We start from the raw sequence: 72,089 nt of genomic DNA, 5'->3' as shown, positions 1-72,089 counted from the left end.
TGTGGAGGAATCGGTTGACCTATGACCTTACGATCGAATGTTTTTGGTTCCCGTTGGAGAGGCACGTCCTTTCGTCTACTAATCGCACGGTTTTGCGGCGCGGTCGCAAAACACAGACACTAACCTTATTACAGTGAACCGAGACGTCAATGAACGAACGGACAGATCATAACTTTGCGAAAATAAAATTTTCACTCGAGGGAAGCCTTGAACAGCTGCTCACGCTAACCACGTCACTCCGGAGCTCACATAATCCTTGATGTTGCTTATCTTGCGTATGGACTACTCAGTTTGTATATTTTGCTTATTTTTTCATAATTCCACACAACTTCTTCCTGTTTTCTCGATTGATCTGTGTTCAGGTTTTCAAGGCCTATCCACTGTGCCAACTTATAACTAAATCTGAGGGGGGTGCGATGGGGAGGTTCCCTTGTAAGAGATTCTTTCAGTGGGTTATAAATATGGTGATCGGAAGGTGCCAGAAATGAGGAATACGGGGGAGGGGGGAGGGGGATGGAGGGGGGGAGGAGGAAGAAGGAGGGGTAAGTGCAGGCAGATGAACTCCAGGTCTTCCTGCACATATGGCCTTGCACACACTTTTGAACATCAGTATATCATGAACAATACAGTGAGCTGATGTGACATGAACATTCATCATTGCTACTGTATCACTCATCATAATGTACCTGTTTTTTTCCGTATCAGCTTATCAACTCTAGACATGTTCTCTGCAACTGCACAGACACCATGTCCTGGGCGTGGCCAATCCTCAGCACTTGTTACACTCCGTTTGAACTTACGTGTGCATTGATACACTTGTGTTTGACTCAAACAACTATTGCCATATTATCCTGCCAGACGACAGCAAATTTCGATTGGTTTCAACCCTTCAGCTGACAGAAAAGTAGGCTAATGACACTCCGCCTCCATGTTGTGCAAACAGCAGGGGTGCTGCCATCTTGTTTCACTGAGTCCCAGCATCCCATTCGCGAGGCAGGTATGCCAGCCCCATCTGATAATACTTTTAAGCCAGCACCAAAAATAAAACAGTAAAGACCAAATTGTGTTGAAGTTTTGTGTTTTTTGTACAACTTGACCAGTCATTTATCGAATAGACTTTATACATAGTCGCAGTAGTATTTGCTGCCACCACCTGCTATTTGCTTTTATTGAATATAGAGGACAGTTATGATACTTGTGTAACTATGCACAGTATAGGCCTAATGTGGAGAGGGCACTACAAAATTTTTGTATGTGGGGGTGGGGGAAGGGAATCTCCATTGTGCTGCTATCTTACAGAATGAGTGAGTTTTATGCTGTTTCCCATGCAGAAAATTCAGCCATGACATGATACTGACCATGTGATCGGTACAGGAAGGCAAAATAGCAAAAAATGTAGTGGCAGTTGCTACAAGGGAAGCATTAGTGTACTGGTCTTGTTATGGAGGAAAAGAAAATAGGTTAGGGTGATAGCAAGTGCATTCCTATTCCTTCCTTCTCTCCTTTCTCCTTTCCTTCCTTCCTTCTGTACTGATTGGTGCAGTGCCACGTTTCAGTGTATATACAGGGTGGTCCATTGATCAGGTCAAATATCTCACGAAATAAGCGTCAAACGAAAAAACTGCAAAGAATGTAACTTGTCTAGCTTGAAGGGGGAAACCATATGGCGCTATGTGATAGATGGCGCTGTAATAGTCACAGCCATATGGCTCACAATTTTAGACGAACAGCTGGTAACCGGTAAATACAGTGTGGCGATACCTGTAAGACACCGCTAGCCCACGCCTCTCGCGGTGTGCGTTTAACCTCATTTAAATGACGCGCCAAGCGCGCGCCCAGCGGCTGTACGATTAATTAAATAATCGGCGTGCTAATCACAGTTGAAATCTCTGGTCCAGAGGGACGTGAAGAGGCTGTGGTCCAGAGAGAGAGTAGAGTCAGTCGAGTCTTGTTCAGTCTTAAGAGTCAGTCGAGTCTTGTTCAGTCTTAAGAGTCAGTCGAGCTAGAAAGTGTCTTGTGAAACGATCATTCTGTGGATAATATTAGTGTGATGATTTCTTTTATATGTGTTGTGTTGTCTTCTTCGATGAGTAAAAAAAAATATAGGCAAAATAAATTTTTGTGATGTCCATCAATAAGTTCATTCCAGTAAAAATAGAACCACTTCCCTTCACCACCTTTATTCACCCTTTTTTTTTTTTTAATTCCGGACATCACAACAGAACGTAGGTACATTTAAAATTGTTAGGTGATACCACGTACTTATACGTTTGTGACTGTTACAGTGCCATCTGTCACAAAGCGAAGAAAGTGTTCCAACTAAACCATTCATATATCTTTACGTACTACACGAATATGTAATAAAAATGGAGGTTCCTATTTTAAAAAACGCAGTTGATATCCGTTTGACCTATGGCAGCGCCATCAAGCTGGCCAACCATAGCGCCATCTTGTTTCCCCCTTCAAGCTAGACGAGTTTCGTTCTTCGTAGTTTTTTCGTTTGACGCTTATTTCGTGAGATATTTGGCCAAGCCATTAACAATTGACCACCCTGTATAAAAGGTATGGATGATGACAGATGTAGAGAATAACTTTTTTTGAACTGGTAGTAGTGGTTTTTAATGTGATACACTCTAAGACAAAAAAAAAAATGATGTACGACGAAGAAACTATCCGAATAGGACGGAAGTCAGTAGATATAATAGACATGCACAGACAAACAAATTCTTACAATTTCAAAAACATTGGGTGATTTATTCAAGAGAAAAAGCTTCACAGATTGAGAAAGTCAATAAGGCCTAAGTCAATCTCTTGCGCGTAGGCAAGCAGTTATTCGGCTTGGCATTTATTCACAGAGTTGTGGGATGTCCTCCTGAGAGATATTGTGCCAAATTCTGTCTAGTTAGCGTGTTAGATCGTCCCCATGAATCAAGGAAGGCAGGATTCGGTTACGATTGTGGATGGGGCAGTAATCAGTTACTATTGGTTCCCTTTTGCAATGACACACATTTATTTTAAAATGGTAATTCGGGACTCATCAATAAAAGATATCAGACATTATTAATGAAGGAATCAACAACAGTGTAATTAATAGTGCTTTCAGTGCGTTACAATTTACCAAATGAGCATAAAATACAGACGCAGCAAATAATGTTTTAAAACCAAGCCAGTGTGATCCCAATTTGAATTTTAAGGCAAGTAATCACAGTCATGGCTGAAGGCCTTTAACGCCTAGAACGGCAATTATAAAAAAATTAACAAACAGACTGTAAAACAGAAAAGAAATAGTAAAGGTTAATTTAGAATGACAGGAAAGTGATCACCAAACATGTGAGACAAGATGATGGTAAAGATGGTAGCACAACCATTTAAACCTGCTGAAACGCCAATAATGGCAACTATATAAAAAATTTAAAAAAACATACAGTAATAGAAAGGGTTAATTTGAAAGGAAACAGGTGAGAGAATATGATGGTAAACTTGGTAGCACAACCATTTAAACCTGCTGCAATGCCAAGAATGGCAATTATATAAAAAAGTTTAGAAACATACAATAAAACAGCAAACACAATAATAAAGACAAGGGCCAGTCACAGACAGTGCACCAGGAATCGACCTCTGAGTAGGTCTGGCAAAAACAGTTTCGCGAGCAACGAGATAGGCAGCCAAGAGTTGCATCCACTTCACAAGATGGTAACTCAGACTGGTGGCAGTCTAGCGAATGACTAATGATAATCTGAGGCTACCTGACGTCCAATAAACCAAATGAAACGATGTAAAAAGACTGAACCGGCAGTCTGGACTTCACCCGCAGAATACTGTGTGCCCAGAACGAGAAAGGAACCACTACCACCAGAGTGGAAGAATCGCCAACCAAACTGCAATCAAGAAAGCTGTCAAAACTACACACCTCACCGGACAGCAGCGGCAAGGAGAGGAAACGTACACTGCCGTTATATACACTAACCCCCAGGGCAGGTAACTGGGGCGTTAGCGGCCACCTGGCAGGAAAAATACCGCTGGTTGAACTTGACAAATGGTCACAAAATGAACGCAGTAAATAGTAATCAGAAGTCCAGGAAAGCTAATCAGATCCATCTTCCACAAGCACTCCACTCGCTGCTCTTCGCCTCGACGACACTATGTGTAGCAACACGAACCCTAGTCACTGGAGAATCGCGAGATCTCACAATGGTGTAGGTTTCTCTGTTTGAATCCAAATGCACTCAAAGCTTGCAGGATCCGGTTTACGACGAGGCCGTGCACCCTCGTGACCACAGGCGTTTGATCCGGCAGTCCATGTACGCCGCCAGCGGTCCCAGCGTGTTCTCGCACTGCGCGGACCTGGCTCCTCCTGAGTTCCCCTACCGAACTGCACACTGACATGACCCAGAAGAACAACAACATCGCCCCAAAGATAGGGCAACAGTTACTACATATCGATAACGGCCGCTGCTGCCACTAGCGGACAGGCAACGCTTGCGAAACCGAGTGGCGCCAGTCAACACGAGAAGAAGACAAACAACCGCAACCACGTCAACTAAAAGATACGTTCTGGCCTCCAACAGAGGATGGAAACCTACAGACAGTACCGACGCGAGCCACAGCACGGCTCACCAGTCTCGTTGGAGGGCCCTGCCCACAATGCCCCAAATGTTCTCAATTTGGGAGAGGTCCGGTGATATTGCTGGCCATGGCAGAGGTTGTCAAGCATGAAGACAAGCTGTAGAAGCTCTCGCTAGTGGGCTTTAACTTGCTGAGATGTAAAGCCAGGATGACTTGCAATGAAGGGCAAGAAAAGGGCTAGAATAACGTTGACATAAGAGTAAGGGTATCGCAGATGACAACAAAATCGAGCCTGCTATGGAATGAAATGGTATCCCAGACCATTACGCATGGCTGTCAGGCTGTATGATGGAGACAGTAAAATTGGTATTCCACCACCATCTGCAGCTTCTCCAGACGCGTCTCTGGCCTGGAATCTCATCGACTGGAATAGAATTGCCTTCAGTGGTGATACCCACTTCAGACAGCCTTGATGGCCAGCGAAGACATGTCTGGAGACTCCCCAGATAGCATGTGGGATACAAAACTGACTGTCGCACACACAGTTCGACAAATGTAGAGGGAGTCCTTTTGTTGCCATCCATGGTATCCTTAGAGCATGATGATATTCTAAGCCTTTTTTGTTGCCCTTCATGGCAAGCCATCAAGATAATACCAACCCATAGATGGCAAGAGTTTCTGCCATCTTTCACTGTTCTTCGTAAGCCCCACCTTGGCCAGCAAGATCGTCAGATGTCTCCTCACCTGAGAAAGTTAGAAAGTATTTTGAGCAGGGCCCTCCAAACAGCTCAGGATTTTGCCAATGTTGTTGTTGTGGTCTTCAGTCCTGAGACTGGTTTGATGCAGCTCTCCATGCTACTCTATCCTGTGCAAGCTTCTTCATCTCCCAGTACCTACTGCAACCTACATTCTTCTGAATCTGCTTAGTGTATTCATCTCTTGGTCTCCCTCTACGATTTTTACCCTCCACGCTGCTCTCCAACACTAAACTGATGATCCCTTGATGCCTCAGAATATGCCCCACCAACCGATCCCTTCTCCTAGTCAAGTTGTGCCACAAATTTCGCTTCTCTCCAATTCTGTTCAATACTTCCTCATTAGTTATGTGACCTACCCATCTAATCTTGAGCATTCTTCTGTAGCTTCTATTCTCTTCTTGTCTAAACTATTTATCGTCCACGTTTCACTTCCATACATGGTTACACCCCATACAAACACTTTCAGAAACGACTTCGTGACACTTAAATCTACACTCGATGTTAACAAATTTCTCTTCTTCAGAAACGCTTCCCTTGCCATTGCCAGTCTACATTTTACATCCTCTCTACTTCACTCTCATCATTTATTTTGCTCCACAAATAGGAAAACTCCTTTGCTACTTTAAGTGTCTCATTTCCTAATCTAATTCCCGCAGCATCACCCAATTTAATTCGACTATATTCCATTATCGTCGTTGTGTTTCTGTTGATGTTCATCTTATATCCTCCTTTCAAGAGATTGTCCATTCCGTTCAGCTGCTCTTCCAGGTCCTTTGCTGATTTTGCCGATATGACGTGCCAATTGGATAGAATTTGCGGCAATATCACTCAAATGGACATCCAATAACTCTGTCAATCAATGCCAAGCCGAATAAATGTATGCTTAAGGGCTAGAGGTGGACCAACGTGTTGTTGAGTTGCTCAATTTGTGAAGGTTTTTCTCTTGAATAAATTATCTAATTTTTCCGAAACTTTAATATTTTTTTTTCTTTCTTTTTTTTTTTTTTTTTTGCACATGTACATCACATCTGTCAATTTCCCTTCCGTTCAGACAGTTCCTTTGTGGTGCATTTTTTTTGTCTTAGAGTGTACATATGTGTCAATGATTGTTTTAAAAACACAAATGTAAAAGATAGGTATTTGTTCATACATCTCCAGTTCTGGAGCTGCACACATTGAATAATATTGAGCTATATGTCAGTTTATTCTGTCTGATGGTTGATTTTTCTGACTTAAACTGTTCGAAATTGCAACAGTGATTGTTTCAGACAATTTTTGAGTTATAAAAATTATTTAGCGATGTCCTATATTATGATACTGATATATACACAACCATCGTATGTTTAAAATAGTATTCTCAAGTGTATGAATTCAATGTACCTATAATGTCCCTGCCTCATGGCAGATGAATAAAATAAATTTAATAAATTTAATATAGTGATGTCATTGTGCACCATTTTTCTGCCAGCGTTTTTTTTGTTGTATTTTATAGCCACCATTTGTTGTGGTCCACCAGAATCAATGAGCTGTGTGCCAACTGTGCGGGCTTTACTAACTCCCTCGAGCACTAGGTTGGTGCATGACCTCTGATTTTAAATTTCCATACATTTGGAAGGGCAAACAGCTGTTTTGTGCGTTATAAATCATTAATAAACCACCGGATATTGAACCTAGAAAAGAAACGGGCCCAAGCTTAGAAGGAAATGTGCTCACCCTGTTACAACACCCAAAGCCATAGTGTGAAGTGGCGTTTCCAGAACCATGCACCTCAACTTCCAATCAGACAATTTTGCTGCCGCTACAGAGACTGGGACAACTATTCACTTAAAACAATGTATTTATGAAAGCCGAAAGTGGTGAAAAAGATTGTGATTGTGAAGAAGAAGATTATGATTACATCCATGATTGGAAGACACAGTCTGGCAATGGAAGAGCGATTCACTGATTCTGATCACTTTGTTGCTTTGCAGTGTATCTTAAAGGTACGGGAGGCCTCTTTATTGAATAATGTACCTCTGTTTATGCTCCAGCACCTACATCAGCTCGGGTTGGAAGCTATTTTGCAAAACTAGATGCCATGGACATATCAACTAATTGCAGTGCTCGTGATGGACAAAAGGAAAATCGTGATAATATCATTATATTTATGGATTTATAGGAACCATTTAGTAATGTAACATGTGCAATTTGTCAAACATCCTAAGAAAAACAATTAGGATAAAGTATCGAAACAAACATGTAGCTTAAAATATAACAAAACCAAGTTGGAATGATAAGTGGAAATTCTGGAAAGATGAGTTCTATTTAAGTAGGGTATAAATGGGTTAAGGGGAAACAGAGGCAATATAGACAATCAGTTGATATTAGGATGGAGGATACAGACTTAGTAAACATTAAAAGAGAGAAAGTTCTGTTAATGGGAATGGGAGAAGTGACTCAATTTCATTTTCCAAGAAGCAGGAAACATGAAGATTATTTTTAACACAGGTGAAGACAATATTAATTACTAATAAATCTCTATTGGTTTATAAAACTTAGGTGGAGATCAGATTATCTTGTAATCTGAATGTCTGGAATGCAGTAATGGATTGTAGTGAAACCTGAGCTGCAGAGTGGTCAGAAAGAAGTACAAGAAACCAAAAACGAAGGCAGAATAGAAAAAAAATTAGAAAAGAAATGAAAACACCAGAAGAAATGGCGCACTCGTGAATTATATGATATGACACTGAGAAATAGTTAACATCATACTTGAATAACTAGTAATAGGAAGAGAAAATCTAGAATGCACAAATGAGGATATTTAGGTGTGGTGTGCGTGTAGAGAAGAGGGCAAGATGAACCCAACATTGGAGCAATTGATGACATAAAACCGAAGTTAAAGGACATTTCAAGAGATAATGCATGTACAGGCTTAATTCCAATTACATCCCACTTTCTATTATAAGCATTTAGACAGACTGTAAGAGTGGTACAATTAACTCCTAATACTTTCATGATGTATCATAAGGTATCAAGACCAATTAAATATGTATGTAGCAAGTGAAACTCTTGGAATAGGTGGTATTAATTACCTGGAATATTCGTATATTCATTGATACATTGGGCAGATATCAGGGCAAAGGTGAAGGTGCATCATACAATTCAAGACATACATTTCTGAAGTGAACAGGTTAGTAAAATCAACTTTTAAGATTAAACCAACAATCAGACGCCATTTATGCCTCTGTGTAGGAGGTACACAGTATTCTGGAGCCGCGTGGTGTAGCTGAGTGGTGTGAGGTGCCTTGCCACGGTTCGTGAGGCTCCCCCCCCCCCTCCCCTCCCACCGTCGGAGGTTCGAGTCCTCCCCTGGGCATGGTTGTGTATGTTGTCCTTAGCGTAAGTTAGTTGAAGTTAGATTAAGTAGTGTGTAAGCCTAGGGACCGATGACCTCAGCAGTTTGGTCCCACAGGAACTTACCACAAATTTCCAAAATTTCCAGTATTCTGGACAGTGACCTGAAAAGTAGAAATCTTGCTTCCTCATTTGATGCAAAACGGTCTGCCACCAAGTCAACAGGCAGCACTTCCATCCTGAATGACAACTGAGTAGAGGAGCAGCCAGAGCATGAGTGACATAGATTGGAGAAGAAAATTTGTTCATTGCTTTTTTCTAGCAATCATCTAAGACTCCTTTTTTTTAAATGGAAAACGTAGGTAGGGATGCTGCACAACAGAATAATAATCAAGCATGGGAATAAAATTTTGTTAGAACCAGTTGAAACAATGCTAAGTGGAACACATATGTTTGGTACACAATGGTGGCGTAACTAGTGTCAACACTCAGAACAATTGAAGTACAAACAGACATGAAGTTTATGCCGCATAGTGTGTGTGTGTGTGTGTGTGTGTGTGTGTGTGTGTGTGTGTGTGTGTGTGTGTGTGTGAGTGATAGAGAGAGAGAGAGAGAGAGAGAGAGAGAGAGAGAGAGAGAGAGAAAGTGAGAGATGGAGGAAGTGAGGGAGGGAACATCAGGATATCTGACTCAGCACTATGACAACAGTGCAGAGCAGATACAATGCTACATGTAGTAACTACACCTACGGGTGATACAAGAACACCTTTCACCCTGCAAACGTTGCATGAAGAAACGCATTGAAGCTCTGAAGTAAACCATTAGGCCAGCCAAGGGAGCTGACAGGCTCAGAAAATGGGAGTACATCTGGTCACCTGCACATCATCGACTGTTATAAACCAGTGCCTTTCTTCCATTCACTCTCAGAGTTGGGCCACTCAATCGGCATCACTGGTACTGATGAAGGGTCAGTTCTATTAGCTGCAGAATAGAACGAACTGTCTACAGTCAATATCACCTTGGAGTTCACTGCTACAGCCCCACAGCCGTCAGGCTGTGGAGGAAACTTATACTCTGTGAGTTACACTCCTGCCAGTTGCAGTGTTGACTGTCTGAAGAAAAGGGCCAGAACAGTGTTCCGTGGATGATTTGCCCAACTGGGAATTGTTCAACTTGGGCACTGAACACTTGTGTCACCACTACTTGGACAGTACAATTACTACCTTACTGGCTGTATGCTGGGACCAGTTCTTAGATTGTCCTTCATGTCAATGTTGGGTCTACTATTTACACACCATCTTAACAACTGACAATGGAGGCATACGGATTTATGGGGTCGAGCCTAAGCGCAGCTTCATTTAATGAGAGCACTGAGGTTCAGGCAGACCTTCACAGCCACGCCAGGCTGTAGAAACATAGCGTCTGCTGGATCCTCCTATGATGGGATCGCAGCACTGACCTCCGACAACATCACAGTCTGCACCTGAAAATTCCTCACCAGGGGCTGACATGCTACCTGAAACCTGGCACCTTCATGCAATGGGGGCTCAGGACAGCCGCTGCTAAGCATTACTGGCAAGAGGACAGAGTGAATGTAAAGCTCTTGCTAATAAATGTCTGTCAATTGAATAAAGTCTCATTAGCGCTCTGGGGTTGCATAGGACTCCACCATACCTCCACTTGTGTATCCTACACTTATGTAGGAGGCTGCATCTGGTGGGCTCCTACAGGAAACTGAATTCTGCTCATAATGACATGCTAAGTGTATCAAAAGCAGCTCATTTGCTCATTTCGATGGAATTGAGATTCAAGAAAAAATTATGATTAACAGTTACTAGAAGAACGAATCCAGAAATGGGACACAGGCTTAGTAAGTGGTACGTGAAAGAACTGCACTGAAGAGTTTCATCTGGCAGACACGATTAACGTTGTGTTTGAAGCAGGTTGCAGAAGTTGAAAAAGTAGTAGATGGTAGTGATGTAAAGACCAACATAAGATACAAAGAGATGGCCATTGACATAAAAAAATGGAAACAATGAGTGATGATACAGTTTCTTAACATTTCACACTGAAGGCAATGGTCTGAAGAAAATTTACCATGAAAACTGATATTTTTTTGAGAGGTCCCATGGTCAGAACAATGTTGTGTGTAATTTTGAGTGTACTGTGTAGAAAATAGGTTGTATCGAAGTCAAAAAATACTCGTTGACTGCAACTATCCCTTTCTCATTTGATGAAAATTTCATGCCAGCAAGCTAAAGTTTCAAGTTATGGTACAGGAAGAAGTCATTTCGGTGTAAATCTGGTGAATAGGGTGGATAAGAAACCAATTTAAATGCCAGTTCATACGCTTTTGCTATTGTTATCGCTGATGTGTAGGATGGTGTATTATCCAGATGAAAGAGTACTTTTTTTGGATGCTTTGGTCTTCGTTCAGCCAATGCAAGTTTCAAACATGCCAACAATGCAGAGGGTCCCGTTGTGGTTCTGCCTTTCTCAAAGTAATCTACATGGATTATTCCCAATTCCCAAAAACAGTGGTCATCATTTTACCAGCTAACGAAATCGTCTTTGCCTTCTTCAGTGTACTTTCACCAGCCTTTTTTTCTTGTTTTGACTGCCGTTTTGACTCTGATGTGTAGTGATGGATCCAGACACAAATCGGCGCAAATAGTCTTGTGGATTGCGATTAAACATTGGCAGACACAGTGTCGAAATGTTGTGCCAGATGCGCTTTTGATCGCCTATGCACAATCGCAGAACCCATCTCGCACACAGCTGCTTCACTGGCAGTTCTCTGTGCAGGACATTAAGCTCTCGCTCAGTTGACATACTACAGTCTCAAAAAATGGTTCAAATGGCTCTGAGCACGATGGGACTTAACCTCTGAGGTCATCAGTCACCTAGAACTTAGAACTACTTAAAGCTAACTAACCTATGGACATCACACACATCCATGCCCGAGGCAGGATTCGAACCTGCGACCAGAGTGGTCGACCGGTTCCAGAATGTAGCGCCTAGAACCGTTCGAGAATTTATTCGGCGGTCTTGCGTTAGCATATCATGGAATTTGCCAATGGTTTCCTTTGCCGTGGTCTCAGTCGGATGGACAGAGTGTACTTCACCTTCAGTGTCCGTCTGACAACTTTAAATTCATTAATTCAAAAGAAGTGATTTTCAGTGATGGTACAGAGTCTGCGTGAACTTCCTCCAACTCTGTTTCGATTAAGCAGCACTCCAACACTTCAAATGAAAATGTTTAATAACAGCGCAAAACTCTGTTTTCTCCATTTTCAATTGCAATCGATGCAGTGACCATTTGAGACGGCTGTCAACAATGAGCGGTGTGTTGGAGATTGTTGAAATCCTTTGTACGATCCTTGGAATAATACAGTTTACCAACCATGAAGGCGCAACAAAAACGTTCCATTCTTTCATGGAAATATGACAGACTTATCGAATCACCCTCGTAAGGTTATGACAGCTCGAAAAGTCGCAGAAAAACTGAGTGTCATACTCGCAAACCCTTCCAACACCAAAATAACGCGAGAGGGGAAGGTTCCGTAAGTTGGGAAAAGCAGTACGAGCTAGAAATCCAAAACCATTCATCAGTGATGCGAATGACTGTAACAGGAAATCTGGGACTATGTAGCAATGGAAGAAAGTCATTTGGTATGATGAGTCATGCTTCACATTGTTTACAGCTTCTGGTAGAGCTTACATAGCATGGCTGGGGTTAAGTGATGAATGGAGCAACCATATTGTGGTATCCAAGAGGGCCATGGTGACTGTACAGGACAGCATTACTGTCAAGGACTGTGTGATCATGTTGGCTGATGAGGTCCATGCATTGCATGGTACAATGTTGCATTGTATATCCTCAATGATGGTGGTGTGTTCCAAGACGAGAGAGCTCCTGCTTCACCAGGACTGGTTTCGCAAACATGAGGATGAATTTCCAAGTCGACAAATCCTATGAACGTGTCTTGATTTTTCTTTAGTCTTGCTTCCAATATCAACCACAACATCAGAATTGCCTCTTTGGTGCCTTTACGTTTTCTAGACCGAATCTGATCGTCACCTAGTACATTCTCCGTTTTCTTTCTCATTCTTCTGTATATTATTCTTGTCAACAACTTCAATGCATGAGCTTTTAGGCTAATTGTGCGATAATTCTCACCCTTGTCAGCTCTTGCAGTCTTCGTAATTGTATGGAATATACACTCCTGGAAATGGAAAAAAGAACACATTGACACCGGTGTGTCAGACCCACCATACTTGCTCCGGACACTGCGAGAGAGCTGTACAAGCAATGATCACACGCACGGCACAGTGGACACACCAGGAACCGCGGTGTTGGCCGTCGAATGGCGCTAGATGCGCAGCATTTGTGCACCGCCGCCGTCAGTGTCAGCCAGTTTGCCGTGGCATACGGAGCTCCATCGCAGTCTTTAGCACTGGTAGCATGCCGCGACAGCGTGGACGTGAACCGTATGTGCAGTTGACGGACTTTGAGCGAGGGCGTATAGTGGGCATGCGGGAGGCCGGGTGGACGTACCGCCGAATTGCTCAACACGTGGGGCGTGAGGTCTCCATAGTACATCGATGTTGTCGCCAGTGGTCGGCGGAAGGTGCACGTGCCCGTCGACATGGGACCGGACCGCAGCGACGCACGGATGAACGCCAAGACCGTAGGATCCTACGCAGTGCTGTAGGGGACCGCACCGCCACTTCCCAGAAAATTAGGGACACTGTTGCTCCTGGGGTATCGGCGAGGACCATTCGCAACCGTCTCCATGAAGCTGTGCTACGGTCCCGCATACCGTTAGGCCGTCTTCCGCTCACGCCCCAACATCGTGCAGCCCGCCTCCAGTGGTGTCGCGACAGCCGTGAATGGAGGGACGAATGGAGACGTGTCGTCTTCAGCGATGAGAGTCGCTTCTGCCTTGGTGCCAATGATGGTCGTATGCGTGTTTGGCGCCGTGCAGGTTAGCGCCACAATCAGGACTGCATACGACCGAGGCACACAGGGCCAACACCCGGCATCATGGTGTGGGGAGCGATCTCCTACACTGGCCGTACACCTCTGGTGATCGTCGAGGGGACACTGAATAGTGCACGGTACATCCAAACCGTCATCGAACCCATCGTTCTACCATTCCTAGACCGTCAAGGGAACTTGCTGTTCCAACAGGACAATGCACGTCCGCATGTATCCCGTGCCACCCAACGTGCTCTAGAAGGTGTAAGTCAACTACCCTGGCCAGCAAGATCTCCGGATGTGTCCCCCATTGAGCATGTTTGGGACTGGATGAAGCGTCGTCTCACGCGGTCTGCACGTCCAGCACGAACGCTGGTCCAACTGAGGCGCCAGGTGGAAATGGCATGGCAAGCCGTTCCACAGGACTACATCCAGCATCTGTACGATCGTCTCCATGGGAGAATAGCAGCCTGCATTGCTGCGAAAGGTGGATATACACTGTACTAGTGCCGACATTGTGCATGCTCTGTTGCCTGTGTCTATGTGCCTGTGGTTCTGTCAGTGTGATCATGTGATGTACCTGACCCCAGGAATGTGTCAATAAAGTTTCCCCTTCCTGGGACAATGAATTCACGGTGTTCTTATTTCAATTTCCAGGAGTGTATTATTCCGAAAGTCAGACGGTATGTCGCCAGACTCATACATTCTCCACACCAACGTGAATACTCGTTTTGTTGCCACTTCTCCCAATGAATTTAGAAATTCAGACGCGATGCTATCTGCCCCTTCTGCCTTATTTGATCTTCTACATCTACATCTACATTTATACTGCGCAAGCCACCCAACGGTGTGTGGCGGAGGGCACTTTACGTGCCACTGTCATTACTTTCCTTTCCTGTTCCAGTCGCGTATGGTTCGCGGGAAGAACGACTGTCTGAAAGCCTCCGTGCTCGCTCGCATCGCTCTAATTTAACATTCGTGATCTCCTCGGGAGGTATAAGTAAGGGGAAGCAATATATTCGATACCTCATACAGAAACACACCCTCTCGAAACCTGGCGAGCAGAGCGCCTCTCTTGTACAGTCTGCCACTTGAGTTTGCTAAACATCTCCGTAACGCTATCACGGTTACCAAATAACTCTGTGGCGAAACGCGCCGCTCTTCTTTGGATCTTCTCTATTTCCTCCGTCAACCCGATCTGGTACGGATCCCACACTGATGAGCAATACTCAAGTATAGGTCGAACGAGTGTTCTGTAAGCCACCTCCTTTGTCGATGGACTACATTTTCTAAGGACTCTCCCAATTAATCTCAACCTGGCACCCGTCTTACCAACAATTAATTTTATATGACCATTCCATTTTAAATCGTTCCGCAAGCATACTCCCAGATATTTTACAGAAGTAACTGCTACCAGTGTTTGTTCCGCTATTATATAATCATACAATAAAGGATCCTTCTTTCTATGTATTCTTAAGTCCTCCAAAGCTCTTTTAAATTCTGATTCTAATACTGGATCCCCTATCTCTTCTAAATCGACCCCTGATTCTTCTTCTATCACATCAGACAAATCTTTTCCTCATAGAAGCCTTCAATGCACTCTCTATCTGCTCCCTCCTCTGTATTTAACAGTGGAATCCCCGTTGCACTGTTAACGTTACCACCCTTGATCGTAACTGAAGGGAAGGTTTACTATCTTTTGGTTCAAAAAATCGATTTTTTAGTTCCATTTTTGGATTCATAAACGTGTTTAGGATCCACTCCTGAAGCGATTTTTCCGAATACGGCACGAAAATGTTTGTTATTCGCGCTTGAACAAAAAGATGCACCTGCCTGAAATCGGCCTTTTTCACGTACCAGCTTTTTCTGTCGGAGGACGAGTTACTGTACCGGTGCTTGTGAGGAAACACACAAAATTCAAATGAAAGTTTGAATGCGTGTGTTTGGAAACTATCCCCCCAACACTTGCACTCTGGTGCGAAAACTGTGGTGATTGCGGCTTTCCTGGCAGTGAGCAGTTTCAACGAAGGGTATTCAGCCATTATGAAGAACATGATAACCATGCACGTCACCCTGGGACCCTATTCGATGCAGTTCGCCAAGCATTCGGACGACCAGCGGATTCAAGCGGCCGAAAACCGCTTGTCACCGGCCGTGCGAGCGGCTCTGGAGCAGCGCAGGATGGCCCAGATCGAGCAGAACGCTCTCTGTGATGAAGAGGAAGGACTGGTTTATGGACCCGGAATAGCAGATTGAACGTAACTTGCATAATATTCATTAATATGTGCTCAAAACTTCAAACGCGTTTTTTCTCGAAATGACTTTTTTTATCGCGCCATATGGTAACTTCAAATCTACAGAACCGATTGGCATGATTCCTTGTTTCCGACGAAGCTAACTAAATTGTCTAGGAGTTGTGACACTTTTATTCCAATCCGTCAACTATAAATATTTTTACTTGGCCGACGAAATCGAAAAATTGATGAAAAGAACACTATTTTTTCAAATGGCCGCCATTTTGTTTCCTATGGTCCAAATAACTTAAGCAAGGTACAACTCCTAAAGAATCTTATATACTTCGCTAACGTCAACTCAATTTTGATTTCAGACTAGCCGGCTGACCTGTGACATACCGCGCATGGAGGTCTACATCGAAATTTTGTTTCGTTCCGACGGCACTTCCGCCTCTTTTCTTCGACATTTCCGGTCGGAAAAATTCCAGTTTGTAGAGGAAATTTCAATAAACATTTTCACCCAATTTAAAATTGACATCTGTAACACACCCCGAGAAAAAAATTCTCAAAGAACATGCTTTTTTCGGGCCAAAGATAGTAAAACTCCCCTTAACCGAAGGCTGTTTTGACTTTCCTATATGCTGATTCAGTCCTTCCGACAATACTTTCTTTTCTGATTTCTTCATATTTTTCATGTAGCCATTTCGTCTTAGCTTCCCTGTACATCCTATTTATTTCATTCCTCCGTGACTTGTATTTTTGTATCCCTGAATTACCCTGAACATTTTTGTACTTGCTTCTTTGATTGATCAACTGAAGTATTTCTTCTGTTACCGATATTTTCTTCGCAGTTACCGTCTTTGTACCAATTTTTTGCTTTCCAACTTCTGTGATTGTCCTTTTTACAGATGTCGATTCCTCTTCAACTGTACTGCCTACAGAGCTATTCTTTATTACTGTATCTATAGCCATAGAGAACTTCAAGCATGTTATCCCATATTACTTCCAGAATTATGGAAATTTTATTTCTCTTCCTTTGTAGTGAAGAGTGGTCAGGACAGATGCTGTGGTCTCGCCACGAACTTGACAAAGTCACTGCGTTACACACTCAATTTCGTGTATTTGGAACGATCTGTTACGTGTTCCACCGAGTTCAGCTTCATTGCGAGTTTCTTTGCAGCAGAAGGGAACCCGCAAAGGTACAAAACAGGACGGGAACAATCTCCTGCTATTGCGATATCCTGAAGCTGCAACGCTCCGTGTCACTGCAGGAGCGATAACAGCTTCCTTATCCTGTCTCTATCACCACGTCCTGATGCGGACTGCAAACGAACCAGAACTCACACGGTTACTGAGTTTCTGCCTGCAACGTAAACATGAAGGAACTAAGGCGCTAAAGGATAACTTGTATTATTTGGAACGCAGAACAAGTGAAACGCATGTGTACAGACAGAACGTAATTCCGTTTTTATTTAAAAAAAAAAGTTCAAATGGCTCTAAGCACTATGGGACAACTGCTGTGGTCATCAGTCCGTTATACTTAGAACTACTTAAACGTAACTAACCTAAGGACATCGCACATCCATGCCCGAGGCAGGATTCGAACCTGCGACCGTAGCAATAGCGCGGTTCCCTACTGAAGCGCCTAGAACCGCTCGGCTACAGCGGCCGGCCCCGGGTTTATTAATACAGATCTTATCCACTGGTTTTCGTTAACGAAAGATAAACCGCAAAATTCCCTGCAACTCAAGAAATTAAACGTCATCAACGCTGTGCAATGTAGACAACATGTAGTACTGAAACTCAATTTGGGGGGGGGGGGTGGGGTGGGGGGGGGGGTGGGAGGGGTGGTATAAAAGCTCTGTCGATACTAACGTATTACATCTTAATTATGCGATACATGTGATCGCAAAAGCAGCTAGAAAAAATGTTTTTTTTTCCGGCTATAGTCAAGTGCAACACGTATCTTTAACACACAGTAATAAAAGTTCGTCATTACATTTTTTGTAATAATACTTTGTATTTCTTTTAAACTGTCTATTAAATACAGTGTGTGATGTGTAATCAATATATTCTAAAAACATGAAAAATGGCTCTGAGCACTATGGGACTTAACATCTGTGATCATCAGTTCCCTAGAACTTAGAACTACCTAAACCTAACTAACCTAAGGACATCACACACATCCATGCCCGAGGCAAGATTCGAACCTGCGACCGTAGCAGTCGCGCGGTTCCGGACTGAGCGCCTAGAACCGCTAGACCACCGCGGCCGGCTAAAAACATAAAATTATGACACATGCAAACCATGTATTGCTAAAATTATACATACAGTTAGGTGGAAGTTACTTGTAATAGCTTTGACATATGTCAACTGAGACCTTTTGCTCCACTTTTCCGAAAATAATTTGATGAAAAGTTATGCTTTCGCCGGCCGGGGTGGCCGACCGATTCTAGGCGCTACAGTATGGGACCGCGCGACCACTACGGTCGCAGGTTCGAATCCTGCCTCGGGCACGGATGTGTGTGATGTCCTTAGGTTAGTTGGGTTTACGTAGTTCTAAGTTCTAGGGGACTAATGACCTCAGAAGTTAAGTCCCATAGTGCTCAGAGCCATAGCCATAAAAACTTTCGCAGTTTAAAAATATTTATTTTGTAAAATTGAATAACATTTTAATAACCAATGCTATATTGTTGTAACCAAATCGAAGGGAATTTGCGTTTCATGGAGTATCAGCGCATCCTCTGTAAAACAAAAGGCCGCACGGGATTAGCCGAGCGGTCTACGGCGCTACAGTCATGGACTGTGCGGCTGGACCCGGCGGAGGTTCGAGTCCTCCCTCGGGCATGGGTGTGTGTGTTTGTCCTTAGGATAATTTAGGTTAAGTAGTGTGTAACCTTAGGTATTGATGACCTTAGCGGTTAAGTCCCATAAGATTTCACGCACATTTAATTTTGTAAAACAAAAGAGTATCAAAGTGCCTTAAAAAAAAAGAAAAGAAATGTAATATAGCTTGCAATCTGGTTGGAGTTCAGGCAGCGAGTACTCATAATACATTCTGTTTACATGTGGCTCCCAAAACCGGATTTGGTAAACCGATTTCCCAGTATCGCTTCTGGATGATCCTGTAAACACTTCAAAATCAGTTCTAGAAATCCGCTTCCGGTTGCCAGTTTTCCTGTTCAGAAATCGATTTACACTCGCATGTAAACAGAAATGGTTTTGAATCGTGCTTGGGCTGTTAGGTTTCGGCTTGTTTTTAAAAATGTTCGGCCAATATGGACGGAGTAGCTTTGTGTACAGTGAAGGATAAGCAGAAATATTAGACTGAAGCTGTCTGCACCTCGTCTTACTGAAGATAAATAGCGATTGTGCTGACTAAACCAGAAACTGTAACAGCTGTTTTCCAGGCGCCATATTTAATTGGGCTAGCGAATCCGCTTCACACCTTAATATGTAAGCACGACAGCGAAGAACGGTTTCCGAAATTCGGTCTTCGTCTTTCGGAAGATGTGTCGCATGTTAACATAGTGATAGAGAACCTCGGAGCACCTGAAAAGAGCCGGCGGCTGTGGCCGAGCGGTTCTAGGCGCTACAGTCTGGAACCGCGAGACCGCTACGGTCGCAGGTTCGAATCCTGCCTCGGGCATGGATGTGTGTGATGTCCTTAGGTTAGTTAGGTTTAAGTAGTTCTAACTTCTAGGGGACTGATGACCTAAGATGATAAGTCCCATAGTGCTTTGAGCCATTTGAACCTGAAAAGATGCCTGGCTCCGTGACCTAAATACTGTACAGAAAATGGAAACACCTAGACTGAACGCCATGAAGCTCACTACAATTTATATTTTTATGAACATTTTGCTCATTACAAAATTATTGTAATTAAAAAGTTTCAGTTTCGCCAAAATTCACTCGGGAAATATGAAATTATAATTATGTGTAGTTACGTCCGAATTGTGTGTTAGCAGATGTGAAAATAATCGAACTATCAGTTTAATAAGCCACTGCTGCAAAATACTAACACGAGTTCTTTACAGATGAATGGAAAAACTGTTAGAAGCAGACCTCGGGGAAGATCAGTTTGGATTCCGTAGAAATGTTGGAACACGTGAGGCAATACTGACCCTCCGACTTATATTAGAAAACAGATTACGGAAAGGCAAACCGACGTTTCTAGCATTTGTAGACTTAGAGAAAGCTTTTGACAATGTTGACTGGAATACTCTCTTTCAAATTCTGAAGGCGGCAGGGGTCAAATACAGGGAGCGAAAGGCTATGTACAAATTGTACAGAAACCAGATGGCGGTTATAAGAGTCGAGGGACATGAAAGGGAAGCAGTGGTTGGGAAAGGAGTGAGACAGGGTTGTAGCCTATCCCTGATGTTATTCGATTTGTGTATTGAGCACACAGTAAAGGAAACAAAATTCTGAGTAGGAATTAAAATCCATGGAGAAGAAATGAAAACTTTGTGGTTCGCCGATGACATTGTAATTCTGTCAGAGACAGCAAAGGACCTGGAAGAGCAGATGAATGGAATGGACAGTGCCTTGAAAGGAGGATATAAGGTGAAAACCAACAAAAGCAAAACGAGGATAATGGAATGTAGTCGAATTAAATCGGATGATGCTGTGGGAATTAGATTAGGAAACGAGACGCTTAAAGTAGCAAATGAGTTTTGCTATTTAGGGGAGCAAAATAACTGATGATAGTCGAAGTAGAGAGGATATAAAATGTAGACTGGCAATGGCAAGAAAAGCGTTTCTGAAGAGAAATTTGTTAACATCGAGTATAGATTTAAGTGTCAGGAAGTCGTTTCTGAAAGTATTGGTATGGAGTGTAGCCATGTATGGAAGTGAAACGTGGACGATAAATAGTTTAGACAAGAAGAGAATAGAAGCTTTCGAAATGTGGTGCTACAGAAGAATGCTAAAGATTAGATGGGTAGATCACACAACTAATGAGGAGGTACTGAATAGAATTGAGGAGAAGAGAAATTTGTGGCACAACTTGGCTAGGGGAAGGGATTGGTTAGTAGGCTATATTCTGAGGTATCAAGGGATCACGAATTTAGCATTGGAGGGCAGCGTGGAGGGTAAAAATCGTAGAGGGAGACCAAGAGATGAATACACTAAGCAGATTCAGAAGTATGTAGGCTGCAGTAGGTACTGGGAGATGAAGAAGCTTGCACAGGATAGAGTAGCATGGAGAGCTGCATCAAACCAGTCTCTGAAGACAACAACAACGTCCGAATTTTGGGTCTATGCTTAGCTTTTGGCCTAGAAGGTACATGTCAGGTAGTCTGTGATATAGTTTGAAAGATACTATGCCACTTGCCCGATGATCTTTCTCGTTTGTCTCGCTTTTCTGTTGTAGTAGTGTCGTGAACACCTGATCTGATGATTTTATTTATTTAATCATATGGCAAGGGCCCTCTTCGGACAGGCCGTTCGCCGGGTGCCGGTCTTTTAATTTGACGCCACTTCGGCGACCTGCAGTCGATGAGGATGATAGGATGATGATGATGATGACAGCACAAGACCCAGTCCATGGGCGGAGAAAATTCCCCGACCCAGCCGGGAATCGAACCCGGGCCCAGAGGATTGACTCTCCGTCATGCTGACCATACAGGTACCGGGAGCGGACGATTTGATGTTAATAAATGATGAAAAAGACGACGAAATGTGCTTCAATCGTCTCATAACAAACCAGATCTTAGACAATGACCAGGAAGCAATAGAGACTGATAGAAGCTATTTTGGTTGCGATTACTTCTTCCCAGTTGGTTGATTTGGGGGATGACCAGACTCGGGTTTGAACCGTCGTCCTCCCGAATGCGTGTCCTCTGTGCTAACCACTGCGCCACCTCACTCGGTACTTCTTTTCTTCTCAGAAGTGCAAGAACGGTGAAAATGTGCTTACGTTGTTTGATGTTTAAATGCCAAAATTATAATGTTCCATCAAAGTAAGTGCATTTTGCCATAAACTAGCGACTGCCCCGCCTTCGCACGGGCAACATTAAATATCGACGACCAGACTACTTTTCTGGCGTAGCATACTCTCACCACCTGCGACATAGTCGCGTATACAAACAGTTGTCCAATACTGCCTTATCATTTTAGGACGTGGTGTAAAAAAGATCTGAGGATGGTCATTACGGACTGAAACCGGTATTCGTCTAAACAATTGATATTGTGATCAAAGACTGGAATAAAAAACATTTGGTAGCATACTCTGTCTACGGCCCACTGCATACAGATATGAATATAATTCAATAAGTGAAATTCATCACTTTCATATACACTATGTACTCAAAGGTATCCGGGCACCCCCAGTAACATACGTCATCATATTAAGTGCATGGTGGTACCACCTAGTACCAGGTACTCCATATCAGCGACCTCAGTAGTCATTAGACATCGTGAGAGAGCAGAATGGGGCGCTCCGCGGGACTCACGGACTTTCTAACGTGGTCAGGTGATTGGGTGTCACTTGCGTCATACGTCTGTACGCGAGATTTCCAGACATCTAAACATGACCAGGTCCACTGTTTCCAATGTGACAGTGAAGTGGAAACGTGAAGGGACACGTACAGCACAAAAGGGTACAGGCCGACCTCGTCTGTTGACTGACGGCGACCGCCGACATTTGAAGAGGGTCGAAATGTGTAATGGACAGACATTTATTCAGACCATCATACAGGAATTCCAAACTGCATCACGATCCACTGTAAGTTCAAATGGTTCTGAGCACTATGGGACTCAACTTCTGAGGTCATTAGTCCCCTAGAACTTAGAACTAGTTAAACCTAAGGACATCACACACATCCATGCCCGAGGCAGGATTCGAACCTGCGACCGTAGCGGTCTCGCGGTTCCAGACTGCAGCGCCTAGAACCGCTCGGCCACTTCGGTCGGCTCCACTGCAATTACTATGACAGTTAGGCGGGAGGTGAGATTACTTGGATTACATGGTCGAGCGGCTGCTCATAAGCCACGCCGGTAAACGCCAAACGATGCGTCGCTTGGTGTACGGAGCGTAAACGTTGGACGACTGAACAGTGGGAACAGTTATGTGGAGAGACGAATCACGGTACACAATGAGGCGACCCGATGGCAGGGTGTGGGTATGGCGAATGCCCGGTGAACGTCATCTGCCAGCGTGTGTTGTGCCAACAGTAAAATTCGGAGGCGGTAGTGTTGCGGTGTTTTTCACGGAGAGGGCTTGCACCCCTTGTTGTTTTGCGTGGCACTATTACACCACACACCTACATTGATGTTTTAAGCATCTCCTTGTTTTCCACTGTGGAGGAGCAATTCGGAGATGGCGATTGCATCTTTCAACACGATCGAGCACCTGTTCATAATGGCCGGTCTGTGGCGGAGTGGTTACACGACAATAACATCCCTGTAATGGACTGGACTGCACAGAGTCCTGGCCCGAATCCTATAGAACACCTTTGGGATGTTTTGGAACGCCGACTTCGTGGCCGGACTCACCGACCGACACCGATACCTCTCCTCAGTGCAGCACTCCGTGAAGAATGGGCTGCCATTCCCCAAGAAACCTTCCAGCACCTGGCTGAAAGTATGCCTGCGAGAGTGGAAGCTGTCAATGCTAACGGTGGGCCAACACCATATTGAATTCCAGCATTACCAATGGAGGCCGCAACGAACTTGAAAGTCATTTTCAGCCAGGTGTCCGTATACTTTTGGTTACATAGTTTAACTTAGGCGTTGTCAGCAGCGCACGCCAGGAAAATAATCTGGAAGCATGGCTTTATACGTTCCGTACTGAACTGGCGTTTGCATTGACATCTCATATTAGTAATGGGTGCACTTCATGATGTAAATAGTATGTTTACAACCATCGTAAATAGTGCATGCGAAGCATGGTTGTACATGCATGTTAATGACTCAGTATGTATCGGATCCTGCCTGAGATGGCACAAATAAAAGAAGAAATAAGGAAAAACTCGCATGATCTACATGTTTACCTGGTGTTGAGAAGCTTAGTACTCACAATGGGAGGCCATGACGTTGGGATCACAGATATACTGCAAACTTTGTACACCTTTAATAGGCCATTAAAGCAACATTAAGTGCGTGTAGTGTGCACTACTCTGGCAATTCCGAAAAACAATCGCAAGCGAAATTTTATGCGTCTATCACGTGGCTTATATATCTGTGCCTAGGTACTAGATGTTGCAGTTCATTGTGACCGAGTGATTAGCGTTCGAGCTTCGGCAGATGAACCCGCGTGGGGCGACTGTTCGACTCAAACATAAATATTAATCTTTTTTTTTTCGTCACTGGTCATATTATTCAATGTATATAACACATCAGAGGTAATATAACGAAAGAAAAGCAGTAGTAATTGCGTGAAGTTTCAATTTTTCCACGGCTGTATGACAAATACCATCCTGCAACATGTGATGTCGAGAGCGCATCCGACCAGTAATTGTACGTCACTCTCATGGTCTGGCACACTGTGACTTACTTCACTGCTGGCCATTAAAATTGCTGCGCCACGAAGATGACGTGCCACAGACGCTAAATTTAAGCGACAGGAAGAAGATGCCGTGATATGCAAATGATTAGCTTCTCAGAACATTCACACAAGGCTGGCGCCTGTGGGGACACCTACAACGTGCTGACATGAGCAAACTTTCCAGCCGATTTCTCATACACAAACAGCAGTTGACCAGCGTTGCCCGGTGAAACGTTGTTGTGACGCCTCGTGTAAGGAGGAGAAATGCGTACCATCACATTTCCGACTTTGATAAAGGTCGCACTGCAGCCTATCGCGATTGCGGTTTATCGTATCGCGACATTGCTGCTCACGTTGCTCGAGATCCAATGACTGTTAGCGGACTATGGAATCGGTGGGTTCAGGAGGGTAATGCAGAACGCCGTGCTGGATCCAAACGGCCTCGTATCATTAGCAGTCGAGATGACAAGCATTTTATCCGTATGGCTGTAACGGATCGTGCAGCCACGTCTCGATCCCTGAGTCAACAGATGGGGACGTTTGCAAGACAACAACCATTTGCACGAACAGTTCGACGACTTTTGCAGCAGCACGGACTATCAGCTCGGAGACTGTGGCTGCGTTTACTCTTGACGCTGCATCACAGACAGGAGCGCATGCGATGGTGTACTCAACGACGAATCTGGGTGCACGAATGGCAAAACGTCATTTTTTCCCGGATGAATCCAGGTACTGTTTACAGCATAACGATGGTCGCATCCGTATTTGGCAACATCGCGGTGAACGCACATTGTATTCGTCATCGCCATACTGGAGTATCAACCGGCGTGACGGTGTGGTGTGCCATTGGTTACACGTCTCGGTCACCTCTTGTTCGCATTGACGACATTTTGAAGAGTGGACGTTACATTTTAGATGTGTTATGACCCGTGGCTCTACCGTTCATTCCATTCCTGCAAATCCCTACATTTCAGCAGGATAATGCACGACCGCATGTTGCAGGTGCTGTACGGGCCTTTCTGTATACAGAGAATGTTCGACCGCTGCCCTGGACAGCACATTCTTCAGATCTCTCACCAATTGATAACGTCTGGTCAATGCTGGCCGAGCAGCTTGTCACAATATGACAGTCACTTCGAGGTGCATTCTAGTTCTAAGGCCTCCGATTTTTGTTCTAATTAACTACTTACCCGAAATCGATGAAACTGGCGTTACTTCTCGTCGTAATCGCCCTTGCAGACGTACACATTTTTCACAACGCTGATACCATGATTCCATGGCAGCGGCGAAGGCTTCTTTAGGAGTCTGTTTTGACCACTGGAAAATCGCTGAGGTATAGCAGCACGGCTGGTGAATGTGCGGCCACGGAGAGTGTCTTTCATTGCTGGAAAAAGCCAAAAGTCACTAGGAGGCAGGTCAGCTGAGTAGGGAGCATGAGGAATCACTTCAAAGTTGTTATCACGAAGAAACTGTTGCGTAACGTTAGCTCGATGTGAGGGTGCGTTGTCTTGGTGAAACAGCACACGTGCAGCCCTTCCCGGACGTTTTTGTTGCAGTGCAGGAAGGAATTTGTTCTTCAAAATATTTTCGTAGGATGCACCTGTTACCGTAGTGCCCTCGCTGTCCCAGAACATGGACACCATCATTTTTTCAGCACTGGTGGTTACCCGAAATTTTTTGGTGGCGGTGAATCTCTGTGCTTCTATTGAGCTGACTGGCGCTTTGTTTCTGGATTGAAAAATGGCATCCATGTCTCATCCATTGTCACAACCGACGAAAAGAAGGTCCCATTCGTGCTGTTGTTGCGCGTCAACATTGCTTGGCAACATGCCACACGGGCAACCATGTGGTCGTCCGTCAGCATTCGTGGCACCCACCTGGATGACACTTTTCGCATTTTCAGGTCGTCATGCAGGATTGTGTGCACAGAACCCACAGAAATGCCAACTCTGGAGGCGATCTGTTCAACAGTTACTCGGCGATCCCCCAAACCAATTCTCTCCACTTTCTCGATCATGTCGTCAGACCCGCTTGTGCGAGCCCGAGGTTTTGTCACACAATGTTCTGCCTTCATTAAACTGTCGCACCCTCGAACGAACTTTCGACACATCCATAGCTCCATCACCACATGTCTCCTTCAACTCTCGGTGAATTTCAATTGGTTTCACACCACGCAAATTGAGAAAACGAATGATTGCACGCTGTTCAAGTAAGGAAAACGTCGCCATTTTAAGTATTTAAAACAGTTCTCATTCTCGCCGCTGGTGGTAAAATTCCATCTACCGTACAGTGCTGCCATCTCTGGGACGTATTGACAATGAACCCGGCCTCATTTTAAAACAATTCGCATGTTTCTATCTCTTTCCAGTCCAGAGAAAAAAAATTGGAGGCCTTAGAACTTGAATGCACCTCGTAATATTGATGAAGTGTGGTATCGTGTTAAAGCTTGCATTGGCAGTTGTACCTGTTAACGGCATCCGAACTCCATTTGACTCAATGCCGAGGCATATCAAGGCCGTTATTAGGGCCAGAGGTGGTTGTAGCGGGTACTGATTTCTCAGGACGTATGCTCCCAAATTGCGTGAAACTGTAATCACATGTCAGTTCTAGTGTAACATATTAGTTCAATGAATACCCGTTTATCATATGCATTTCTTCTTGATGTAGCAATTTTAATGGCCAGTAGTGTACTTCCTGTTGCGGTCGGCAGTGTTGAATCTGCAGTGCAGTGGTGTCGCAGATAGTTATTGCTACGAATTTCGGAGAATTCTGTAATGAATAAAAAGTCTGTAGATTCCAGGAGGGGGAGAGTGCTCCGCCTTCCCCCCCACTCCCGCCCTCCCCCTCTGCCCCCACCTTGCGGACGCATATGATGAGCTCTACGCTGTATTGGCTAACAGCCTGTTGGCGTCCTTGGAGTGTTCCTTATCCGTTCGCAGAACCGCGACGCCGCTCAGCTTGCTGGCCTTCCTTAATCGTGCGGTACTTCCCGGTATCCCAGTGACCAATAGAGGCCAACGGCATCACCTATATGTGCACGGTGCTGGTGAAGCCTTGCAGTGGGCGATGGACCTCCGCCGAGGGCAGCTGTGGGCGCTCTTGCTGCTGCTTACCGTTCGTAAGTACCGGGAGCTGTTCGGACAGTTCAGCTGCGAACTGCTATTTACGATGCGACCTATTCGCCACAGTTGCCACATTACATTAACGGTCTGTCCTTGTGGTGTGCGTACTGTAAGACCTTCTGTACACACACCATCAGATTATTTGACTTGTCGCTCTAACGAAGCAGGCGAGTGTCAGCAATATGTCTCTTGGTCTTATCGTGGCGTGTTTATCTTCTGCCATTAGGTCAGACGATAGAAATGCCACTTGCACGCTTAGAGTAGCAGATTGACGGTGACCAACTTTAAACAGAAATTGATTAGTTTTCACACACATTTATTAAAATAATAAAAAGCATAGACATTAGGTAACTTGATTCTGCATCCTGTTTACAATTAACAATCTGAAGTTCCTTTGGTCTTGGTACGTTAATCTTATTCTCACATATCTCTGATACCTGACAAAGTGTCTATTCATTTATCTTTATCGCTATGTACAGGAATATGATAATCTTATTAGGCGCAGACTGAAACTTGACTATAGACTGGTACACACTAATGCAGACTGGTACAGACAGGGGCAAATAAATGCAGACTGACTAATCGGAGGTCTGTACACTCGTTATAATACCTCGCATGTTCAGGTATCACTGCGCGAGTGTGATCCATGAGGAGAAAAGGTTCTACGTTAGCAGCAATCTCATTGGCTGCGTTACATATTAACACGCAGATCGGTGGAAGCAGAATTTGGTCCGTCTCTAAGGCAGCGCAATATCGTAGTGCGGAGACGGACAAGTGCTGCATCTGCGCTGTTGTGCTTAGCAGTGGTAAAGTTGTTTATGCGCTGACTACGAGGAACTATGTGCACAACAGTCCTATATGAGGTGTGCCCAAAAACTAAGGAGAGTTTATATTTTTATGAAAAAATATTCATTTATTCATTAATATTCACGTTGTCTATGAAGATAGTAACTGTTCTTGAAAGAACAGATGTCATTGATGACTGTGGAGCTTCTCTAGAATAAATGGTAATTAACTGAAACCGTCAGCTGCCGACAGGTGTTGTTGATATACTTCATTGTGGACAGCTGAAAATGTGTCCCCCGACCGGGACTCGAACCCGGGATCTCTTACTTACACGGCAGATGCTCCACCCTCCTGAGCCACAGAGGACACAGATGAATAGCTCTACTGCAGTGACTTATCCCTTGCACGCTCCCCATGAGACCTACATTCTCAACTATAATTAATCTACATATGTAATGTTCCTAAGAGATACTCTGCCCATCCACTCATTACTCGCGCCCACTTAAGTTGACACTTCCCGTAAGAGTTTGGGCAACCTGTGCACAGTCGCATGGGCTAAGTATCTATTAGGAACATTACGTATGTACCGGGTGATCAAAACGTCAGCATAAATTTGAAAACTGAATAAATCACGGAATAATGTGGATAGAGAGGTAAAAATTGACTCACATGATTGGAATGACATGGGGTTTTATTAGAACCACCCCATATTGCTAGACGCATGAAAGATCTCTTTCTCACGTCGTTTGGTGATGATTATGTGCTCAGCCGCCACTTTCGTCATGCTTGGCCTCCCAGGTCCCCAGACCTCAGTCCGTGCGATTATTGGGTTGGGGTTACCTAAAGTCGCAAGTGTATCGTGATTGACTGACATTTCTAAGGATGCTGGAAGACAACATCCGACGCCAATGTCTCACCATAACTCTGGACATGCTTTACAGTGCTGTTCACAACATTATTCCTCGACTACAGCTATTGTTAAGGAATGATGGTGACCATATTGAGCATTCCATGTAAAAGCTTCATCTTTGCTTTGCCTTACTTTGTTATGCTAATTATTGCTATTCTAATCAGATGAAGCGCCATCTGTCGGACATTTTTTTAACTTTTGTATTTTTTCGGTTCTAATAAAACCCCATGTCATTCCAAGCATGTGTGTCAATTCGTACCTCTCTATCTACATTATTCCGTGATTTATTCAGTTTTCAAATTTATACTGACTTTTTGATCACCTGGTAGATTGTGGACAGTTGGGAGTGTGGGTCTCACGGGGAGCATGCAAGGGATAAGTCCCTGCAGTCGCGCTATTCATTTGTGTCCTCGGTGGCTCAGATGGATAGAGCGTCGGTCATGTAAGCATGAGATCCTGGGTTCGTTTCCTGGTTGGGGCACACATTTTCAGCTGTCCCCATCAAGGTATGTCAATAACACCTGTCGACAGCTGAGGGTTTCCATTAATTATCATTTGTCTAAAGGTGATAGGGGTAAAATACAGGGAGAGAAAGGCAACTTACAATTTGTACAGAAAGCAGATGGCAGTTATAAGAGTCGAGGGACATGAAAGGGAAGCAGCGGTTGGGAAGGAAGTGAGACAGGGTTGTAGCCTCTCCCCAATGTTATTCAGTCTGTATATTGAGCGAGCAGTAAAGAAAACAAAAGAAAATTTCGGTGTAGGTATTAAAGTCCATGGAGAAGAAATAAAAACTTTAAAGTTCGCTGATGACATTGTAACTCTGTCAGAGACAGCAAAGGACTTGGAAGAGCAGTTGAATGGAATGGACAGTGTCTTGAAAGGAGGATATAAGATGAACATCAATAAAAGCAAAACGAGGATAATGGAATGTAGTCGAATTAAGTCGGGTGATGCTGGGGGAATTAGATTAGGAAGTGAGACACTTAAAGTAGTAAAGGAGTTTTTGGCGAGCAAACTAACTGATGATGGTCGAAGTAGAGATGATATAAAATGTAGACTGGCAATGGCAAGAAAAGCGTTTCTGAAGAAAAGGAATTTGTTAACATCGAGTGTAGATTTGTCAGGAAGTCGTTTCTGAAAGTATTTGTATGGAGTGCAGCCATGTATGGAGGTGAAACGTGGGCGATAAATAGTTTGGACAAGAAGGGAATAGAAGCTTTCGAAATGTGGTGCTACAGAAGAATGCTGAAGATTAGATGGGTAGATCACATAAATAATAAGGAGGTGTTGAATAGGATTGGGGAGAAGAGACGTTTGTGGCACAACTTGACTAGATGAAGGGATCTGTTGGTAGGACATGTTTTGAGGCATCAAGGGATGACCAATTTAGTATTGGAGGGCAGCGTGGAGTGTAAAAATCGTAGAGGGAGACCAAGAGATGAATACACCAAGCACATTCAGAAGGATGTAGGTTGCAGTAGGTACTGGGAGATGAAGAAGCTTGCACAGCTAGAGTAGCATGGAGAGCTGAATCAAACCAGTCTCAGGACTGAAGACAACAACAACAACTACATCGTCTGGAAGACGCTGTCCGCCGAGGTGTTTCTTCAAGTGCAGGAACAGATGGTAGTCACTGGGCGCAAGATCGAGGCTGTACGGAGGATGACCTAGAGTTTCCCGTCGAAAAGATGTGGTGAGCTCTTTGGTCTGATTCGCCAGATGCGGACGGGCATTGTCTTGCAGCAAAACGATGCCCTTGCTCAACTTCCATGGACTGTTGCTTTGATTCTGGTGTGACATAGGCCACACGTTTTTCATCACCCGCAACAATTTGACTTAAGAAATCATCACCGTAGTTGTGGTACTGCTCAAGGAAAGTCAATGCACTGTCTAAACGTCTGGTTTTGTGCACATCCGTCAACATTTTCGGTACCCAACGGGCACACAATTTTCGGTAATTCAAGTGCTCGGTCGCAGTGGCATACAAAACACTACGAGAAACATTGGGAAAGTCATCCCTCAAGGAGGAGATCGTAAAGCGTCTGTTTCCTCTCACCTTATTGTCTACTTCCTGCACCAAACTTTCATTAACGACCGAAGGACGCCCACCCCGTTGTTCATCATGCACATTTGTGCGGCCATCTTTAAATGCTCTCACCCACTTTCTCACCATTCCATCACTCATAATGTTTTCTCCGTAAACTGCACAGATCCCACGGTAAATATCGATCGCTTTTAGGCCTATACGACTAAGAAATCTTATAACAGCCCGTACTTCACACTCGGCGGGACTCACGATTATCGGAGGCATCTTAATTGAAAAAATTGTTCAAATGCCTCTGAGCACTATGGGACTTAACTTCTGAGGTCATCCGTCCCCTAGAACTTAGAACTACGTAAACCTAACTAACCTAAGGACATCACACACATCCATACCCAGGCAGGATTCGAACCTGCGACCGTAGTGGTCGCGCGGTTCCAGACTGTAGCGCCTAGAATCGCTCGGTCACCCAGGCCGGACATCGTAAACACTCAGTACACAACGTAAACAATGAACAATCAGATTGTAATGGCGTCAGTGTGTAGATTAAGGTACAAGCTTTCATGTAAAAATAGAATTATTGAGATATCTTAGCACGACTTTTTTTTAATTTCAAAACGGTACTTATTTAAAAAAACACGCCTCATATTTTTATGAAAAAATATTTTTTATCTATTAATATTTACATTGTCCCTTCAAAGCAATTCCCCTCAGATACAATACACTTGCGCTAACGCTTCTTCCAATCCTCGAAGCACTTCTCATAAGCACATTCTGATACGAGGTGCATTCAAGTTCTAAGGCCTCCGATTTTTTTTCTCCGGACTGGAAAGAGATAGAAACATGCGCATTGTTTTAAAATGAGGACGCGTTCATTGTCAATACGTCCCAGAGATGGCAGCACCGTACGGCAGATGGAATTTTACCGCCAGCGGCGAGAATGAGAACGGTTTTAAATACTTAAAATGGCGACGTTTTCCTCACTTGAACAGCGTGCAGTCATTCGTTTTCTGAATTTGCGTGGTGTGAAACCAATTGAAATTCATCGACAGTTGAAGGAGAGATGTGGTGATGGAGTTATGGACGTGTCGAAAGTGCGTTCATGGGTGCGACAGTTTAATGAAGGCAGAACATCGTGTGACAACAAACCGAAACAACCTCGGGCTCGCACAAGCCGGTCTGACGACACGATCGAGAAAGGAGAGAATTGTTTTGGGGGATCGACGAATGACTGTTGAACAGACCGCCTCCAGAGTTGGCATTTCTGTGGGTTCTGTGCACACAATCCTGCATGACGACCTGAAAATGCGAAAAGTGTCATCCAGGTGGGTGCCACGAATGCTGACGGACGACCACATGGCTGCCCGTGTGGCATGTTGCCGAGCAATGTTGACACGCAACAACAGCACGAATGGGACCTTCTTTTCGTCGGTTGTGACAATGGATGAGACGTGGATGCCATTTTTCAATCCAGAAACAAAGCGCCAGTCAGCTCAATGGAAGCACACAGATTCACCGCCACCAAAAAAAATTCGGGTAACCGCCAGTACTGAAAAAATGATGGTGTCCATGTTTTGGGACAGCGAAGGCACTACGGTAACAGGTGCATCCTACGAAAATGTTTTGAAGAACAAATTCCTTCCTGCACTGCAACAAAAACGTCCGGGAAGGGCTGCGGGTGTGCTGTTTCACCAAGACAACGCACCCGCACATCGAGCTAACGTTACGCAACAGTTTCTTCGTGATAACAACTTCGAAGTGATTCCTCATGCTCCCTACTCACCTGACCTGCCTCCCTGTGACTTTTGGCTTTTTCCAGCAATGAAAGACACTCTCCGTGGCCGCACATTCACCAGCCGTGCTGCTATTGCCTCAGCGATTTTCCAGTGGTCACAACAGACTCGTAAAGAAGCCTTCGCCGCTGCCATGGAATGGTGGAGTCAGCGTTGTGAAAAATGTGCACGTGTGCAGGGCGATTACGTCGAGAAGTAACGCCAGTTTCATCGATTTCGGGTGAGTAGTTAATTAGAAAAAAAATTATGGGAGGCCTTAGAACTTGAATGCACATCGTACAGTCTTCAGTACCCGCAGCGATGCACTTTTTATTTTATCAATCGTTGAAAATCTTAGTGCTCTGGTAGGTCTCTTCAGTTTTGCGAACAGGAAAAAGTCGCAGGGGCCAAATCCGGTGAATATCGTGGCTGGGGCATAACTGTCGTTTTGATTTGGCCAAAATATTTCTCAAAATCAACAACGAATGAGCGGGTGCATTGTCATGATGCAAAAGCCACGAATTGTTTTCCCACAATTCCGAACGTTTTTTTCCATAGTACTTCTCGCAAACGGCGCTTAGCGTCGAGGTAATACTCCTTATTCACATAAGACTTTGAGGCAAAAATTCATGGCGCACTACACCACGGTAATTGAAAAAAAAAGAAACAGAGAGAAAAGCTTTGACATTTGATCGAACTTGGTGTGCTTTTTTCGGTCTTGGCTGTCAGGGATGCTTCCATTGCAACGATTGGGCTTTGTTTTCGACGTCATAACCGTAAACCCATGTTTCGTCACCAGTTATGACCCTTTTGAGCAACTCAGGATCATCATTGACGTCATTCGAGAGCTGCTGAGCGTCGCTCATGCGACGGTTTTGTCTGATAAAAATTGAGATGTTTTGGAACAAACTTCGCTGACACACGTCTCGTGTCCAAAACATTTTGCATGACACGAGCCGACCGATATGCCAATATCCTCAGCACCTTCTCTTTCGTTAATTCGACGATTTTTTAGAACAGTTTTCTTCACAGCTTCGACGTTATCAGCTGTTGTTGATGAGCTGGCGCGTCCAGAGCGATGTTCGTCATTGGCATCTTCTAGGCCACCTTCGAAGAGCTTGTACGACGTGTAAACTTTTTTTTTACCTAGATCAGACTCACCGTATGCCACTGTCAACATTTCAAGTGTTTTAGAGCACTTGATTCCATTTTTCACACAAAATTTGATGCAAATTCTTTTCTCCATTTTTGATTGAAATTTTTACTTTTAAGCCGTAACTGGTACCTGAATTTTTGGTTGCTGCCTCCTTGAATGATCACCTTCTGCACCAGTTGTTGACGTATTGCAATTTGGAGGAAGTTATAGTTCTTTAAGGTTTAAAATACGACTCTGTTAATCACTTGGCCATATTGCGGATAGCTTTGAGCCCACGTTTTCGTAGATTTTCAAAAGGGACCACTGTTGTAAGAAAGATCAAACAGCAATTTGCTTTTCGTGAGAAAAGGAGATTGCTTGGCACACAAACTTCCTTCAAACTACATGTCCTGCTACATCAACATTGGTCAGTGGAGTTCAGCACCGTACTATTGTACAAGAAAATAATCCAATTACTGTAATTAAGAAATTATGAGAGGTTGGTACTTATTGAATGAAAACTATAGAGAATGCATTTCTTTTTCGGTATTTTAGTGTACTTCGTACACTTACAGTTCTGTAAATTGATAGACGGCGACAACAATAAAGTTCACCTCCTTTTCCAAAAACAAGATATTTCTATTCTTCACTTCCAAAATATTTGTACACCTAAATGTTTGCCAACTGTTAGACATATTTCACTCGGTTTTATCTCTAGAATATCAATTTTCGTTAAATGTAACAATACGTTCCGAGCGACGGCCTAGCAACACGTCCTCTTTTCACAAGATACAGACTAACAGTCTTTTTTTAAATAAAATCAATTGTCTTTTTTTTACAGTCCATACTCAAAGATTCTCTAATACTATCGTTGCGGGGACTGCGCGCTACAGAGTTTCTTGCTGTCCAGCTCCGCTTCACTTCACTTCAAGTACTTTTTGAATCACATTTACACGTCCGGTATTTACATACATTACTGAGCTTCTCAGAATAAAATCAGTCACAAATTAGTTAAAGAAAAAAAAGCAGTGAGGCACACATAACATTACACGCACAATTTGAAAAGTTACCGTACTTTTTGAACAGCCCTCATATGTGACACCGCCGTGGCATAATGATTGCCATTGCGTGCGACATTCATCAGTGCGAGTGAGATGTTTGGGCAAGACTAGGTTTGGACATAAAATAATTGAATCCTTTTATCGCCCATCAGGCTCGTCTCCTGATGTAACCGAAAACTTTAGAGAAAACCTCAGTTCACTTGTATGTTGGTGAACCTTACTTTAATTATCGATGGAGACTTAAATCATCCTACAATTGATTGGGAAAATTACAGTTTTGTTAGTAGAGACCTCCTGTGAAACTTTACTAAATGCCTTCTCTGAAAGCTACAATGTTAATAGTAACCAGGCTTTTTGCAGATAATGCAGTTATCTACACTACTGGTCATCAGAATTGCTACAGAAAGAAGAAATGCAGATGATAAACAGTTATTCATTGGACAAATGTATTATACTGGTACTCACATATGATTACATTTTCACGCAATTTGGGTGCATAGATCCTGAGAAATCAGTACCCAGAAAACTACCTCTGGCCGTAATAACGGCCTTGATACGCCTGGTCATTGAGTCAAACAGAGCTCGGATGGCGTGTACAGGTACAGCTGCCCATGCAGCTTCAACGCGATACCACAGTTCATCAAGAGTAGTGACTGCCGTATTGTGACCAGCCAGTTGCTCGGCCACCAGTGACCAGCTGATAGTCCATACTGCTGCAAACGTCGTCGAACTGTTCGTGCAGTCGATGTTGCCTTGCAAACGTCCCCATCTATTGACTCAGGGATCGAGACGTGGCTGCACGATCCGTTACAGCCATGCGGATAACATGCCTGTAATCTCGACTGCTAGTGATACGAGGCGGTTGGGATCCAGCACGGCGTTCTGTAATACCCTCCTGAACCCACCGATTCCATATTCTGCCAACACTCATTGGATCTCGACCAACGGGACCAGCAATGTCGCCATACGATAAACGGCAATAGCGATAGGCTACAATTCAACCTTTATCAAAGTCAGAATCGTGATGGTATGCATGTCTCCTCCTTACACAAGGCGTCACAACAACGTTTCAGCAGGCAACGCCCGTCAACTGCTGTTTGTGTTTGAGAAATCGGTTGGAAACTTTCCTCATGTCAGCACGTAGTAGGTGTCGCCACCGGCGGCCACCTTGTGTGAATGCTCTGAAAAGCTAATCATTTGCATATCACAGCATCTTCTTCCTGTCGGTTAAATTTCGCGTCTGTTGCACGTCATCTTCGTGGTGTAGATATTTTAATGGCCAGTAGTGTATGATGAAGAACTATCTGAGAGAAGCTGCTTAAATGTGCAGTCACATCTACATCCATACTCCGCAAGACACCTGACGGTGTGTGGCGGAGGGTACCCTGAGTACCTCTACCGGTTCTCCCTTCTATTCCAGTCTGGTATTGTTCGTTTAAAGTAGGATTGTCTGTATGATTCTGTGTGGGCTCTAATCTCTCTGATTTTATCCTCATGGTATCTTCGCGAGATATACGTAGGAGGGAGCAATATACTGCTTGATTCTTCGGTGAAGGTGTGTTCTCGAAACTTTAACAAAAGCCCGTACCGAGCTACTGAGCGTCTCTCCTGCAGAGTCTTCCACTGGAGTTTATCTATCATCTCCGTAACGCTTTCGCGATTACTAAGTGATCCTGTACCGAAGCGCGCTGCTCTCCGTTGGATCTTCTCTATCTCTTCTATCAACCCTATCTGGTGCGGATCCCACACTGCTGAGCAGTATTCAAGTAGTGGGCGAACAAGCGTACGGTAACCTACTTCTCTTGTTTTCGGATTGCATTTCCTTAGGATTCTTCCAATGAATCTCAGTCTGGCATCTGCTTTACCGACGATCAACTTTATATGATCATTCCATTTTTAATCACTCCTAATGCCTACTCCCAGATAATTTATGGAATTAACTGCTTCCAGTTGCTGACCTATTTTGTAGCTAAATGTAAGGGATCTATCTTTCTATGTATTCGCAGCACATTACACTTGTTTATATAGAGATTCAATTGCCATTCCCAGCACCATGCGTCAATTCGCTGGAGATCCTCCTGCATTTCAGTACAATTTTCCACTGTTACAACCTCTTGATATACCACAGCATCATGCGCAAAAAGCCTCAGTGAACTTCTGATGTTATCCACAAGGTCATTTATGTATATTGTGAATAGCAACGGTCCTACGACACTCCCCTGCTGCACACCTGAAATCACTCTTACTTCGGAAGACTTCTCTCCATTGAGAATGACATGCTGCGTTCTGTTATCTAGGAACTCCTCAATACAATCACACAATTGGTCTGATAGTCCATATGCTGTTACTTTGTTCATTAAACGACTGTGGGGAACTGTATCGAACGCCTTGCGGACGTCGAGAAACACGGTATCCACCTGTGAACCCGTGTCTATGGCCCTCTGAGTCTCGTGGACAAATAGCGCGAAGATTTCTATGTGGTGCAGAGATCCCAACTTGCTCTCAATGTTCGGAATGTAAAATTTTGCATTTCACAAAACGAAAAAGTCAGTACGTCACTGTATAAATGCCGTGTAGCTAGGGCCTCCCGTCGGGTAGACCGTTCGCCTGGTGCAAGTCTTTCGATTTGACGCCACTTCGGCGACTTGCGTGTCGATGATGATGAAATGATGATGAAAGGACAACACAACACCCAGTCCATGAGCGGAGAAAATCTCCGACCCAGCCGGGAATGGAACCCGGGACATTAGGTATGACATCTCGTTGCGCTGACCACATATTTTTTAAAAAAATCTCATTTTGTTCGCTTTTGTCCGTTGCATCTGCTCGGGGCACACGTCGTAAGACTTCCGTTTAAGTTCGTTGTTGATCGATTAACTCAGTATATTTTATTACAGACGGCAGCTAACCCTCTGACCGAACACGCTGAGCTACCGAGCCGGCGACCACTCACTTACCAGGGGCGGATAATACGTCACTGTTGGAATCGGCTAACTCATACAAATACCCTGATGTAACACACTGTAGGGATATGAAATGGAATGAAAAACATAGGCTCAGTCATGGGTAAAGCAGTTCACTGGTTGAATACCAGGGAAGTGCAATCAGTCTACAAAAGGTAATTGCTTACAAATCATCGGTACGACCATCTAAACATTCATGGTGGTATCTGTTTGTACTATATCGTGTCTCCCTACCACTTTCGCGCAACGACGCTCTGAGCGTGTTTTTTAGGGAATTGACTAGTTTGAACCTGGGACCTGTTGCTGGTAAGGAGACGCCAGACCACACATGACATGTAGAATTCAGAAGAGTTCAGTGAGACTAGCGATGATATAACCAAATACTAAATGATCTCAGCGTCAGCTCCACTGCACTCCCTGTAAAAGAAGCTTAATACTAACTAAATATAGTGGAAAGGGTTCAAGGCTTTCCTATTTTTAGTTAGCTGGTAAAATAACGTCGAAAAAGCAGTTAAGTTTACCATTGGAAATTTTATTCTACTCACAAAACATCATTTATAAATTGCACTATTGATAAAAGGAGATGTTTTAATACAGGATGGTAAAAACCAACTGTGTTCAACAAAAATGTGAACGAATATTCCCTGAATGGGTTTCCAAGTTCTACAATCTATCGAAGGATGGCCTATGCCATATCACATCTACAATCTAGGTTTAATTAAAGTTTCACAAAAGAGAAAACTATCAAAATGGTCTACACTGACCCTCAATTATCTTTAATTACTTATTTAACTTGTCGTAAACAACAGTGGCTGATATGGCTTCTCAATAACTATATAAAAGAAAAATCATCGCGTTTCAGATCTTTTCTTCAAGTGGCAAATGTGAACACCATGAGTTTTAATTAACGATCGACACTAGTATTCCGCAAAAAGGGGGTGTAACAGATGAGACTTCTGCAGTTCTGAGTGAAGCCTTATTCGCTCAAAAATGCGGCATCGCGTGCGTTCATTACCTTGTCGGTGTTTAGGCAGCGTCAGGGCGACAGCGGCCGGCGCACCAGCCATCCAGCTCGCCGTCTCGGTACCAACTCTCTTCTAACTTCTCCTTACTACCATTTACCGAAGTTGGTTTAATAAAAACTATCTGGCTGTGTTTTCACCTGACCAATCAGGGTCTCAATGTTAACCTTAAGCTCCGCCTACAAAAATTCTGTCTATCCAATGAGAAACGTTATACTTTTCGTGGTGGGGCAATGTTTTTAAAGTTTGCAACGTAACAGAGACGCTAAAAAGTCTCACGCTAAAACCTGCAGCTGGTTTGGCCCTTTTAGCGTTATCGTAAGATCTATACTGTTCTTCTGGAGGGCTCTAGCTTTTAACATGGGCTGGGGGGTGGTCCTTGACGTAACAGGGACGCGAAAAATTCTCACTCTAAAATGTGCAGGTGGTTGACTTAGAGGAAGGCTGGCGACGTGGGTGTCCAGTCCGTCCCTTATCGTAGGGCCTTCTAGCTTAACACGGTTCTGCTCTCAGCTTCTGTCCTCGTTTCTCCCCTCGGAACTGCGTCTGCCTCACGGTGGGAAGGTACGACATGCATTTAGGCATTCTTGTGTTAGTCTGTGGTATTCCATTTGCTCACCCATTACTCGTATTACTTTGGTTAATTTAATGTCACGATTTATTCGGAGCTACGTGACATACTACTGGATTTGCTTATTACACTCCTGGAAATGGAAAAAAGAACACATTGACACCGGTGTGTCAGACCCACCATACTTGCTCCGGACACTGCGAGAGGGCTGTACAAGCAATGATCACACGCACGGCACAGCGGACACACCAGGAACCGCGGTGTTGGCCGTCGAATGGCGCTAGCTGCGCAGCATTTGTGCACCGCCGCCGTCAGTGTCAGCCAGTTTGCCGTGGCATACGGAGCTCCATCGCAGTCTTTAACACTGGTAACATGCCGCGACAGCGTGGACGTGAACCGTATGTGCAGTTGACGGACTTTGAGCGAGGGCGTACAGTGGGCATGCGGGAGGCCGGGTGGACGTACCGCCGAATTGCTCAACACGTGGGGCGTGAGGTCTCCACAGTACATCGATGTTGTCGCCAGTGGTCGGCGGAAGGTGCACGTGCCCGTCGACCTGGGACCGGACCGCAGCGACGCACGGATGCACGTCAAGACTGTAGGATCCTATGCAGTGCCGTAGGGGACCGCACCGCCACTTCCCAGCAAATTAGGGACACTGTTGCTCCTGGGGTATCGGCGAGGACCATTCGCAACCGTCTCCATGAAGCTGGGCTACGGTCCCGCACACCGTTAGGCCGTCTTCCGCTCACGCCCCAACATCGTGCAGCCCGCCTCCAGTGGTGTCGCGACAGGCTTGAATGGAGGGACGAATGTAGACGTGTCGTCTTCAGCGATGAGAGTCGCTTCTGCCTTGGTGCCAATGATGGTCGTATGCGTGTTTGGCGCCGTGCAGGTGAGCGCCACAATCAGGACTGTATACGACCGAGGCACACAGGGCCAACACCCGGCATCATGGTGTGGGGAGCGATCTCCTACACTGGCCGTACAGCTCTGGTGATCGTCGAGGGGACACTGAATAGTGCACGGTACATCCAAACCGTCATCGAACCCATCGTTCTACCATTCCTAGACCGCCAAGGGAACTTGCTGTTCCAACAGGACAATGCACATCCGCATGTATCCCGTGCCACCCAACGTGCTCTAGAAGGTGTAAGTCAACTACCCTGGCCAGCAAGATCTCCGGATCTGTCCCCCATTGAGCATGTTTGGGACTGGATGAAGCGCCGTCTCACGCGGTCTGCACGTCCAGCACGAACGCTGGTCCAACTGAGGCGCCAGGTGGAAATGGCATGGCAAGCCGTTCCACAGGACTACATCCAGCATCTCTACGATCGTCTCCATGGGAGAATAGCAGCCTGCATTGCTGCGAAAGGTGGATATACACTGTACTAGTGCCGACATTGTGCATGCTCTGTTGCGTGTGTCTATGTGCCTGTGGTTCTGTCAGTGTGATCGTGTGATGTATCTGACCCCAGGAATGTGTCAATAAAGTTTCCCCTTCCTGGGACAATGAATTCACGGTGTTCTTATTTCAATTTCCAGGAATGTATGTCAGGCTTTTCATGGAAGGTGTTGGATTTGCCTGACACCTTACAAACAGTTCTAGAATACTGCTCAAGTATGTGGGACCCGTACCATACAAGACTAACAGGCGATATTAAATGTATACAGAGAAGGGTAGCACGAAAGGTCACCAGATTGTTTAATCAGTTACAGAAATACTTAAGGAACTAAACTGACAGGCTCTTGAAGACAGAAGTAAACTAACGAGAAACTGAAACTTCCTGGCAGATTATAATTGTGTGCCGGACCAAGATTCGAAATCGGGACCTTTGTCTTTCGTGGGCAAGTGCTCTACCAACTTATGGCAGAATTGAAGCTGTGATGACGGGTCCTGGGTCGTGCTTGGGTGGCTCAGTTGGTAGAGCACTTGGCCACGAAAGACGAAAGCCCCGATTTCGAATCTCGGTCCGGTACACAGTTTTAATCTGCTGGGAAGTTTCATATCAGTGCACACTCCGCTGCAGCGTGAAAATTTCATTCTGTAACCCGAGACTGTCTAGTAACAAGGTTTCAAGAGCCAACTTTAAATGCCAGCCGCGGTGGCCGAGTGGTCCTAGGCGCTTCAGCCCGGAACCGCGCGACTGCCACAGTCGCAGGTTCGAATCCTCCCTCGGGAATGGATGTGTCTGATGTCCTTAGGTTAGTTAGGTTTAAGTAGTTCTAAGTTCTATGGGACTTATGACAGCTGTTGAGTCCCATAGTGCTCAGAGCCATTTTGAACCAGCTTTAAAGGATTATTCAATGAGTATACTACAACCTCCTACGTGTCGCTCACATAGGGATCGTGAGGATAAGATTAGAATAATTACTGCACGCACAGAGGCGTTCAATCATTCTTCTCGCATTCCGTACATGAGTGGAATAGGAAGTAACCCTAATAAGTGGTACAATGGGACATTCCCTCTCCCATGCACTTCACGGTAATTTGTAGACTATAGATTTACAGTAGATGTGATGCTCACAGACACTCATAAGAATTTTAGACAACTGTTGCGCAATTACTTTGTTGATAGTTTCTAATGTGATGAACTCTTCAATGTCCACTTTCACCTATACAGGGTAGCCTATTGATAGTGACCGGGCCAAATATCTCACGAAATAAGCATCAAACGAAAAAACTAGAAAGAACGAAACTCGTCTAGCTTGAAGGGGGAAACCAGATGGCGCTATGGTTGGCCCGCTAGATGGCACTGCCTTAGGTCAAATGGATGTAAACTGCCTTATTTAACATAGGAACCCCCATTTTTTTTACGTATTCGTGTAGTACGTAAAGAAATATGAATGTTTTAGTTGGACCACTGTTTTCGCTTTGTGATAGATGGCGCTGTAATAGTCACAAACGTATAAGTACGTGGTATCACGTGATATTCCGCCAATGCGGACGGTATTTGCTTCGTGATACATTACCCGTGTTAAAATGGACCGTTTACCGATTATGGAAAAGGTCGATATCGTGTCGATGTATGGCTACTGTGATCAAAATGCCCAACGGGCGTGTGCTATGTATGCTGCTCGGTATCCTGGACGACATCATCCAAGAGTCCGGACCGTTCACTGGATAGTTCTACATCTACATCCATCTACATCCAAATACCGCAAGCCACCTGACGGTGTGTGGCGGAGGGTACCCTGAGTACCTCTATCGGTTCTCCCTTCTATTCCAGTCTCGTATTGTACGTGGAAAGAAGGAATGTCGGTATGCTTCTGTGTGGGCTCTAATCTCTCTGATTTTATCCTCATGGTCTCTTCGCGAGATATACGTAGGAGGGAGCAATATACTGCTTGACTCTTCGGTGAAGGTATGTTCTCGAAACTTTAACAAAAGCCCGTACCGAGCTACTGAGCGTCTCTTCTGCAGAGTCTTCCACTGGAGTTTATCTATCATCTCCGTAACGCTTTCGCAATTACTAAATGATCCTGTAACGAAGCGCGCTGCTCTCCGTTGGATCTTCTCTATCTCTTCTATCAACCCTACCTGGTGCGGATCCCACACTGCTGAGCAGTATTCAAGTAGTGGGCGAACAAGCGTACTGTAACCTACTTCCTTTGTTGTCGGATTGCATTTCCTTAGGATTCTTCCAATGAATCTCAGTCTGGCATCTGCTTTACCGACGATCAACTTTATATGATCATTCCATTTTAAATCACTCCTAATGCCTACTCCCAGATAATTTATGGAATTAACTGCTTCCAGTTGCTGACCTGCTATTTTGTAGCTAAATGATAAGGGACCTATCTTTCTATGTATTCGCATCACATTACACTTCTCTACATTGAGATTCAATTGCCATTCCGTGCACCATGCGTCAATTCGCTGCAGATCCTCCTGCATTTCAGTACAATTTTCCATTGTTGCAACCTCTCGATACACCACAGCATCATCTGCAAAAAGCCTCAGTGAACTTCCGATGTCATTTAAGGAAACAGGAAGTGTTCAGCCACGACCTGCAACAAATGATGATGCCCCAGTAGGTGTTTTAGCTGCTGTCACGGCTAATCCGCACATCAGTAGCACACACATTGCGCGAGAAACGGGAATCTCAAAAACGCCCGTGTTGAGAATGCTACATCAACATCGATTACACCCCTAGCATATTTCTATGCATCAGGAATTGCAAGGCGACGACTTTGAACGTCGTGTTCAGTCCTGCCAAGAAGCACAAGAGAAATTACGGGACGATGACAGAATTTTTGCACGCGTTCTATTTAGCGACGAAGCGTCATTCATCAACGGCGGTAACATAAACCGGCATAATATGCACTATTGGGCAACGGAAAATCCACGATGGCTGCGACAAGTGGAACATCAGCGTCCTTGGCGAGTTAATGTATGGTGCGGCGTTATGGGAGGAAGGATAATTGGCCCACATTTTATCGTGGCAATCTAAATGGTGCAATGTTGCTGATTTCTACGCAATGCTCTACAGATGTTACTATAAGATGTTTTACTGCACGACAGAATGGCGATATATTTCCAACATGATGGATGTCCGGCACATATCTCGCGTGAGGTTGAAGCGGTATTGAATAGCATATTTCATGACAGGTGGATTGGTCATCGAAGCACCATACCATGGCCTGCACGTTCACCGGATCTAACGTCCCCGGATTTCTTTCTGTGGGGAAAGTTGAAGGATATTTGGTACCGTGATCCACCGACAACGCCGGACAACATGCGTCAGTGCATTGTCAATGCATGTGCGAACATTACGGAAGGCGAACTACTAGCTGTTGAGAGGAATGTCGTTACACGTATTGCCAAATGCATTGAGGTTGACAGACATCATATTGAGCATTTATTGCATTAATGTGGTATTTACAGGTAATCACGCTGTAACAGCATGCGTTCTCAGAAATGAAAAGTTCAGAAAGGTACATGTATCAAATTGGAACAACAGAAATAAAATGTTCAAACGTCCCTACGTTCTGTATTTTAGTTTAAAAAACGCTACCCGTTACCAACTGCTCGTCTAAAATTGTAGGCCATATGTTTGTGAGTATTACAGCGTCATCTATCACAAAGCGAAAAAAGTGGTCCAACTAAAACATTCATATTTCTGTACGTACTACACGAATATGTAATAAAAATGGGGTTTCCTATTTTTAAAAAGACGCAGCTGACATCCGTTTGACCCATGGCAGCGCCATCTAGCGGGCCAACCATAGCGCCATCTGGTTTCCCCCTTCAAGCTAGACGAGTTTCGTTCTTTGTAGTTTTTGCGTTTGACGCTTACTTCGTGAGATATTTGGCCCACTCACGATTAATGGACCACCCTGTATAGATGTACAGTAGATGTGATGGTCACAGACACCCATAAGAATTTTATGCAACAGTTACGCAATTGCTTTGTTCATAGGTTCTAATGTGCGGAACTCCTCAATGTGCACTTTCAGCTGTACAAAGAAAATTATAAAGGCTGCTTTATTCAAAATCTTAAATAGTTCCTCAGCGATTGCTGCGAAATCTGGAGACTACGTTGAATTCGAATAGGTATGTGTTTTTACATAGACCGCCTAATTGAGCGCCATCTGTGGAACGTAAATATAAGTACCCTGATCAGCCGACCTACTATCGATGTAAACCTGTCCAGGCGATAGGAGCATTACCTGGCTAGGAATGACTGGTAATCAGACGCACGCATGGTGCATGTGTTATCTATGGGCGTACTGCCTGTGTGTAGAATGGAGAATCTGCGTAGTATATTTGAGGTCGACCGAGTGCAGATTATGATGGCCCGGAAGCTCGGAGCGAGCAATTCGGAAACCGCACGACTCGTTGGGGTGTTCGAGCAGTGCTGTGCTGAGTGTCTTCCACACGTGGCGAAACCACTCCTCATCATGTGCCTCCGCAGCAGACGACGCAATCATCCCGACCCCCAAGCGGATCCTCTATGAGCTCATTCCTTTCCCCCATCTGCTCGTATTTCTCGAACATATCTGCATACTCTACACCTCTACACCTCATCCCCTGTCTGTTCCTCTCCTCTCCAACCCCCGTCCTCTGCCCCGCCTTCACTGTTGTGTCCCCCTACCCTCCATCTCTACACCCTTCCTTTCTCAAGGTGGCTTCTGTCAACTATTCCCCTCCCAGGTGATGCCTTCTCTCCCTCCATCTTTCCCTCCTATTATCAACTCTGATCCTTATCTCCCCCTCCTCTTCTCTGTCCTTTCACCGGGCTCCCTCTTCCCCCTCTTTCCATCCTGTTTACCCCCCACCAAACCTCTCTCTGCCTCCCCTCCCCCCCATGAGTCCTTTTACATTCCCCTCCTCTGCTTTTCCCCACTCCCTGTAGCATCTGCCCAGCCCCCCCCTTCTTATGGGTCCTTGTCCTCCATCGACTCCTTCCCCCCCCCCACATTGTTTTTCCCCTCCTTCCCACTTTTTCTTTCCCATCATCTGTCCAGGTTCCCTTCAGCTGTATTATGTCATATTAGTACCAACTTTTTAGTGCAGTGTTCAGGTGAGTGTTCAGTGTTGTGCTTGTTGCAAACAGAAATCATGCTGTCGCTGGTAGTCAATTTTATATCTCTTTCAAACAGAAACCAGACCGTCACCGCGATTTTTAATCGTCTGTCTACTGTTTTTCTGCTTCCTATGTATTTTATTAGCAGCATCAACCCTTTGTCTTATGTTTTAAGTTCCACAATTTTCCGCCATTTTACCATTTAAGTCACCGATTTTATCGCCAGCTTTTATTATTATCTTCATTTTTTTGAAAAGAAATTCTGTAGGCTGAAGAGCGGCGTACCAAGCTGCTGCCAGCCTGCTCCCTTTGGGGAGGGGGGGGGGGGGGAGATCGAAACTAAAAAAAACAAATGCAATTATGTGCCAATGATAACACCACGACATCGGAATCTATGTCTGATATGGGCACATGAGCATCGGCACTGGACATTGGTGTAGTGGCAGAGCGTGTTTTGGTCTGATGAATCCCAACACGTTCTTCATCGTGCGAATCCGTCGCCCTCCAGTGGAACAGCTCCTTGACACCCATACTGCAGGACGGAGACAAGCTGGCAGCGGCTACATTATGGGGTGGGTGTGTGGGATTGAAGGGACCAGACTGCTAAGGTCATCGGTCCCTTGTTCCACGATAAAATCACACGAAAAAAAACTGTCAGTCGTTAAAAACGGAGAACTGTGACAAGGGACGACACAATACAAGAAAGACAGACAAAGGCCAGACAAACGGAACTAAAATCACACCGAGTGTGAAGGTGGTTGGCCGACCATGAAAATAAGGAAAAGCCAACCACCAAATGACATTAAAACCCACAGTTTAAAACCACAGGCCAAAGGCCCAAGTCAATACAGGAAATAAAAGGACAAACACTCAAATCATACGATAAAAACCCCCTGCCTGAATAAAACTCAACACGAGGTCCGCCATAGCAACGTCATCACATAAAAGGGCAGGGAGGGTATCAGGCAGCGCAAACGTCTGCCTGAGTCCTGTTAAAAGCGGGCAGTCCACCAAAATGTGGACCACCGTCAGAGCTGCCCCGCAGCGACATAGCTGTGGGTCCTCCCGACGCAACAAATGGCCGTGCGTCAGCCACGTGTGGCCAACGCGCAGCCGGCAGAGCACGACAGAGTCCTTCCGAGAGGCCCGCATGGAGGAGCGCCACACACCGGTCGTCTCCTTCACCGCCCGAAATTTGTTGGGCGTGGGCAGGGTGCGCCACTCGTCACCCCAGGCACCAAGCACTTTCCGGCGCAAAAGCGACAGGAGATCACACTCCATAAGGCCGAGTTCCAGAGCCGGTGAACTCACTGCCTGTTTAGCCAGCGTGTCAACCCGCTCAGTGCCCGGGATGCTGACATGACCTGGGGTCCAAACAAAGACCACGGAGCGGCCGCAACGGGCAAGAGCATGGAGCGACTCGTGGATGGCCATCACCAGACAGGAACGAGGAAAGCACTGGTCAAGAGCTCGTAAACCACTCAGGGAGTCACTACAGATGACAAAGGACTCACCTGAGCGGGAGCGGATATACTCTAGGGCGCGATAGATGGCAACCAACTCGGCAGTGTATACACTGTTCCCGGGTGCCAGCGACCGTTGCTCACAATGATCCTCTAGAGTAAGAGCGTAACCAGTGCGACCAGAGACCATCGAACCGTCGGTATAGGCCACAGCAGATCCGGGAAACTCGGCAAGGAGAGAAACAAAGCGGCGGCGGAGGGCCGGAGGAGGGACCGAGTCTTTCGGACCCTGTGCCAAATCCAGCCGAATGCATGGTCGGCGCACACACCATGGGGGCAGACGGAGATTGGCCCGGAAAACAGGCGGGAGAGGAAAAAACTCAATCCCACACAGTAGAGCCCGGATGCGAACCGCGATCGTACACCCTGACCGGGGCCGCCTGTCTGGAAGATGGACGATCGAGTGCGGGAACAGGAGACGGTAGTTGGGATGCCCTGGCAAGCTACAAACGTGGGCAGCATAAGCGGCCAGAAGTCGGTCGCGCTGGATCCGCAATGGAGGAACACCAGCCTCCACAAGTAAGCTGTCAACAGGGCTTGTCCAAAATGCTCCTGTGGCGAGTCGGATCCCGCAGTGATGGATGGGATCCAGCAATTGCAACGCTGATGGCGATGCCGAACCATAAGCCACACACCCATAATCAAGGCAGGACTGGATCAGCGCTTGATACAGCCGGAGAAGGGTGGACCGATCGGCACCCCATCTGGTGTGGCTAAGGCAACGGAGAGCGTTTAAATGCCGCCAGCATGTTTGTGTAAGCTGCCGAATATGAGGCAGCCAAGTCAACCGGACATCAAATACCAGTCCCAAGAACCGATGCGTCTCTACCACAGCAAGAGGTTCACCGTCAAGGTAAAGGCGTGGCTCAGGGTGAACCGTGCGACGCCGGCAGAAATGCATAACGCAGGTCTTAGCGGTCGAAAACTGGAAGCCGTGCGCTACAGCCCACGACTGCGCCTTGCGGATAGCGCCCTGCAGCTGGCGCTCAGCAACTGCAATGCCAGCGGAGCTGTAGTAGAGGCAGAAGTCGTCTGCATACAACGAAGCTGCGACGGACGATCCCACCGCCTCAGCGAGCCCATTGATTGCAATTAAAATCAGGGAGACACTGAGGACAGACCCCTGTGGGACCCCGTTCTTCTGGACCCGGGAGGAACTATGGGACGCAGTAACTTGCACGCGGAAGGAACGAGACGACAGAAAATTCTGAATAAAAATCGGGAGCGGGCCCCTAAGACCCCACCCATGAAGTGTGGCCAGGATGTGATATCGCCAAGTCGTATCGTATGCCTTCCGCATGTCGAAGAAGACGGCAACCAGATGATGGCGGCGTGCAAAGGCTGTACGGACGGCAGACTCTAGGGAGACCAGATTATCGACGGCAGAGCGGCCTTTACGGAACCCACCCTGAGACGGAGCCAGAAGGCCTCGAGACTCGAGGAGCCAACTCAACCTCCGGCTCACCATATGTTCTAGCAACTTGCAAAGAACGTTGGTGAGGCTTATGGGGCGGTAGCTGTCCACCTCCAGCGGGTTCTTGCCAGGTTTCAACACGGGGAGGACGATGCTTTCTCGCCATTGAGACGGGAACACACCCTCAACCCAAATGCGGTTGAAAACATCTAGAAGGCGTCGCTGGCAAGTCACAGAGAGGTGTTTCAGCATCTGGCTGTGGATGCGGTCTGGCCCAGGAGCCGTATCAGGGCAAGCAGATAGTGCATTCTGGAATTCCCAGTCGCTGAAAGGAGCATTGTACGACTCCGCGTGGCGCGTGTGAAAGGAAAGCCTCCAACTTTCCAACCGCTCTTTCCGGGAGCGGAAGGCCAGTGGGTAATTCGTAGATGCGGAACACTGAGCAAAATGCGCTGCTAACCGGTCCGCAATCGTGTCGGAGTCAGTACACACCACTCCATTCAGCGAAAGCCCAGGGACAGAGACAGGCGGCCGATAGCCATGGAGTCGTCTAATCTTAGCCCAAACCTGCGATGCAGAGGTACGGACGCCAATGGTGGTAACATACCGTTCCCAGCACTCCTGCTTCCGTTGGCGAATAAGGCGTCGGGCACGGGCACGGAGCTGTTTAAAAACGATGAGGTTCTCCAAGGACGGGTGCCGCTTATGGCGTTGAAGAGCCCGCCGGCGATCTCTAATCGCCTCTGCGATCTCGGGCGCCCACCAAGGCACAGTCCTCCGCCGAGGGGACCCGGATGAACAGGGAATCGCAGATGCCGCCGCAGAAACGATGCCGGTGGTGACCGACTGAACCACCGCATCAATGGTGTCAGGGGAAGGAGGTGCGATAGTGGCGAGAGAGGAGAACAAGCCCCAATCAGCCTTATTCAGAGCCCATCTGGAGGGGCGTTCAGAGGAGTGACGCTGTGGTAGTGACAGAAAGATGGGGAAATGGTCACTACCACATAAGTCGTCATGGACACTCCAGTGGATGGATGGTGAAAGTCCGGGGCTGCAGATAGAAAGGTCGATGGCCGAAAATGTGCCATGGACTACACTGAAATGTGTCAGCTCTCCCGTGTTTAAGAGGCAGAGGTCAAGCTGCGAGAGAAGAGGCTCGACATCTCTACCCCGGCCAGTAATCGCGGCGCTACCCCACAGGGGGTTATGGGCGTTAAGGTCGCCCAGTAACACAAAAGGAGGAGGCAGTTGTGCTATCAATGCAGCCAACACATGGCGCGAGACATCACCATCTGGCGGAAGATACAAACTACAGACAGTAATAGGCTGAGGCGTCCACATCCTTACAGCGACAGCCTCTAAAGGTGTGTGAAGAGGTACACATTCGCTGTAGACAGAGTTAAGGATGTAGACGCAGACTCCACCAGATACCCTCTCATAAGCTGCCCGGTTCTTGTAATAACCCCGATACCCACATAGGGCAGGGGTCCGCATTGCCGGAAACCAAGTTTCCTGTAGGGCAATACAGAGGACTGCTGATGAGTTGGCGAAGCTCAGCAAGGTGGTGGAAAAAAGCGCTGCAGTTCCACTGGAGTATCGCTTTGTCCATGTCCGAAAAAGTCGTGAAGGGGCCGAGGAGGCAGATCACGCCACTGGGTCACCTGCTGCCACCGATGGAGGACCAGTACAATCTGCTTCCATGGTGTCTGAGGGTCCGGCGAGATCCAGGTCCTCAGCGGACGCCCGGATCTCCACCTTATCCTCGGACACAGGGCCTGTAGGGAGCAGTGGGGTGGATGCCACCGCGTGTTCCTTGGCCTTAGAGGTCTTCTTCTTCGTCTTGTCTCTCTGGTCCTTGGGTTTCATTGGCTGGGAGGGCTCCAGCGAGTCAGTCTCCGGGACGGAGGAGGAACGGGAAGCCCTGCGACCAGCCGCTGGTCTGCTTTTCTTCCATTGGCTGACGTCACCCTTCCCAGAGGCGGAAACCTGGGAAGGAAGGGACCCAAGGGACCCTTTCCGTGCTATTCGAGCCGGGGAAGTTTGAGGCTTCCCCAGCTTAGAAGTGAGGACTGATGTCCCCGATGGTTGGGGGGTTGCTGCTCCTGAGGCAGGTAGTGCAGGAGCAGCAGGGAGTGAAGTGCCCCCCACCATCAAGGGGGCAGGTGTAGCATTCCGGCTCTGAGAGGTGGCAGTCTGAGGGAGAGCTAATGGGGCCATAACAGTAGTAGCCGCGGCGTAAGAGGCAGTTATTCGAACAGGATGGAGGCGTTCGAACTTCTGCCTGGCCTCAGTGTATGTCAGGCGGTCCAGGGTCTTATACTCCATGATTTTGCGCTCTTTCAGGAAGATCCTGCAGTCCGGCGAGCAAGGCGAGTGGTGCTCTCCACAGTTTACACAGATGGGAGGCGGAGCACATGGAGTATTGGTATGTGATGGGCGTCCACAATCTCGACATGTGAGGCTGGAAGCACAGCGGGAAGACATATGCCCGAACTTCCAGCACTTAAAGCACCGCATCGGGGGAGGGATATATGGCTTGACGTCACAACAATAGACCATCACCTTGACCTTCTCAGGTAAGGTATCACCCTCGAAGGCCAAGATGAAGGCACCGGTGGCAACCTGCTTATCCCTTGGACCACGATATACGCGCCGGACGAAGTGAACACCTTGCCGCTCTAAATTGGCGCGAAGCTCGTCATCGGACTGCAATAGAAGGTCCCGATGGAATATTATGCCCTGGACCATATTAAGACTCTTATGGGGCGTGATTGTAACCAGAACATCCCCCAGCTTGTTACAATCGAGTAACCGGCGGGACTGGGCGGAGGACGCCGATTTGATCAAAACCGAGCCCGAGCGCATTTTGGACAAGCCCTCCACCACCCCGAACTTGTCCTCCAAGTGCTCGACGAAGAACTGAGGCTTCATGGATGTAAAGGATTCACCATCAGCTCTCGTACACACCAGGTAGCGGGGCGAGTATGGTTCGCTGGCATCCTTAGTCGTTCCTCCCATGGTGTAGCCAGGGAGGGGAACGATTTGGGGTCATATGTAGTTGCGTTGTATTGAGCCCTGGAACGCTTAGAGACTGCTGGCGGCTGGCCGCCAGCAAGAGATGATGTACCACGCTTCATTGCGGGTCATCCGCCCTGATGCCACCTACTCCGACCAAGGGCCCTCCCCACGGGCGCCACCCAGCCTCAGCAACGACCACCTGGCAGGATGGCCATTGCCGGGAGTCCCAATGCCCCAAGGAGATAGGCATCTACTCCTTGGCATACGTGGGGAGTTAACGGCGCTGGCATCAGCAGAGCGATCCCTGTGTAGTCAGGGGGCTACAACCAACAGGGTACATGGCGGCCCCACCACAACGGACTGGCTACCGTGCTGGATTTCAGGTGATGTAGTCCAATATCGTCATTGGCGCATAAAGCGACACAGCATAGCAGACTGCAATAAACTGCACCCAAGAACAAATCCACGCCCAAGAGATGGTAGGTGAGCGGGACTGCTAAGCGATGACGACAAACCTGGCTAGAGATGGTAATGGATGATGGACACATCGCTCCTTGTAAGGCGCCCTTCCCCAATCGGTTCGCTCTTCGGAAAATTTAGAAGGATGGAGGTCAAACCCGTTAGGGGACAATCTCACAAGGCCGAAATGTTTGAGACTCCTTTTAGTCGCCTCTTACGACGGGCAGGAATACCGTGGGCCTATTCTTACCCCCAAACCCACAGGGGGGGGGGGGGGGCTACATTATGCTCTGGGAAACATTCACATGGTCATCTGTGGATCCAGTGGAGCTCGTACAAGGCACCATGTTGTTGGAGCACAAACTTTCACTTTAAACTACATAGTTATGTACACACTCACTCGATGGGACTGTAGTGGCCCTACATAGAGATGATACCTGGTTGCTCATTGGTTAGTGACAGGTGACCTTGGGGGACATTGACTGTATAGGCATAAGATTATGTAATTTCTGAAACTACATAATGTTTCGAAAGTTGGCCAGGGAAGATTTTACTACACCGCATTTACTCTACAGTTTTACTATTACCTAGTTTATAAAAAAATGTTTCAGGGTAGTAAATCATAAAGTATATGGAACATTATTATTCATCCTCAGTCAGAAATCCCCTATCCACCAGTGTAGCCGAGACCGGTAATGCGCTGATTCCTGGACTCAGGTAGGTGTGCTGCACCCGGATCGAATTTGCCTGGTGGATTAACGACGAGGGCCGGTGTGTTGGCCAGCCCGGATGTGGTTTTTAGGCGGTTTTCCACACCGCGCTAGGTGAATACCAGGCTCATCCCCACATTCCGCCTCAGTTACATGGCTCTCACTGTTCCGTGGATTACACTAGGCACAGACAGTTGGGGTACACTAATTCCTTCCCGGGGGTATGGGATGGCGACATGAAGGGCATCTGGCCACCCCTGCAAATTAAAATGCCACATTGGATTAACCAGCAGACCCCACCGGTCGGGATTAATCCTTGGTAAGAGAGGGAGCCAGAAACCCCCTGTTTACATGTATGAAATCCATCTTGGAATAAATTTGTTATCACCCAAATTATTCAAAATTTCTGTCAGTGACTGAATTAATTAGTGAGAGGTGTTTCACTCAGAAAATAATATAGCAATAAAAATTGTCATAGTTTAAAATCTTGCAGGTGTTAAAGCAAAATAGGCAGTTGTGATTATGAGGGTCTGAACTTTTATTAATGTTAATCATTTCATGAGTTGATTCGTTTCAGATAATTAAAAATACGTTCTCAAAAAGTTGAGAATGTCTGCTTTTGAATGAGTGATAACAATACATCCTATGCTGCCCATTCCTGCAAAATGTTTTCTGGTTAAATGATGTTATAACCTCAGTCATATAATTATAAAGGCTCCTAGTAAAATCGATTGCATCATTAATAAGGAAGGTAAATATGAATAACCCTGAAAGAGTGGTTCGGTGTGGGGTGATGGAAAGGTGAAGTGGACTCCGGTAGTCATCGTGGGCTTGTGGACCACTGCCGCTGCGGCAGGGATGGAGCCTCTCCATAGTTTCTAGGCCACCGGTTAACATACAATACAACGTAAATATGAACAATTAAACTATAAATTTAAATGGAATTTTTCATAAACAACAATTTTATGTTACTGTACATATTACTTATTGAGTGTGCAGCTGCATTACACATAGAATGAAACAGCAAAGAAAAAGAAAAAAATGTTATTATTGGGAGCAGAATGTATAACAGATGGAGTAGTACCAGCACACTACAGCTTAATTTCCTGAAGGTAAGGAAGAGCCAGCAGATTTAAATTCATCTTGAGTGTATTTTCTTTTTTGTACAATATGTTAAACATTAGCTCCTGCATCCCTGCTTTGAGAAAGTGGAAGGCGAACAGCAGCATCAAAGTGGACATGATGCCAATGAATAAATAAGATAGTTCAGTACACACTGAGGCGACAGAAGTCATGTGATACCTGCCAATGTCATGTCGGAGCCCATTTTGCCCGGCATGGACCAGCAACTCCAGGTTACATGAACCCCACAATTTGCTGGAAGCCTCCTGTACAAATACTGAGTGATGATGCCTCTATAGCCATCCATAATTGCAGAAGTGTTGCCAGTGCAGGACTTCTTTATTGTATCCCATAAATATTCAATGGGATTCATGACTGGTGATCTGGGAGGCCAAACCATTTTCTCAAATTGTCCACTGTGTTCTTCAAATCAGTCATCAACAATTGTGGCATGGTGACATGATGCGTCATCAACATCCCTAAAAGTTCCATTGTTGTTTCGATACATAACATTCATGAATGGCTGCAAATTGTCTCCAAATAAACAAACATCCAGAGGATCCAGTCCATTGCATGTAAACACAGCAAACACCATTATGGAGGCACCACCAGCTTGGACAATGCGTTGTTAACAAGGTGAGTCCATTGCTGTGTGAGGTCTGTGCCACACTCGAACCGTATCATCAGTTCTTATCAACTGAAATCGAGATCCGTCTGATGTGACCACAGTTTTCCAGTCATCCAAGATCCAACAGACATGGCCACGAGCCCAGGAGATGAGCTGCAGGTGATGTTATGCTGTTAGCAAAGGCTCTCACATCAGTCATCTGCTGCCATAGCTCATTAACGCCAAATTTTGATGCACCATCCTAATGGACATGTTCGTCATACGTCCCACATTGATTACAGCGTTTGTTTCAAGCAGTGTTGCTTGTCTGTTAGCACTGACAACTCTACCCATACGCCACTGCTCATGGTCATCAAGTGAAGGCTGTCGGCCACTGTGTTGTCTGTGGTGAGAGGTAGTGCCTGAAATTTGGTATTATCAGCACATTCTTGACACTGTGGGTCTCAGAATATTTAATTTCCTAACAATTTCCAAAAGAGATTGCCCCTAGTCCCAACTACCATTCTGCATTAACGACTCTTGATTCCATCTGTGTGGGCATAATCAAGTCAAAAACCTTTTTGACATAGCGACTTGAGAATAAAAAATGACAACTCTGCCAACACACTGTCCTTTTATAACTTGTGTACGAGATACCACTGACATCACTATGTATATATACATATCACTATGCCATGACTTTTATCACTTCAGTGGATAATGAAAGGAGCTAATAAAAAGAGAATGCATAAACATGGAAACATGCAATAATAACAGAATGGGATAGTCAATAAAAGATAGTAATACAAGTGTTAGACTTCATGGTCCTCGTGGTGAATTGAACGATGACATAATGTTTCTGGAAATCAGCAGATGTTATCTTACTTGTGGCAAGGGGCTCAATTAATAGCCAACACTATTATTTCTTTTCCAATTTGAAGTGAGTTTAAAAACCATCAGTATTAGATCCCCATTTCACGAAAGGTCAGTACAGATAAATGATAGAGTAAGCTGTAATATTGTTTACTAAACCCGAGGAAGACAAGATTTATATTTCTGAAACATATGTACAACTTTTAATGTATGAAAGTAAAACACTATTACCCAACCTGTAATAATATTAAGTAAATGCCCATACTAACCTACTTGTGAATTATTTGTTCTCTGCTCGTGTACCACGCTGTTTTACTGAATCATGAGCATACTGTAAAATATTCTCTTCCCTGCACTTAAAAGTGATTACATAGTAGTAATGCGGAGATAGATGTAAAATTATGCTACCTGAAGATTCGCTTTATTTTGCCTACATTGCTTGAACTTGTCTGGTAAATAACAATTGTAAAATTTATGCCACCAAAAATTTGTTAGCTTAATGTTTCTCATGATACTTGCAAATACTAAAATAATGCAGAAAGTAAAATCAAATGTGTGTTAATAAAAATGTTACAGAATGTGTAAAACCAATTCCAAAAGACGAAACATATGTCCTTGATGGAAAGCCTTCACTGGCTGCAGAATTTCCATGGCATGTTGGAATATATTTACATGAAAATGATGGATATTTACAACTATGTGGTGGAACCCTTATAAAAAGAAAGTTGGTTCTAACTGGTGAGTTATTTACAAGTTAAATATTTGCTACAGTGTGTGTTACTTCAGGGTAATGTATTATGGATTGCATTACATAGTATCACCCAAGCTTCTCTGAAGACAGTAAATCTATAATTTGTTCACTCCCTCTTTACCCCTCTGAATACCTTAAATTTGTAACTCTTACTGTTTATTGCATCTTATTGTGTATATGCCTCTCATTTTGTTGTAGTATCCCTCTCTTATTCCGACAAACTTACCTGATTGTCGTGACATACCTTCATAAACTCCCAGTCTCCTCAAAGCTACAAAGATTAGAAGCAACAAAAAAAGAGCAAAGACGACCACCCACTATGTAGTTGAAGAGCTGAGCAGGAGAGAGGCATATAAACAAGCTCTAAAACATATTGCTCAGCTTTCTTGCAACTGACCTACAAATATCAAATATTGATTATGTGATCCATGACACTCTGTTATAGATATTCACTACAATTAAAGTTTCTCTACTTATGGCAGTGTACATGGAAAACTATTTACTGTACAGGTAGCCAACTTTATAGGAATACTGTTCAAACTTTGTGTTGGTGGATTTGCATTGTTAGTAGTGTTAGAGTCATGTCTTGCCATTAGATGCTGGTACTGGTATGGCAACGTTGGGTTGAAACAATTGCAGATATTCAGCACGGGGCTTTACTCATAAAGCGTTTTTACCAAAACAGCAGCAGTACTGCTGTTCTTTGTGAGTATCAATGTGCGAAAGGAATAGTCAGAGGCCCTCTTTCCACATCGAGTTGAAGAACATGATTCAGAAGTTTGAATTAACTGCCGAGAAGCCGACAGTGAATTGTGCCACAAATTGTTGAAGAGGTAACTGTTGCCATGGCTAAAAATGCCATCTCCTCGCGGAGCATGAGCTGAGCTGAACTTTCAATGGTCCACCATTCAAAAAGTGTTGCAGTCATGAGAAGGAATCCATACAAACTTCTCTTTACTAACCAACTTTTTTCGTTAGATGCACACATTTGAGTAGACTTTGCTCTTATGTTTCTTGCAGGAGTTAAGGACATGTGGCATTTGAACATTTTCTGGAGTGATGAAGCACACTTTACGCCCGCTGGGGCACTGAGCACTCTCACCTTCCACGTTTGGGAATCGTCTCCACCAACAAACATTCATGATGTTCCCCTGCATAGTGAACACATTATTGCAACTGGAGCCCCAAAGATGGACAGGCAGCGTGAATGTCAGACAAGTGCGTCAGTGTGCTGCACAGAGAAACTTATTGTTGAAATTTATATAACTTACATTTCAAGAAGAGTCATGTCTGACTACATACTACTTTCTCTTACATGAAGTTATTGTGTCCTTGGTCCAAAGACTGGTTTTATGCAGCTCCTTCCATGCTACTCCATGATATGGAAGCCTCTTTGTCTCCAAATGACTACTTCAAACTACATCAGTTTTAATCTGCTCTTACTGTATTCATCTCTTAGTGTTCCTTATAACGATATGTTTACGTAATGTGTATACATAAACATAAGGTTATAAATGTCCCCGCTCGTAGTCGCTAATTATAACAATATGTTTACTTTTGTGCTGCAACATATAGCTATAATCAGCGGTGGAAGTATATTTGCGAACGCCGACCGTGTGCGGCTGTTTCTTGTTGGATCGTCTGATCAGTCGGAAGTTGCATTGCAGAGGAGAGTAAATGCCTATTCAAAATATAATTATTTTTGGATAGCTCAACATGAATTTACTAAGGGACCATAGTTTATCATGCATTTACCAGTAGAACGTGGCGCGGAGAAAATATTTCACCGCATACAACTTCCGTCCGATTTCGACGAAATAATTCGTGACTGTGAACTCTCTATTTGGCAGAAATATAAAGAAAATTAAATAACTTCATGAAGGAGTGAGACATACATTCTATATTAAATAAATAGTCCATACACCAATTCCATTTAAATCTGAATTTATGACAATTAATAGATGAACTTACACTACAATGAAGAATTTTAACATGGATGCCGTTTTGACTGGCACTTCTCTTCTCGTAATGAAAATAATTCCTTTGACGTTTTCACATACACAATAAATCTACTGCTATGCAGTATTGCACTTTTAGTATTGCACTTTTAGTATTGCACTTTTACTTTACACTAAAATATTATTATTTTTAACGATAATAATACGGTGGCAAGACATGCATGTCCGGCACAAGTTACAAGAGACAAGAGAAGAATGAGTAACTGTTCATCGAGAATATCTCGTACATAAAAAAAAGAAAATGTGTAAAAGTGTTCTTCTTCTGTCCGTTTTCCGCGCCGCGGTTTTCAAAGTCAACAACTCACTGCATCTCTGACGGCGCTTCGACAATAAACAAGTTACGTCACAGGTCGTTCACCTTTTACATTCTCGCTACATTATTTGCTAACTGTAGCTGTTGCCGAGCGGCTAGTGAATGATTTAAAATGATAAGGCAATCACATAATGTTACATCCTCCACAATTTTTACTTCCAACACTTCCCTCCAATACTAAACCAATGATTCCTTGATGTCTCACAATGTATCCTATAACCAATCCCTTCTCTTAAGTCAAGATATGCCGTAAATTTTTCTCCCCAGATCTGTTCAGTACCTCATTAGTTATGCAATCTACCTATCTACGAGGTGCGTGCATAAAGTAAGGTCACCAAGAAACTGGAACCATGAAAAACGGTTTTACGTGGGATCTGGCAAGAATGGCGTGTAGCTTGGATCCCCCCCCCCCCCCTCCCCTTCAAATCATCACCAATCTCAGACTGCTGCCACACACAGTCTTGACTGGGCAGCTGTTTGCGATGGCTCTCTCGTAGTTTCTCTTGTAGGTGCCATTTACTTCCTTTTTTTTTTTTTTTTTTAGTGCCGAAGGCATTACCCCAATTAATATGCGTTGTCAGTTATGCAAAGTCTATGGGCCAAAGTGAATAGACATTGAAAACATGTGGAAGTGAGTCAGAGAGTTCAAGAACAAACATACAGACATCCACCATGGACAGAATTCTAGTTGGGTTTCGGTTTCGGCTGAAACAAATGCAAAAACGGAGACAGAAATGTTTGACTATTGGTGTAAAACGATTCATGAACTGTGTGAAAGGATGCCTGAAGTCCATCAGACTACAATTGACAAGATATTGGCTGAACATTTGCATTATCACAACATGTGTGTGAGGTCGATCCACAAAATGCTGACCAAAGACTGTAAATGGCAATGTGTTGAAGTGGCCCACAGATTCCTGGAGCACTATGCAGAACAGAGCAAGGAATTTTTGGGTTCAGTTGTCACGGGCTATGAAACCTGGGTACACTACACGAGACCTGAAACTAATGAAAACCCTTGTCAGTGGTGGAATTCGAATTGGTCAAAGCCATGAAAAAAATAGTGTCCACTGGCAAAGTGATGGCGAGGGTGTTCTGGGATAGAAAAGGTGTATTGTTGTGAGAATTTATAACTACTGACAGAACAATAAATGCTGTTCACTACCTGTGAGACTTTAAAACAACTGCATCGTGCCATTCCAAATTGGAGTAGGGGAATGCTGACAAAGAGAGTGTGTTTTCATTACGACAACTCTCATCGCCATATTACCAGTGCAACAGCCCATCTCTTGGCCCAGTTCTGATAGCGGATCCTCACCCCTCCAGTACAGACATAGTACCTAGTACCTCTGTTTCCGGAGTTGAAGTTACACCTTGGTGGAATGCATTTGCAGACAGATGATGATTTGGAAAACGAAGTTGAATGTTACCTGCACAGTATGGTAAGGGAGATCTGTGTATATGAAAAGGGCCACAGCACATGCAAATGTGCAATGACCACAACTGTAAATACACTCCTGGAAATTGAAATACGAACACCGTGAATTCATTGTCCCAGGAAGGGGAAACTTTATTGACACATTCCTGGGGTCACATACATCACATGATCACACTGACAGAACCACAGGCACATAGACACAGGCAACAGAGCATGCACAATGTCGGCACTAGTACAGTGTATATCCAGGCTGCTATTCTCCCATGGAGACGATAGTAGAGATGCTGGATGTAGTCCTGTGGAACGGCTTGCCATGCCATTTCCACCTGGCGCCTCAGTTGGACCAGCGTTCGTGCTGGACGTGCAGACCGCGTGACACGACGCTTCATCCAGTCCCAAACATGCTTAATGGGGGACAGATCCGGAGATCTTGCTGGCCAGGGTAGTTGACTTACACCTTCTAGAGCACGTTGGGTGGCACGGGATACATGCGGACGTGCGTTGTCCTGTTGGAACAGCAAGTTCCCTTGCCGGTCTAGGAATGGTAGAACGATGGGTTCGATGACGGTTTGGATGTACCGTGCACTATTCAGTGTCCCCTCGACGATCACCAGAGGTGTACGGCCAGTGTAAGAGATCGCTCCCCACACCATGATGCCGGGTGTTGGCCCCGTGTGCCTCGGTCGTATGCAGTCCTGATTGTGGCGCTCACCTGGCGCCAAACACGCATACGACCATCATTGGCACCAAGGCAGAAGCGACTCTCATCGCTGAAGACGACACGTCTCCATTCGTCCCTCCATTCACGCCTGTCGCGACACCACTGGAGGCGGGCTGCACGATGTTGGGGCGTGAGCGGAAGACGGCCTAACGGTGTGCGGGACCGTAGCCCAGCTTCATGGAGACGGTTGCGAATGGTCCTCGCCGATACCCCAGGAGCAACAGTGTCCCTAATTTGCTGGGAAGTGGCGGTGTGGTCCCCTACGACACTGCGTAGGATCCTACGGTCTTGGCGTGCATCCGTGCGTCGCTGCGGTCCGGTCCCAGGTCGACGGGCACGTGCACCTTCCGCCGACCACTGGCGACAACATCGATGTACTGTGGAGACCTCACGTCCCACGTGTTGAGCAATTCGGCGGTACGTCCACCCGGCCTCCCGCATGCCCACTATACGCCCTCGCTCAAAGTCCGTCAACTGCACATACGGTTCACGCCCACGCTGTCGCGGCATGCTACCAGTGTTAAAGACTGCGATGGAGCTCCGTATGCCACGGCAAACTGGCTGACACTGACGGCGGCGGTGCACAAGTGCTGCGCAGCTATCGCCATTCGACGGCCAACACCGCGGTTCCTGGTGTGTCCGCTGTGCCGTGCGTGTGATCATTGCTTGCACAGCCCTCTCGCAATGTCCGGAGCAAGTATGGTGGGTCTGACACACCGGTGTCAATGTGTTCTTTTTTCCATTTCCAGGAGTGTACATCAAAAAATATCTTTTCATCAACATGACATTCATTGCCAATAAACTTGTTTTCTATGTGAAAAAAGTTGCAGATCTTATTTTATAGATATGTCTCATAATCTTCATCTATTTTCTTTAGCACTGACTTTCAAAATCTTCTATTCTCTCCTCTTCTGAACTGATCATCATCCATGTTTCAATTCCATACAAGGCTAGCTCCACTATGGGTAAGTATCTTCAGAAAAGAAGTTCTAACATTTAAACTTATGAATCTTCCTGGCAGATTAAAACTGTGTGCTGGACCGAGACTCGAACTAGGGACCTTTTGCCTTTCGTGGGCAAGTGCTCTACCATCTGAGCTACCCAAGCACGACTCACGCCCCGTTCTCACAGCTTTACTTGTGCCAGTACCTCGTCTCCTACCTTCCAAACTGTACAGAAGCTCTTCTGCGAAAGGCGAAAGGTCCCGAGTTCGAGTCTCGGTCTGACACACAGTTTTAATCTGCCAGGAAGTTTCGTATCAGCGCTCACTCCGCTGCTAGGTGAAAATCCCATTCTGGATTTAAACTTATGTTTGATCTTAACAGATTTCTCTTCTTCAGAAATGCTTTTCTTTCTAATGACAGTATACAATGTAGATTCTATCTGCTTTTGCCATTATCAGTTATATTTTCTGCCAAATATCAAAACTCATCTACAACTTTTAGCATCTCATTTCCTAATCTAATTCCCTCAGCATTACATGATTTAATTTGACTACATTCCATTACCCTTGTTTTCTTTTTGTTGATGTCCTCTAATAATGTCCTTTGAAGACAATGTCCATTCTTTCAACTTCTCTCCTAAGTTCTTTGTTGTCTGTCAGAATTACAATGGCATCAGCACTGGTTTCTTGTAACAATGATAGTAATATAGATAATAATAATAAAATAGTAGCAGATTATAGGTTTTCAATGTTAGGTTATCTCACAAAAGTTGTGTAACTAAAGGATATTGTTTTTACAGCTGCTCAGTGCCTTCGAAAATCAAATAATCCTAAGGATTACGTGATTGTAGCGGGCAAATACCACAGAGGCTGGGATATAAAGGATCCAACAGAACAACAACTTGAAGTGAGTAGAAGTTCAGTATATATTTGTCTTCAGTATAGAAAGTATATTCTGAAGCGGAATGTTATCACAGGTGTCACATACTGCTTACTTAAAAAATGTTGGATGATGCAGTTTCTGAGATGAATGTATATAAAAAAAATTGTGAACACAATGAGATGTTGTTTTTCAGGTTCTGTACCTCAGTCGGTAAAAACAGTACCCTTATAGGACCACTGTTTCTCTATCTGTCTGCCTGACTGTTAAAAGCCCTTTTTCTCAGGGATGGCTAGACAAATATTGTTGAAATTTATCATGTATTAAGGTCTACAGTCCCTTCGTGGTGTCAAAATTGAGCTTCTAAGCCAATGCAATCAAAAGATATGGGAATAATGTCACATATTTTGATAGTCGCAAACGCTCTCATGAAAACCTATGGCGTATTTCCGTTGGTCTAGAATCATGAAATTCGGCTAGAAGCAAGGTTTCGCCGGAAAAGTACAGGAAAAAATCCAAAAATTGTTATCTGCAACTGTACAACATAAAAAATAATTTTTTGCTATTACAAACTTACGTCGCATTCATATTCTGTCTAAAATCTCAGGCACTACTGTAGGGATTTTTATATGGTTTTCACTGATGGGTAGAGTGATTCATGAGAAACATTTGTATATATAACATATACAAATATTTCGTGCTAATTGGCTGAGCTATGATGAAGTCCCCTGCCGCTGTGAAAATTATGCCTTTGCTTTCTAGTGATGATAGGTGTAAGGCTGTCTGACTACTGTGCCACACCAGCGCTCATTGTAGATGCTAACTGTCTCTGACAGCCTATGCCTATGACACGTACAGCATCTGTAATGTTTCAGAGTGAAGTAATACAGGTAACTGATGCTGCATTGCAATTCCATTGTTTGGAATGAGTTTCCAACATCCCGTATATAATCCACTGAAGCATTCCACACAGCAATTTGATACCTGCGTAACAATAATAGGCCTATTGCTGGCTGAACCATTTTCTTCCCTGGAGACTTCTGTCAAATCTTACTGGTAACTGCACAGGGATGAAAGCAGACGAAGTCAGAGCATCTGCAATTACCAATTAGTATAGCGTGTTAATATAACTTCAAAATAAAATTAATGAAAAATAGTGACAGAAAATGTGAAATTAAAAGATTCAGGCTTAAGATTAAACATTGTTGAATGTCTTGGGATTCCTGGGACCGTTATTTTTCCAGTATAAATGTTTATAATAGGCAAAAATTGCCATGTTTCTCAATTCCCATGATGGATAGAACTATCTACAAGATGTACGTAATTAAATTTGTATGGAACACTCAGAGCGGAAGTCCTACTCAGATTTGTACGGTGTTTGCTTTTTTTTAACATTCTCGCAGGCAAAGATGATAACAGCCTTGGAAATAAAGCCACTCACACATGTTCCTGCTCCAATTAATAAATGGTTTGAAGCTAATTCACTGTCATTAAACTTTGAAAATACATACTATATGCAGTTCAGTACCTGTACAATATTTCCTTCCAGCATATGTTATAACATATGAAGACATGCAGAATGAATTTCTGGGATTAAAAAAGTCTGCATCTGCAGTGAGAATTATGTCAGATACAGGAGATATAAATATAAAAAAGGCTTGCATACTTTGATTTCTTTCATTCTGTTATGTCATACAGGATCATATTCTGGGGTAACTTGTCAAACTGAGCAAGAGTTTTAGCATGCAAAAGTGTGTAGTAAGATTCAAGACCATCATGTAGAAACCTACTCAAGGAACTTTGTATTGTAACTTCTAACCACTGGTTCTCAGTATATTTATTCCTTAATGAAATTTGTTGAAAGTAACATCTCTATTTCCAACCAATAGATAAATACATGAAACTTCCTGGCACATTAAAAGTGTGTGTCAGACCAAGACTCGCACTCGGGACCTTTGGCTTTCACGGGCAAGTGCTCCACCAACTGAGCTACCCAAGCACGACTCACTCCCCGTCCTCACAGCTTTACTTCTGCCAGTATCTCGTCCCCTACTAAACAAAGTTTGGAAGGTAGGGGAAGAGATACTGGCAGAAGCTGTGAGGACGGATTGGACTTGTTCCCTGTACTGAGAGCCGCACTCTCAGGATGTCCTTCCAAACCAATGCTGAGATGGGGCATTGCGACAATTACTTGCATCGCTGGACACCAAGTTTTACCAAAGTGGTTTCTTTGAACTGATTGCAAGCTAAGACAAATGTCTCACTGTCAGTGGAAACTATGTTGAAAAAAAGTGTCAGATGTATAGTTCACGATGCCATGGCGTATTTGTTTTTAGTACAAAGTATTCATGTAAAAGCAATGTAAAAGTAAAAGCGACACACTACTTAACATTTGAACTAATAGTTCATTATCAGGTAGGAGAGATGGATATGTTTGGCAGGATGAAAAATGAAGGGCAAGCCTCCCAATAAGGAGGAGCTGTGTGTGGTGATGGGGGAGGTGCTGGAGGGAGTAGGTTCAAGATGAGTAGATATGTAATCACTCTGCTAGCAGAGTGATAAGGAAAGAATGAGAAGGAAAGATAGATTAAGGGGAAGAGGGAGATGAATTTTTTTCTAACTTAATTCTCAGTCACACTATTCTCTCTCTTTCTCCTAATCTATCATTACTTGTCAATCTATACTTCTCAGCTCTGGACTTAAGCTGACAGAGTGCTTAGCAAGGTAGCATGTCTGACCTGCTCTCTCCGACACCTCCCCTTTCACTTTTGTTGGCCCTCGTCCTCGGTATATGTGAATGATTTTCCCCTCCTTTTTAACTGTGCACAACCTATGCTTCTCTTCAAGGGAGAAACTGCTAGTTCTGAAAGCTGGGAAGTGTGCCCCTTTCACTTTTATATTTGTCTGTCGGTGGTACTGTACATATGAACAGCTTGAAAGTAAGTACTTGACATCAAACCTGTCTCATGATTTGTTAGCTTACTCAACTGCATTCTTCTTCGATACAATTCTGTAATATGTGTTCAATTTGCAGGTGGAGTCAATTGTGATTCATGATATGTATAGAGGACCTTCACGAAATTATGCAGATGATATAGCTATAATAGTTCTGAAAAATGAAATAACAATCTCAGACTTTGTGAGACCAGTTAGTCTAGATCTTGAAAGTAAATATGAGAGAGAACAACTGTCTTCTGGGAGTTTTGGCTCTGTGAGTATATGTTTCTATTGATTTCAGACTTTTTTTTAACATGCTTTATTTCCTTTCCATTAGTTTGTATACAAATGTTTCTTTGATAATACTACACTTAAAACTGTACAAGTACTAAACTTTAAACTAAAAGTGTCTTCAGGCATACATCCAAATTCACCACTGCATGAGTATGTATATGCAACACACTTTTTTCTAGAAATTCATACATTTGTTCGGTTTTGTTGATAATGTACTCATCTTTTGGGACATTATTTATTATTTTTATCTTCTGTGATGTTTTATCTTCATGTATGTATACTGATCACTGCATCAGAACATTTCTTTAAAATGGTGCTCGAACACTGAGCATTTAACATAAAAGGGATGTGCGTAATTTGAAATTGCTGAAAAAATAACACTTGTGGCATGACTGACACACAAAAAGATAAAATGAGAATGAAAACGACATCTTGGTCACTGAGACATAATGAAGTACCTGGGATAGGGCACAGTTTGCAGAGGTCAGTTTACGAGTTGATCTCAACTCTGTTTCAGCTGAAAATAGGGCAAATGTGGTAAGAATTATCTTTTTGGAAGATGTGGGACTTCCGTTCCTAAGCTATTATGGAGAAGTTTTAATGTGTTTACCACTGAAAAAGTTACAGATTTTACATTGTTCATAACTAGATGTGACTGGGTAGGTGAATGTAAATGGAAGAAAATGGTTCTAATCTAAAATGACAATTTTGCTTTTAATTCCTTTTCCACATCTGTCTCAGTCTATTTTAGCATGGGCGCTAATAAACTCGCTTTTGAGTACTCTAGAGAAACACATGCATACTGCATGACATGTGCACACACACACACACACACACACACACACACACACACACACACACACACACACACACACCTTTTCGATTGAGGTTTTCTGTGGTCTACTTTGATGAAAAATGCCCTGATGGTTCCTATGAAAGTGGCAGAACCCCTTTCCTGTCTCATCATATGTCAATCTGAGATCTGGCTCACTCCATAAAGATGTCATCATTGATCGGATGTGGAACATTAACATTTCTTCTCTTCTTCTTAATCTTAGATTTACAGTATCTTACATAACAGAATGACTGGACAACATCCCCACATTCGTAATCATTGCTGTTGAGACGCGTAGCCACTGGAACTGCACTGAGCACTCAAGCCAAATATGTTCGTAGGTGTTCACTTCCGTTTTGTTCGGGTAAACTAATTGCCTGAATTGTTGATGCACATTTGTAAGTTTTTATCTTAAGTTTGGGTGACTTGTCTGATACTGCACATCATTTATGTGAAAGGTTTGTTTTAATCTATTGTTAGTTATTCAAGAAATAAGTCATTCTTGAAAGGGTGATACAAATATAATAAAATCTCTGTCATCTGTCATTTTAAGATTGCCCACTGGGAGTACAATGAAAGTCCAGAACCAAATGACGTACTGCTAGTGACCAAATTGACATTTATCGAGTTCAGCCAATGTTACGAGCTACTTCCCCAGTCTGTAAGACCTTTATTTGCTTCTGACAAATTCTGTGCAGGATTTGGAAATGGTGAGTATTTAAGCAATGTTCCATAAATAAAATGCATATGAATCTGCAGTTCAAGGAAGTTACCACTCTCTGTTGTTTCCTTTAAATAAATGGTGGTCTTTACAGGTACTGCAGTTTGCGCAGGTGATGCCGGTGGTGGCCTGTTGTTTGAGCATAAGGTAACAGCCACAACAAAACAGTGGTTCATTCAGGGAATAGCAAGTTTAGGTCCATCAAGAGGAGTGAAACCGTGTTCCGGTTACCCGGTTCTTTTCACGAGAGTGAACAGTCATCGGAACTGGCTCGAGACATACTATGACAAATATTAAAAAAGAACAGTACATTATGAAACATGTACTATAATTAGACATGTAAGAACTTTATTCTGGATTCCACTCAATGTAAATAAGCTTGTGAGTGTTTGATTAGGAGGGGCGAGGGCTTTTAAGCTATAATAAAGTGTCTTCCTAGAAAATCCAATACATTTGTAATGCATAGAAGAGAAGCTTCTTCTTTCTTTGCAGAACCGAAGTGTCCCTCAAATGTAATTTACGTTGTGAAATAATTTCATGTATTTGTATCTTTGTGGAACATATTAATTGAAGTAACAATTTACATGTAATGTCTGAATGAACGTACTGGGTGATCAAGAAGTCAGTATAAATTTGAAAACTTAATAAATCACGGAATAAAGTAGATAGAGAGGTACAAACTGACACACATGCTTGGAATGACATGGGGTTTTATTAGAACAAAAAAAAAGTTCAAAAAATGTCCGACAGATGGCGTTTCATCTGATCAGAATAGCAATAATTAGCATAAAAAAAGTAAGACAAAGCAAAGATGATGGTCTTTACAGGAAATGCTCAATATGTCCACCATCATTCCTCAACAATAGCTGTAGTCGAGGAATAATGTTGTGAACAACACTGTAAAGCATGTCCGGAGTTACGGTGAGGCATTAGCGTCGAATGTTGTCTTTCAGCATCCCTAGAGATGTCGGTCGATCACGATACACTTGCGACTTCAGGTAACCCCAAAGCCAATAATGGCACGGACTGATGTCTAGGGACCTAGGAGGCCAAGCATGACGAAAGTTGTGGCTGAGCACACGATCGTCACCAAACGACGCGCGCAAGAGATCTTTCACGCGTCCAGCAATATGGGGTGGAGCGCCATCCTGCATAAACATCGTACGTTCCAGCAGGTGTTTATCAGCCTGGCTGGGGATGATGCGATTCTGTAACATATCGGCGTACCTACCACCCGTCACGGTAGCAGTTTTGCTGTCCAGCGCCATCTGTCGGATATTTTGTGAACTTTGTTTTTTTTGTTCTAATAAAACCCTACGTCATTCCAAGCATGTGTGTCAATTTTTACCTCTCTATCTACATTATTCCGTGGTTTATTAAATTTTCAGATTATACTGCCTTTTTGGTCACCCCGGTACTTGTGACACTTATTTGTAGAAGAATACACAATATAAATTTACAAAATGGTTCTAAAATGTTGAATATTTTGCTGATATCATACCTGTTACAGAGTTATTACTACATGATATCTGACAAGTTTTAAAATACTGTATATAATTACGATATGGTGGTCACTGCCTCTAAAGGTGGCTTAGACATAGTGTCAACACGCCTGGGTATACAAGACAACAGTTCATTCCTTCATTTAAAAGCAAATAAGGTGAGTTTGCTATTGATATAATAATGAGCAATAAAGTTAAGTGCTGTGTTTTACTACAATTAATGTTCTGCTTTTAAAATTTTTGGGGTGATTTCTTTGTGTGACAAGTGTAGGCCGCAGATTTGCAGAAAAAATATACAGGGTGGTCCATTGATAGTGACCGCTCCAAATATCTCACGAAATAAGCATCAAACGAATAAACTACAAAGAACGAAACTCGTCTAGCTTGAAGGGGGAAACCAAATGGCGCTGCCATTGGTCAAACGGATATCAACTGCGTTTTTTAAAAATAGGAATCCCCATTTTGTATTACATATTCGTGTAGTACGTAAAGAAATATGAAAGTTTTAGTTGGAACACTTTTTTCGCTTTGTGATAGATGGCGCTGAAATAGTCACAAACGTATAAGTACGTGGTACCACGTAACATTCCGTCAGTGCGGACGGTATTTGCTTCGTGATACATTAACCGTGTTGATATGGACCGTTTACCAGCTGTGGAAAAGGTCGATATCATGTTGATATACGGCTATTGTGATCAAAATGCCCAACGGGCGTGTGCTATGTATGCTGCTCGGTATCCTGGACGACATCATCCACGTGACCGGACCGTTCGCCGGATAGTTACGTTATTTAAGGAAACAGGAAGTGTTCAGTCACATGTGAAACGTGAACCACGACCTGCAACAAATGGTGATGCCCAAGTAGGTGTTTTAGCTGCTGTCGCGGCTAATCCGCACATCAGTAGCAGACAAATTGCGCGAGAATCGGGAATCCCAAAAACGTGGGTGTTGAGAACGCTAAATCAACATCGACTGCACCCGTACCATATTTCTATGCACCAGGAATTGCATGGCGACGACTTTGAACGTCGTGTACAGTTCTGCCACTGGGCACAAGAGAAATTAAGGGACGATGACAGATTCTTTGCACGCGTTCTATTTAGCGACGAAGCGTCATTCACCAACTGCGCTAACGAAAACCGGCATAATATTCACTATTGGGCAACGGAAAATCCACGATGGCTGCGACAAGAGGAACATCAGCGACCTTGGCGGGTTAATGTATGGTGCGGCATTACGGGAGGAAGGATAAATGGCCCCCATTTTATCGATGGCTATCTAAATGGTGCAATGTATGCTGATTCCCTATGTAATGTTCTACCGATGTTATTACAAGTTTTCACTGCATGACAGAATGGCTATGTATTTCCAACATGATGGATGTCCGTGTGCGGTTGAAGCGGTATTGAATAGCATATTTCATGAAAGGTGGATTGGTCGTCGAAGCACCATACCATGGCCCGCACGTTCACCGGATCTGACGTCCCCGGAAAGTTGAAGGATATTTGCTATCGTGATCCACCGACAACGCCTGACAACATGCGTCAGCGCATTGTCAATGCATGTGCAAACATTACGGAAGGCGAACTACTCGCTGTTCAGAGGAATGTCGTTACACGTATTGCCAAAAGCATTGACGTTGACGGACATCATTTTGAGCATTTATGGCATTAATGTGGTATTTACAGGTAATCACGCGTTCTCATAAATGATAAGTTCACAAAGGTACATGTATCACATTGGAACAACCGAAATAAAATGTTGAAACTTACCTACGTTCTGTATTTTAATTTAAGAAACCTACCTGTTACCAACTGTTCGTCTAAAATTGTGAGCCATATGTCTGTGACTGTTACAGCGCCATCTATCACAAAGCGAAAAAAGTGGTCCAACTAAAACGTTCATATTTCTTTAGGTACAACACGAATAAAATAATGAGGGTTCCTATTTAAAAAAAAAACGCAGTTGATATCCGTTTGACCTATGGCAGCGCCATCTATCGGGCCAATCATAGCGCCATCTGGTTTCCCCCTTCAAGCTAGACGAGTTTCGTTCTTTGTTTTTTCGTTTGACGCTTATTTCGTTAGATATTTGGCCTGGTCACGATCAATGGACCACCCTGTATATCTAAATTATTCAAAGCTGTCTGTCATTTTCCGTGACACAGGCTGGGTGGCCAGAACTACCATCGACTGGTCGCCACTGCCACAATACAAGTCAAACCTACAACAAACACCCATGAATTGGAATTTTACTTTGCCTATGTGGTGTATAGGTGCAAAACCACGCTGCTTTCTGAGAATAAAGTCGAAAATGGTCCATACACATGTGCAGTGTTTCCGAATTACAACTAATTACTTCCATCAGTCTGGTTTGCAATTAATTACTCCCTTCATTTAAAGTTGTAAGTGAATTTTTAAATAAATGGCAGTAGGCTGCAGTCTGAGTAATGGCAAAGACAGAATTATTACTTACATTACATTTTAACGTCCACTTAATTACCGTTCATTCACTTTTTATTTACTATCTCTCGAAATATTTATCAATACCTAGTGTTATTTTCTCTTCAAAATCTCAACACAAAACCCTCTCTCATGACAATAAGCTCACAGATCGTTTTCCATTATTATTATTCCAGAACAAGACAGAACATTGCAACCTCATATCACGATAATTAATTATTAAAATAATTGTTACTTGCTTACTTACTTGGGTAGATCACGTAACTAATGAG

The 72,089-nt window shown here is 44.4% G+C and overlaps 1 protein-coding gene across 1 annotated transcript; it reads left to right on the top strand.

Annotated features, from left to right (window-relative positions):
* The first annotated feature begins 27,421 nt into the window (after positions 1 to 27,421).
* On the top strand, positions 27,422 to 69,572 carry LOC126293579 (melanization protease 1-like). The gene is made up of 6 exons (XM_049986854.1): positions 27,422 to 27,478; positions 56,579 to 56,740; positions 62,987 to 63,093; positions 66,101 to 66,277; positions 67,686 to 67,842; positions 67,948 to 69,572. The coding sequence occupies exons 1-6, from the start codon at positions 27,427 to 27,429 to the stop codon at positions 68,148 to 68,150; spliced, it is 858 nt and encodes a 285-aa protein (XP_049842811.1). The 5' UTR covers positions 27,422 to 27,426; the 3' UTR covers positions 68,151 to 69,572.
* Positions 69,573 to 72,089: the final 2,517 nt, after the last annotated feature.

Source organism: Schistocerca gregaria, chromosome 10 (assembly GCF_023897955.1).
Source record: "Schistocerca gregaria isolate iqSchGreg1 chromosome 10, iqSchGreg1.2, whole genome shotgun sequence".
NCBI classification, from domain to species: domain Eukaryota; kingdom Metazoa; phylum Arthropoda; class Insecta; order Orthoptera; family Acrididae; genus Schistocerca; species Schistocerca gregaria.
The sequence above is the reverse complement of the archived record's forward strand: the minus strand, read 5'-3'. Positions and strand labels throughout refer to the sequence as shown.

Coding starts and splice junctions, on each gene's coding strand:
- LOC126293579 (XM_049986854.1), top strand. CDS start 27,427: ATGGACCTCCGCCGAGGGCAGCTGTGGGCGCTCTTGCTGCTGCTTACC. Junction 56,741..62,986: donor AAGAAAGTTGGTTCTAACTG/GTGAGTTATTTA, acceptor TTGTTTTTACAG/CTGCTCAGTGCCTTCGAAAA. Junction 67,843..67,947: donor CTGTGCAGGATTTGGAAATG/GTGAGTATTTAA, acceptor TGGTCTTTACAG/GTACTGCAGTTTGCGCAGGT.